Below are 72089 nucleotides of genomic sequence, written 5' to 3'. Positions count from 1 at the left end.
ACTGCCGTGCGCTTGCTGCTGAGGCGGATAAATTCTTCCTCGCCTCCCAACCGACCTATGTGGCTGCGTTCCTCCTGGCTGGCGCAGACGGTCCTGTGGTTGACGCTCCCGCTTTCACAGCTGCCGCAGCGGCTCCTCGGCATCAACAGGTTTCTGGGCTGTGCTTTTTCCATGCACGGTTTGGGGTCAAAGCCAGGCGGTGCCGCCCTCCATGCAGTTTCGTGATGCAGGTTGTTCAGCTCAGCAGTAGCCATGAGCGTCGGCCAAACTGGCAGGCTGCTGTTCATCCAGGACTCTCTCTCCAGACGACGGTTCCTCTGTGACACAGGTGCTCAGAGGAGTGTCCTGCCAGCGTCGAAGTTGGACATGCTGTCCGAGTCCCATGGGCCCCTATGGAAGCAGCGAACGGCAGCCTCATCCGCACGTATGGGGTGAGGTATGTGGAGTTGTGTTTTGGTGGACAGCGTTTTGGATGGAACTTTGTGACTGCCAAGGTGACTGTGCCACTGATTGGTGCAGACTTCCTCTGCGCTTTTGGACTTCTGGTTGATGTCAAAAATAGACGCCTTGTGGATGCAGTCACTTTCTGTTCATATGAATGCACTCTTGGTGTTACAGACTCAGTCAGGCTTTCCAGCATGCTCCCCACTGCAGACATTTTCCTTCGCCTCCTCACCGAGTTTCCTGCTCTGACTCAGCCCACGTTTTCATCTGCCACGGCCAAGCATGGTGTGGAACACCACATCGCCACCACAGGCGCCCCTGTGCACGCTCGGGCCAGGTGTCTGGACCCGGCCAAGCTCTCCATTGCTCGAGCGGAGTTCGAGACAATGGAACGCCTGGGCATCATTCGCCGCTCCAAGAGCCCTTGGGCATCACCTCTGCACATGGTGGAGAAGCCGGGTGGGGGTTGGCGGCCATGTGGCGATTACCGCAGGCTCAACGATGCCACCACCCCGGACCGTTACCCTGTCCCCCACATACAAGATTTTTCCGCGCATCTGGCTGGGAAAACGGTCTTTTCGAAGGTGGACCTTGTCCGCGGCTACCACCAGGTACCAGTCCACCCTGCCGATGTCCCCAAGACAGCGGTAATCACCCCGTTCGGCCTGTTTGAGTTTTTACGGATGCCTTTTGGTCTTAAAAGCGCAGCACAGACTTTTCAGCGCCTGATGGACTCCGTCCTACGCGACCTGCCATTCCTATTTGTGTACTTGGATGACATCCTCGTCGCAAGCACGTCTCAGGCTGAGCACGTGGCACACCTCAGGGCTCTTTTCCAGCGCCTCAGCCAGCATGGGCTCATCATAAACCCGGCGAAGTGCCAGTTTGGACTGTCTACCATCGACTTCCTGGGCCATCACGTGACACGGTACGGAGCAGTTCCCCTGCCGGAAAAGGTGGAGGCCATCGCGAGCTTTCCCCATCCAGTCACGGTCAAGGCGCTCCAGGAGTTCCTGGGTATGGTGAATTTTTACCACCGTTTCCTCCCCCGGGCAGCGGACCTCATGCGGCCACTGTATGACTGTTTGAAAGGGGCGGTTCCCAAGCACATGGTTGACTGGTCCGACGTGCGACAGCGTGCATTCGAGAATGTTAAGGCTGCTCTGGCCAATGCTACACTGTTGGCACACCCATTGCCTGACGCGCCAATCTCAATCACCACGGATGCCTCGGATTACGCAGTGGGTGCGGTGCATGAACAATGGGTAGAAGGTGCTTGGCAACCCCTGGCCTTTTTTAGTAGGCAGCTACGACCCAATGAGCGGAAGTACAGCACGTTTGACCGTGAGCTCCTTGGCCTCTACCTGGCCATTCGCCATTTCCGTCCTCTGCTTGAGGGCAGGTCTTTCACTGCCTTTGTGGATCACAAGCCCCTCACCTTCGCGATGGCAAAGACGGCAGAACCATGGTCGGCTCGGCAGCAGAGGCACCTTTCCTACATCTCCGAGTTCACCACGGACATTAAACACCTGGCTGGTAAGACCAATGTCGTTGCGGACTGCCTCTCCCGGGCCGTCACGGGCGCTGTCCACGTGGGACTTGACTACGGACAGATGGCAGTGGACCAAACCACAGACAGTGATGTCCAAGCTCTAAAGTCTGCAGCCACAGGGCTGCAGCTGCGCGAGGTTCCTTTTGGGAGCACTGGTGTCACACTTCTCTGTGATGTCAGTACCGGTCAGCTACGCCCTGTTGTGCCCGCGGTTTGGAGGCGGCGTGTGTTTGATTCAGTCCACAACCTCTCCCATCCGGGGAGGAAGGCTTCTCAACGTCTTGTAGCTGCTAAATTTGTTTGGCATGGGCTCAGAAAGGACGTCAGGGATTGGGCGTCACATGCCAGCGTTCAAAGGTACAGTGCCATGCTAGGGCCCCGCTGGCCCCATTTCCGGTGCCAGAGCGACGTTTCGACCATGTCCATGTGGACCTGGTTGGGCCCTTTCCCCCTTCCCGCGGCTGCACTTACCTCCTCACAATGGTGGACAGGACCACCCGCTGGCCGGAGGCGGTGCCCCTGCAGTCGGCCACCTCGGCCGAGGTGGCACGTGCGTTTATTGGGACTTGGGTTGCCCGTTTCGGTCCCCCTGCTGACATCTCATCTGACCGTGGCTCGCAATTCACCTCTGAGCTCTGGACTTCTGTAGGGGAGAGCCTAGGGGTGAAACTGCATCACACAACGGCATACCACCCACAGGCCAACGGCATGTGTGAGCGGTTTCACCGCTCCATGAAGGCTGCTCTTCGGGCGTCTCTGAAGGACAGTAGCTGGGTGGACAGACTTCCTTGGGTCTTGTTGGGGCTGCGCACCGCCCCCAAAGATGACCTGCAGTGTTCCTCGGCGGAGATGGTGTATGGAGAGCCACTGCGGGTGCCAGGTGAGTTTGTCCCCAACACTACAGCGCCTTGGTCTGCGAGCGCACAGCGTGCAACACTCCTTGATGCTGCCAAGGTTTTTGCACCCATCCCTATTTCCCAGCATGGTTTGCCACCATCCCATGTCCCACCATCCTTGGAGAGGGCAGACTATGTTTTTATCCGCCATGATGCTCATCGAGGCCCGCTGCAGCCACCTTATGATGGGCCTTTTCGTGTTTTGGAGAGCGGGGACAAGCATTTTCTGCTCGACGTGGGAGGTCGACCTGAACGCGTTACGATAGACCGCCTCAAGGCAGCTCACTTGGACCTTGGTCAGCCAGTTGCCACGGCCGTGCCCCCGCGGCGTGGACGCCCCCCCCCCGCTCGGCCCAGTCCTCTGAGAGGAACACAGATCCCTGAAAGCTCTGTCGGTGCCACTGACCGCCCTGTGCGTCCTGTTTCCCCTGCTCCTCTAGCACCACCAATACCGCTTTGACGCACACGGTCTGGCCGGCCCGTTCGAGCCCCGACTCGTTGACTGTTCTTGCTTTGCGATGGTGAATTCTGGGGGGGCATGTGTAGCGGTCACTTGTATATCATAATTCACCATCATTGTTCATATCTGTTCCATTGCCATAGTCCTGTTGAGCATTTTGCTATGTATGAGTTCCTCATTCGCTCGCGCTATTTGCCGACAACTAAGTCGGGTAATTTGGCACGGCCCCTTTAACGGACCGTGGGAGTTGAGGGGCGGGGGTGCGTGTTTTTCCCGCTCTGATTTGATTTTTCTACTTGTTGTTGTGGCTTTAATAAAAGACACACACGATTGTGTGTCAATGGTAATCTAAGTTGTATTGCCTTTACTTTGCAAACGCAACACTGTCTTATTTTACGATGGGGGTCTACCATTTTCCGTCTGACTGTCTCCTCCTGGCCCCAACCGTCCAAACAACATTCATGTCAAGGAAGGGTCAACTGACTTGCTTATGTTTATTTCTACTAAAGATTATATACTATCCCTAACTTCTAAACTAACTATAACAGAAAACAAAAACATATAGTATAACACATGCTAACAAGATAAAAGATGCTAACAAGATAAAATAATTCTCTTCAATCCCCCTTTTGGCCTAGCCTAAACTAGGCCAATACTAACAATTCATTGACCGCTCCCTTTGCTGTAATCAAGAATAATAGAAGTTTAATCATGGTGCCATCTTCTTTAGATGTTCCTGGATCTATTCAAGCGTTTTCTGTGAATTACCTGCTGGGGTACATTGATTCCCGTGGCTGCATGTTTTCAGTGGGGTCCAGCATTATACTTGCATACATTAATACTTTCCTTTCACCCCCTTTTTTCTGAAAGAGAACACCATTTACTGTATGTTCTCCTTCAGAAACATCCAAAAAGAAAGTATCCTTATAATCTGGAACTGCCAAATGTGCAGCTGTGGTGAGTGCCTGTTTAAGAGCAATGAACGCTTTCTCTCCCTCAGTTGTCCATGTTAGCCGGGCTGCCAAATCACGCATTCCCTGTTCATTCACCATTGCACGTAGGGGCGTAGTATTTTCTGAATATGTAGAAATAAAATGTCTACTATAGCTTGCGAGACCCAGAAATGACAACATTTCCTTTACAGTCTCTCATACCACTCATTCAGTTCAGCAGTAAAGTCGACCTGTGCAGCCACACCTTCAGGCCCAACACACAAACACGGTGATGTAATCATCCAGAAATTTCCCTGTAACTTTTCTCTAAACGCATCCTGATACACCTCATTATTCTCACGGTCGTAAAATAGGGTGACATGATAGGGATCAACTGGCGGGGCAAAGGACTTAGCATCGACAACCAGGGCCTCCAGCTCTGAAACAATGCCACAACACCGACACCAGGTGAGGTCTCAGGCTCAAGTTCTCCCCAATGAATGTCCGCCCACACCCCCTGTCCTGTTTCTGACTCCCACTTACACAATGCTTCAGCTAAATTAACCTTCACCTCTGGAGGGGGAAGTATCTTTTGCTTCTGAGCTTCCTTCCACAACTTTTTTATAGCATCCAATTCTCTTTCCCTGTCCTGTTCTTTCATGCCACTCACCACCTGATCAAGAGTCCACTTCCACTGTTCTTCCACAGACCGAGGATAGGGAGAACATTCTCCCTGATCCCAACACGTTTTGCCATTTTCTAGTTCCATCTTTAACTATGCTCCCAAGTGAGATTGAATGTGAATGACTCCAACGGTCAACTCAATGCCTCAGTGAAACAAGCTTCTAGATCAAACGTCTTTGATCCGGTTCCACTCTGGGGGTTAAGTCCCAAGGACAAAGAGCCTTTTAATTCACGTTCACTCTGGCACTTTTCCAACCCACACAAAAACACAAATCTCGGGCGTCGGGAGTGTCCGTCCCGTCAACTGCGCTCCGAGTCCCAACCCAAATCTTTTTCATATACAGTGCACTGTATATGCAATACAGCACTGTACTAGTTCCGGTTTACTCTAACCGTATTTACAGACTCTAACCGTACTTACTAACGGACTCGAACCGTTCTTATTTACGGACTCGAACCGTACTTACTAACGGACTCTAACCGTTCTTATTTATGGACTCGAACCGCACTTACTAACGGACTCGAACCGTTCTTATTTACGGACTCGAACCGCACTTACTAACGGACTCGAACCGTTCTTATTTACGGACTCGAACCGCACTTACTAACGGACTCTAACCGTTCTTATTTACGGACTCGAACCGCACTTACTAACGGACTCGAACCGTTCTTATTTACGGACTCGAACCGCACTTACTAACGGACTCTAACCGTTCTTATTTACGGACTCTAACCGTAATTCCTGCAGTCATTTCAATATTTTCTATATTTGTATCTGGAATTTATAACTAGGACACTTCAATTGACAGTGACGACAAATTTTTTGGAAATTGCCAATGTGCAGAACTTTGATTACACAGGTGTCTGCTTACCTTTTATTAGGGATCCCTTTGTCGTCAGTTGTCCTCCGAAGTGACCGTTGTTGAATTCTTTGCCTCAGATGACTTCTCTGTCTTCATCACGTCGGGGTCACCAAATTGTTGGATTGCAATACCTCTCGTGTGTCACTGCCAATCCGCGTGTTCTTTAAATGAAGACTTCAAATAAACAAATGCCAATTTCAAAATGTATTTAGCAAATAGAATCAATTCAAGATACAAATATACAGAGCTCTGGGCCAGTTCATAACCCTAGCAACAACAAAGTCAATTGTCAGGGCATGAAGTCTGACAACCTAACTATCCCTTGACCCAGTCTTTTATAGAAACACATATGTAAGTTATTGATGCTAATTCAGTCCAATCCAGTCCTTCTTCTTGGGTGACTTCATCTTCTTCTTCCAGCCTCCTTTGGAGTTGGTGCAGTCCTTCTTCTCCATTATCTTCCCCAGATGTCCAGGTCCAAGGTCATATTCCTGCCAAGGAACTTATCAACACCAGTAAACTATGCTGTCTTATTTTACGATGGGGGTCTACCATTTTCCGTCTGACTGTCTCCTCCTGGCCCCAACCGTCCAAACAACATTCATGTCAAGGAAGGGTCAACTGACTTGCTTATGTTTATTTCTACTAAAGATTATATACTATCCCTAACTTCTAAACTAACTATAACAGAAAACAAAAACATATAGTATAACACATGCTAACAAGATAAAAGATGCTAACAAGATAAAATAATTCTCTTCAGGGTGCAACAGAGTCAAGTGTGATTCTCAGTGAGGTTGCTGCACCTTCAGCAATAGAGTCAACCTCAGTAGGGCTAAGATTATAATGATTGATCCCTGGGGAAACATTCAGTGGTCCTGGGATCAACACAGGGATCGCTTCCTTAAACCTAGCTACAGCATTATCTGAAAGTCATCTGCTATAGTAAGACTGTGCTCTGAGCATAGAAGAATCCTTAATCATAAATGTAAAAGTGATCAAAGAATGATCTGACAGGAGTGGTGACCCCCGACTGACAAAGCCGTGTGTCGTTTACTCCGAAGTGAATAATAACTTTACCAAATTTACCTTTACTTCTCGCCAGCACCTTTAGATTGTCTTCTATGTCGCCCACTCTGGCTGCTGCTAGTAGCTTCATTGAAGGCAACTTCTCTTTTCTAACCAGTCTTTAACTTCTTTCCAGTCTGTCCTCCTACAGCTCAGTTGGTGAATCATTGGGGTTGACAGGGTTGACAGTCAGGTTGATGGAAGAGACAGAAGGGTGTCTGTGGTGAAAGAGAGAATGAATTTTTCTCCTTCATCATCTGTCTTGTGCTTTCTTTCTTCTCCACTTTATTGTTAATCCACAGTCAGACAGTGTCCTCAGTAGAATTAACTCTGTTAGAAGACCAGAGCAACAATCAACAGAGGACAAAAAGAACTTGCTGATCAATACTTTCGATTTCACGACAGTTTGTACTCGACACTACGCAAAACTACAACTTACAATGAGCAGCAGGGCTCAGCTCTCACAACCCTTTAGAAGGCCCTATTCTTGGTCTGAAGTCTTTCCCTTCATGTTCTTTGTTCATATCACCAGGTTCAATAATTTTGCACGCATGTCCTATGTTTAGGAGGACCCATCAACACTTTAACTCAATAGGGCGTGACTTGCTGTTACAGGCTGTTACTGGCTGTTTCAGGTTGACTGCATCCTGAGCCTTAATGTTAATGCCTTTATGTTTGCTATGTTTTCAGTGCTAACACTCAACTGTAACCCAGGAAAAGAATGTGGACACCAATGTAGGTACAGCCGTTCATGTGGTAGCGTCTCTGAAGGGGGTGCCAACGTCAGATCAGGTGACTTTGCTGCACTAACGGTGGCACCTCAGCTGCAAAAAACATGACACGGACGTTAGTAAGAGCACTTACAAGCACATCTAAATGGGAGCACAGTTCTTGGTTAATTTATGCAACCAGGCGCTCCATCTGCAAAGCAGTTTGCATTAGTTTATCCATCCATCCATCCATCCATCCATCCATAATTCCTTCCCTCCCTCCTTCCCTCCATCATCCACCCATCCATCCATCCATCCATCCATCATCCATAATTCCTTCCCTCCCTTCCTCCATCATCCACCCATCCATCTATCCATCCATCCATCCATCCATCCATAATTCCTTCCCTCCATCATCCACCCATCCATCCATCCATCCATAATTCCTTCCTCCCTCCCTCCCTCCCTCCCTCCCTCCCTCCATCATCCATCCATCCATCCATCCATCATCCATCCATCCATCCACCCATCCTCCTTCACTCCAAGCATCCATCATCCCTCCCTCTGGCCATCCATCCATCCATCCATAATTCCTTCCCTCCCTCCCTCCATCATCCACCCATCCATCCATCTATCCTTCCATCCATCCTCCTTCGCACCAGGCATCCATCATCCCTCCCTCCAGTCATCATCCATCCATCCATCCATCCCTCGATCCATCCATCCATCCAGCCACCCATCCCTCCTTTGCTCCAGCCATCCATCATCCATCATCCATCCATCCATAATTCCTTCCCTCCCTCCCTCCATCATCCATCCATCCATCCATAATTCCTTCCCTCCCTCCCTCCATCATCCATCCATCCATCCATAATTCCTTCCCTCCCTCCCTCCATCATCCATTCATCCATCCACCCATCCCTCCTTCGCTCCAGCCATCCATCACCCCTCCCTCCGGTCATCCATCCATCCATCCCTCCTTTGCTCCAGACATCCATCATCGCTCCCTCCAGTCATCCATCCATCCATCCATCCATCCATCCATCCATCCTCCTTCACTCCAGGCATCCATCATCCCTCCAGTCCGGTCATCCATCCATCCATACATCCATCCATCCACCCATGCACCCGTCCATCTATCCATCCATCCATGCATCCATCAATCCATCCATACATCCATTCATCTCTGATCAGGCTTATGGTCTGATTTAAATGTCAAAGTTTCACCTATCTTTAGGTGAAAGGTCACTGCTGAACAGGCACATCTTTGTAAAGTGCGTCTGTGAGTGCTCGGGTGATTTCTCACAACTCTGGACTTAGTCCAACTTCATTGTTTCAACCTCTTTTAATGTATCATATCTATACCACAAGGACAGAGAAGAAGTCAGGGTCAGAATTTTAATGACATATGTGTTTGTGTGTGTGTGTATGTGTGTTTGTGTGTGTGTGTGTGTGTGGGGGGGGGGGGTAGTATTTATAACACAAGGACAGTGATGAAGAGAAGGGTTGCATACTGATGAAGACAAGTTGAAGAGAGGGTCTCTGTGTTGGCAGAAGGAGCTTCACAGAAACAACTGCTCATTCACCTCATTTAGTACACACACACACACATGCATGCACAAAAACAAACACATGTGCACACGGACGTGCATACCACATACACACACATGCATGGACACACATACAACACACACAAGTGCTGGCTCTGCTTCACTGCAGATTGCTCTGCTTCATTGCAGATATTTTGTTGCAGTCCTGTCCATTTGTGTTGCTCTCACTCTCTAATTGCTGTTGTAGTCATGTAAAAACAGAAAATATTCTTCACAACCAATCAGAGATGTGTGGAAGAACATAGAGAGGGTGACAAAGAGGACAGATGAATGAAGTGCAGGAACTGAGTGAGACCCTCAGGAGCTTCTTTAGATGACTGTGGTTGAAGCGGTTGACGGGAACGAGAGTGTGTGCTGTGTGCTGGTTCAGTTCTGCCTGCAATAGTGCAGTGGTGGTCACGTCTGAATTCTGGCTGGTTACTTTGTGTGCTTTCTTGGTAGAGATAAAAATGCAACTATGGAGTTTGTCAAATTAAGACAGAGAGATGAGAGGGAATGACAAAGCCACTGAAACTTTCTCTCCGAGGGACCCACACATCTGCACTGCTGATGCTATTCTGTTGCAGCAAGCTCTGGTACCTGGCAAAAGTTCACCCGGTCACAGTTACCATGACAACGGGGAGATTCTTTCTTCCTTCTGCAGAACTCCGAGAGCAAATGAGCCAAAGCTGCATTTCGTAGAACTTTGCATGACGATGCTGATTTGAGCCATTATCTATTGTGATTTTAAAACAACAAGACTGTTGACAATGGGAATATAACTTTAATAATTGTAATACATTTACAATCAAAATTGCCTCTAGTTGCTTTAGAGAAACCCAACCCTGGAAGGCGGGCGGATGGACCTTCACCTTTCCAGGCTGCTGGATGTTGTGCACACTGCTGTGCTCATTTTACTCATTAGAAAGTGTTTGTTTTTGTGGTGTTTATTCTTTAATGGCTGTTTACGATGCAACTATTTTACTTTTGTCAGCACTTTGAATTTCAGATGATTAACCATCAGATTGTATCACCCTTCAGTTGTACCATAGTCTGAAGGAACTGTGGGGGTAAAGTACCGGGGTTAGTGATGTGCATGTGCACAGATGCACACGTGCAGAGACCCAGAGATAAGGGGAGGGCATAAAATATTGACAGTATGCTGACAAGAACAACCTTGTAGCCTCTGATATCTTCAGATTCCTGTGACTCAGCTGGTCTCCTCAGAGGTCACAGATCACTGCGAGACTTCACTGCTGGACAACTCTTAGAAACTTAGAATCAGATTCACACTTTGCATCCTGCTACGGGTGCCAGGGTGGTCACCTCCACACACCACATCAAGACAGAGAAAAACAAAATAATAGTTAATGATACACTGAACATGTCCCTTAATGCTTTTATTGCAGCTATAAAGGATGAATTATAACCATCATCATATTATTACATTATTTTATGAGCGAGCACAGATGGGACGTGGCCATGTGAATGCATGCAAACCCAACCTCTGACAGCTTTCTGACAGGTGTCCTGTGTTTCTGGAGGAAGACAGCATGGTGTGAACAGTGAGGGGGGTATCCTGCATCTAGGTCTAACACACCTGATCACCTGACCACGGTACAATGACACCTGTTACCAGACCATCATCTATTAAAGGTAGCATCAACAAAGATCAGCAAACACAACCACCAGTAAAAAGCATCGGATTTGAGGATAAAAATAGTGTCACAGGAACCAGAGGTCCAGATGGATGTGTCACATGTGAGGAGCCGAAGAGGAGCAGCCTGTGGAGAGAGCAGGCACCAGGCATCAAGCACCAGTGCAGCCCCATACATCACAGCAACCAATTGGCTTCAATAATAAATGAAGAGAAATGGGCCCTCATCTGCTGAAACCCAAACATGACATAAATTTAAAAGCATTCTTCAGGCTAATTAGCCTTTCAAGTGATGTGAACTTGTTTGTTAAAGGGAGATTCCACCTGATGTCTTCACTGTTCTCATCTTTTTCACTTCCTCACCTCAAGGAGGAACCGAGGGCTCCTTCCTGCTCCCAGCATGTGTCAGATCATCTGGTTGCGATTCATAAACAGCTACACTGATACAAATGATCAAAAGCAATGAGTGAAGTAAAAAAGTGTCAGATTTCCATCTGACATTTACTCAACATCACATGGATAAAAACAGTGACTTATTTCAGCTAAAGAGAACAGTTGATTTCAGATTTAAGGTGCTGAATTTTGAAGATTCTTGCCCTGAAATTCAGCTCAGAGATCAACCGGACGCTTGTTTAAATATTGCACAATAATGTTCATTTACTGTCTTGTAAATGATTAAATGTGTGTGTGTGTGTGTGTGTGTGTGTGTGTGTGTGGGCATCAGATGACAGATGAGTTTTTGTTTGAAAGAATTTGATTCCATCAATTCTAATTTGTGAAATGATTGTGTAAAACGAATAAAAAGCTGTGCAGGGCAGAGGTTACAGGTCAGGGTGGAGCATACACAGGCAAAAGCCTGATGTGCCTGGTCTGGAGGACGGATCAATACCACCAAATCCAATTTCACTTTGTTTCACTGAAATCTGCTGCTGCTGCAGCCGAGACGGAACATGTGCAGGAGGCAGAGCCCGGCTGGATCTGTGTGCACGTGTGTGTGTGTGGTGTGTGTGTGTGTGTTGTGTGTGTGTGTGTGTGTGTGTGTGTGTGTGTGTGTGTGTGTGTGCACATGCATAGCAAAACCTTTGGTGGGAAGAAAGTGATCAGCGCACATCTGCTCTTAAGCCTCACACACACACACACACACACACGTTCAGGCTCAGTTCAGTCTCTTGGATCCAGTCAAGGGTAAATCAGGCTGTGTGGCCTCACAATTGATAATGGTGTCTCCAGAGAGCTCAGCCCAGTGATCCTCATCACTCTCTTTATTGGGCCGGGCCGGCATCTTTTTCAGACTGCTGACTGCCCTGGCAGGTTGATGTCACGCCATGCCCTTCTCCAGCAGCCCCCCACCGGTGAAAACAGCACCTGTTGTTGAACCTGTCAGCAGGGGTTCCTCAACATGACAATATACACAATATACATACACAATATAATCCTACACATGAACATGCATGTCAAACACACACAAATGTGCTACACATTAGAGTTACTTTTTATCTGACTGAAGTTCCAGCAAAGTCATGCTTACTTCCTCACACTCTGACCCGTCCTTCACACCTGACAGAACACATGTGTATGATAAGGTCCACTGGGCGGGGCATGTCAAGGAATCTGTGCTAATGCAGCTTTGCTAACATTAGCTCAACATTACTGTAAGTGCTAAGTGAATGTACAAATTATCCACATCAAAGTTTACTTTCATGTGAGTGTGAGGGAGAGAGAAAGAGAGCGAGAGAGAGGGAGAAGAGTGAGAGATAGAAAGAGAGTGAGAGAGAGATAAAGAAAGAATTGGGACATTGCTAATGTTGGGTAAAAGTCCAACTTAATGGGCTTAAAGCACAACACAATCTACAAAATGTCAGGGGACACACATGCATACACACACACAAGCACACACACAATCTGTGATATTGATGCTGATTGAAAGAAGGTGGCATTGTTTATCTTGTTTTATGTGAGGGTTGATTTGATGAGTTTATGGCTTTAGGATCTGTGCTGAGACTGTAAAACACATGCACACACAGACACACACACAGTCTGTGATAGCACAAAGCTGAATTTCGGTGGTCAGTCAGCATTGAACAAGGATCTCTGAAGACATCAGAGGTATGATCGTCTTTATTGGTTAGCTGGTGCCTTTGATCAATAATAATAGTTATAATAACTGGTGTGTGATGCCTGTTTGTTTGGGTCTGATTTGGAAGAGTGATTTTTTTCTTTTTCAAAGTCCTGTCAGACTGTTTACTTATAACCATATTGCCCTGTAAACATTCAAGTCAAGTAAAGTTTTGAGTCAATAATTTCATTGAGATTTTGATTTCTAAATACAAAGGAACTTCTCATAATCAGACATTCCTTTAATGCTGTAGACAACAAGACAACAACAACAACAACAACAATAACAATAATATTAGTACCAGGTCCTCCAAGCATGTTTAACAAGATTGCTGTGAACCTCTCAGCCTCTCTCGCTTTCTCACCCCCACCCCCGCCACACACACACACACACACGCACAAACACACACACTTTTATTCTAGAAGAGTCCAGCTTGAGAGAAGCTCCACTGGTATCTGCTTCTTCTTCAGGGCTTTGTTCACCTTTAGAATTTCCAGGTTTGAGCCAAATCTTGAGTGTGTGGTGTGTGTGTCTGTGTGTTTGTGTGTGTATGTGTGTGTGAGTGAGTGTGTGTGTGTCTGTATATGTGTGTGTATGTGTGGGTGTGTGTGTGTGTGTGGGTTTGTCAGATGGGAAAACGGCGCTTCTCTGGGTTTGAGCTGACCCTGATTGTCCTGTTCCTCCTGATGTTGGGGGTGACCATCGCCCTCATAGTTTTGTTTTTGACACAAAGACCTGCGAGCAGTGGCGATAAAGATGAAGGTGGGTGAAGACACTCTCGCCTGCCACTGATCCCCCCACACACACACCACACACACACACAAACTAAACTGACATTTGCGACAGATAATACATTTGTTTTTAGTTTAGATGAGCAATAATAAGATAAAGGATCACAGCTAAATCTAACTCTGACCTCAAAAATGAACAATGAACTAACCGAGTTGGTCTGGCATGTCAGCAGGACCCACGTTCATGCCTAAGTGTCCTAGTCTGCCCTTAAATGAAAGAGTGGACTGTTTCCCCGATGCCGGAGCTTCAAAGGTTGGATTTGTGTTTGTACTGGGTGACGCAGTTCTGGGTTGCACTGTAATAAACACTGACACCATGATTGATCTTCTGATCCAACAGCAACAGTGTGAAAAAAGAGGGTGTTGCTGGAGCCCGCTAGATGAGAGAAACGTTCCGTGGTGCTTCTTTCCCACCAACCATGGCTACTTGGTGGAATCCATACAGCAGCAAAGTCCGTATGGTCAGTCTCAGCAAGCAGGCTTCTCATTTTCTACTTGAAATGTAGTTATTGGACATTTAGTTGCCCCAGTTTGTAATGAAAGAGAATCCTTCATCCCAGCCAACCTGAAAAAAGCTTTAATAATTTAAAGGATCTTCTTTTTGTTTGAAAATTCAAAATAATGTTTCAAATATTGTTTCATCCAGGTTGCTGTGTACTTGTAGCTCAGAGGCAAATGAGCTGTGTCAGCAGAATGATTATTTTGATTCTGCTGCTAAATCATTTACCGGTACTTCCATTGGTTCAGCCAAGACCTTCATGTGGAATGCTTAAGCTCTATTACTGCAGTTGGATAATGAGCATAAAAATGTGGTATTGGCCCTGACTGGAACACAAATTATTTTAGATGAATCAGTAATCATTGTCTACAGGTTGATATCAACACTGTGAAGTTATTGTCCATCTCTCCGTTGCCTGGTGGAAGTGAGAAGTTCCTTAGACTTCCTCTGAAGCACCGACAACAGTGTTTTAGTGTGCTAGAATAAGCAGTTGTCTGTTGTTGTGATCAATGAGCTGCTGTTTCCAGTTCAATTACTCTTCACCTCAGTGGGATCAACACAAAATCCCAACATTTCCACTCTGAACCAACTCACTAATCCATTAATGCAGGTTCAATTAAAAAAAAATGGTCAAGGAAGTCCGTTGACTTTCTTTATTGTTCTGAGGACAACAGAGGAGTAATCCTACATTTCCTGGAAGGTTTGTGATTCTATAATTACTGCAGGGCTTAAAACTTGTTTCTTGTTTCTGCTGAAACCTTCAGAAATGAGAGCCACAATGAAGAGAATGGCCTCGCCATCATTATTCGGCGCCGATGTAGAAGAGCTGTTGTTTTATGCAGAAATGCAGTCTGAAAATCGTCTGCGTTTTAAGGTAGCACACATACACACACACATACACACATTCACACACACACACACACACACACTCAACCATTGATTTTCCTGTATGCAGATCTATGACGGACAGAAGAAGAGATTTGAGGTTCCCCATGAGCACGTCAGCAGCCTCATCAGCAACAAGAGTAGACCTCTGAACAATGTGCTGGAGGTGAAAAATCAACCTTTTGGCCTCACAGTCCGCCGGACAGACAGCGAGAAAGTCTTGTGAGTCCAGTTTGATCAAATTTAGGGGGGATGTTCCCATGAATGTGATTAAAGTCCTGGATGTTCCACATGATTACAGCTTTTATCCGCAGTATTTTTCATCGCTTATTAGCACTAATTTGCAGAGAAAGTTGAAATCAAAAACTCACATGATTGCACTCAAGTTCCCCATGTTCGTCTCTGTCAAAAGTCACTACAGCACAGATCTAAGTTGATCAAATGATTTGATAATCTGGGAAACACGATTAGTCTTCCTACATCGATTTATTGCTTTTAGTGGGATTGACTGTTGCTCAATTTGAGCAGTAAAAAGTTGCCTTGAGATAAGACCAGGTGACATATTTAGCGGGGGGTACTGCCAGAAATTATGAGGTCAGAGGGCAGTCAGGATGATCCAGCAACTGACACGTTGCATGCAAAGCTGCATGAAGGGAACGAAGACAACTAAAGGTCACTTGACACCAGTCTGGACTGGTTTCAGTGGTTGATTATGAGTCATGTCTGTGGAAGTGTGAGAGAATACACCAGCCTGTACTCTCTTGGTTCCGGTAGCATGTCTGTGTGTGTGTGTGTGTGTGTGTGTGTGTGTGTGTGTGTGTGTGTGTGTAGCTTGCTCTTCTTTTTCCATTTCCATTCATCTCCCTCCACCCTGCCCTCCCCCTCACTTTGCAGGTTTGACACCACATTTGCTCCTCTGGTGTTTGCGGACCAGTATCTACAGTTGTCTGCTAAACTGCCATCCCATAATATTTATGGCCTGGGAGAGCACGTACATAGACAGTATCGCCATGATACTAACTGGAAGACCTGGCCTATCTTCACCAGGGATGGTTTCCCTAATGGGGTGAGCAGATCGGCTTCAGTGTGCTTGACAGTGAATTAGTGATTTTTGCATCTGTATATGGAATGTGTGTGTGCAGGTGTATGAGTGATTCTTATACTTTCCTTCTCTGAATGCCTATCTGTCCATCTCGCTGTGGCTTGTGTCCTGGCAGGGAACCCATAACCTCTACGGACATTTTCCCTTCTTTCTCTGCCTTGAAGATGAGAGTGGGAAGTCCTTTGGTGTCTTCCTCATGAACAGCAACGCCATGGGTACAGTTCATAAACGCTCAAATATGAGAACCATGTACTCAAAGGGGCTGAAGCCTGGTTCCTTCCTGTTGAGTGGAAGCAGGAAGGATGGGGAAGAAGCAGGAGAAGTCAAAAACACTCTTGAAATGTTCTACAAAGCTTTTCCCACACAACACACGTTTTAGACTTAAACTCAACAAAGGCACTGATCCAAACGGCAACTCTTCAGGGAGGCTCCTCACAAGTGTTTCCATTCATCTAAACACGTCACTAATAGGAGCATAAAATTATGGTGTGCTAGTTTGATTTAATTCTCACACAGGTTTTTGTGACTGTTTTTTCCAGAGGTGACTTTGCAGCCTGCTCCTGCTGTGACCTACAGGACCATCGGAGGCATTCTTGACTTCTATATTTTCTTCGGGGACACTCCCGAAAAGGTGGTTCAGGAGTTCCTTGAGGTAAGCTTCAGTGTTTTTGGTCGAGGACCTTTCAGTGGATTCATTCCTGGTATCACATTGGCTTTTGCTCGTCTGTACTGTACAGCTGATTGGCCGGCCAGTCATTCCTCCCTACTGGTCACTGGGTTTCCAGCTGTCTCGATGGAACTACGGTAGCCTGAAAGAGGTGAAGACCACGGTGGAGAGAAACCGCGCAGTGGAGCTTCCCTATGTAAGTTTCTGCCTATGGCCTGTCTCCTCTGTGTCCATCAGTTGTTTTCTTGTCCGTCCAGCTACACCTGTAGCGTGGATATATCGTTTCGTTTCGTTTTCTGCCGCTTATCCGGATCTGGGTCGCGGGGGCAGCAGCTTCAGGAGCGATGCCCAGACAGCCCTCTCCCCGGACACTTCCATCAGCCACGAGGCCGCCTCCCGGTGGGACATGTCTGGAACACCTCTAAAGGGAGGCGTCCGGAAGGCATCCTAGCCAGATGCCCGAGCCATCCCAACTGACTCCTCTCGATGTGTAGGAGCAGCGGTTCTACTCCGAGCCCCTCCCGGATGTCCGAGCTTCTCACCTTATCTCTAAGGCTGAGCCCGGCCACCCTCTGGAGGAAACTCATTTCAGCCGCTTGTATCCGCGATCTTGTTCTTTCGGTCATCACCCAGCGTTGATGGTCATAGGTGAGGACTGGGACCCAGATCGACCGGTAAATCGAGAGCTTTGCCTTCTGGCTCAGCTCCTTCTTCACCACAACAGATCGGTTAAGCGCCCGCATCACTGCTGACGCCGCTCCAATCCACCTGCAGAGGCGTGTCAACCAGGACAGCCCTACAACATCAAGAGCCTTAAGATACCCCGGGCGGATCTCATCCGCTCCCGGAGCTCCGCCGCCAGGCAGCTGTTTCACTACTTCGGCAACTTCCGCTCCGGAAATTGGATGGTCCACCTTCTGGTCATCCGACTCTGTTCCACCTTGAGGATATGTGTTGGTAGGATTGAGGAGCTCCTGGAAGTATTCCTTCCACCACCGGATAATTGCACCAGGAGACGTCAGCAGCTCCCCATGCACACCTAACATGCCCCTAAGGCGCCGGACAGTTTGCCAGAATCTTCTTGGAGCAGACCGAAAGTCTTCCTCCATAGTCTCACAGAACTCCTCCCATGCCCGAGTTTTTGCCTCCGCGACTGTCACAGCCACAACCCACTTAGCCAACCTGTACCGGTCAGCTGCTTCTGGAGACCCACAGACCAGCCATGACCTGTAGGCCTCTTTCTTCAGCTTGATGGCTCCCCTCACCTCTGGTGTCCACCATCGGGTACGGGGATTACCACCACGACCAGCACCAGCGGCCTTGCAGCCACAGCTCGCGACAGCCGCCTCGACAATGGCGGAGCAGAACATGGCCCATTCAGACTCAACGTCCCCTACCGCCCTCGGAACATGATCAAAGCTCTGTCGGAGGTGGGAGTTGAAGACCAGCCTGACGGGTTCCTCCACCAAGCTTTCCCAACAGACCCTCACTAAGCGTTTTGGCCTGCCAAGTCCGCGTGGGTACTCCGCGTGGGTACTCTGAACTATCGTTTGGTGCATACACACAAACAACAGTCAGAACCTGTTCCCCGACCCGAAGGCGCAGGGAAGCAACCCTTTCGCTCGACCACGAGAACCCCAACGTCGAACTAGAGAGTCTGGGGGCAAGCAAAAAGCCCACCCCCGCTCTCCGTCTCTCACCCTGAGCAACTCCAGCGTAGAAGAGTGTCCCACCCCCCTCAAAGACTTGGGTTCCTGAGCCGACACTATGTGTGGAGGTGAGGCCGACCATATCTAGTCGGTAATGCTCAACCTCCCCCACAAGCTCCAGCTTTTTCCCCGCCATTGAGGTGACGTTCCATATTCCAAAATTCGATTCAATTTCCCCACAGGGATGAATAAAGTACATCTTAATCTTAAAAGCCAATTTCCATAACCAAGGATCGGACCGCCAAGGCCCCCGCCTTGGTCCGTTGCCCAATCCACACTGCACCGGACCCTTCATGCTCCTCCTGCGGGTGGTGGGTCCACTGGAGAAGGGAGTGTCCACATAGCTGGTTCGGGCTGGGCCCGGCCGGGCCCCATGGACGTAGGCCTGGCCACCAGGCACTCTCCATCGAGCCCCAGCCCCGGGCCTGGCTCCAGGGTGGAGCCCCGGTAACCCTCCGGGCCGGGTACGCGGCTTCCCTTGTAGATGTTCCATAATGGGTCTTGAACCATTCTTTGTCTGACCCTTCACCTAGGACCAATCTGCCTTGGGAGACCCTACCATTGGCAAACTGCCCCGGACAGCATAGCTCCCAGGCTCATTAGGGTACGCAAACTCCTTCACCACGATAAGGTGATGGTTCACGGAGGAGAAATTGCTGCACATTGCTGTATTTATTGTGTTAACATCTCCTTGGTGTGGCTGTGAGGTGCAAGATTCAGGTCTGATATTGTGACAAAAGCAAACACCTGGAATCTCTTCGCTAGCAGCAGCTTGAACTCTGTCAGTCGACTCTCTGGGAAAACAAACCTTGTCACGCTCGGCTCTCTGGGTTGCAGGGTTTTCCGTCCTTCAATTGTCCTCCACATAGAACAAGCATGCTTTTCAAAATCATGTCGAACCAGTGGTCAAGCAGCTGTACGTGTGTTGCGTAGAGTTAGAATCAATATTTCGCCTGTGTTGAATCTGAAGAGGGCATTTGCTACTGCCTGCTTCCCAAAGAAAAAACTCCTCTGTGTGAGAGGACAGATGTGTGGTGGAAGCAGGCATTGAATGGACAGTCTGAGGGATGGCATTGACCTTTACCTTCGTCAACTAATCCAGCTTTCTGTTAAATACTAGCATGTCTGTTGGGCTCTGCAGGTTCAATCCAGAGACAACTGTTTTTCAAGCATCTCTGAATGCTAGTGCTAATCACAGATCAATTTACTGTTGCTCCCTCGCTATCTCATTTATCCTGATCTGAATTTTAAATGTACTCTGAGAAGGTTTCCTTTTCAAAGGACTTGATAAATATCACATTTGGTTGACATTTCCTCAGGGAACAGCTTCACTTCTTATCGTCATCTAAACCTGTAACAGTAAGAGTTTCAACAGTGTTCTTTCCTTATTACCAAGCTCAGCTCATGTTGCTAACATTGACATGTCCCCTGCTATAAGAGCACTCAGTGACAAACATGGACATACTTCCAGTTCATTACAGGATCTAACAGAAACAACTTTTTAACCTTCCTCTGTGTTTTACTCTGATAATCTCTTCAGTCACATACATTAGCTTGCAGCTGCTTCCACTACAGTAATCCGAGACATATTTTATAACCACTAGCTAGACCACAGAAGACATTAGCACGTCCTCCCTCATGTGTCTGGAACTGATTACCATCAGAGCGGGGATCTGGCAGAGCCCTCCAGGCCATCTGCTCTGTCGATGGAGAGTCGATTTTGGCAGCATCCATCCACACTGAAAGTTAGCGTAAAATCACTCTCTTAGCTTTCATCTCTGACCATCCCACATTGGTATCTATGTCAAGTCTTGAACAAGTCCAAAGGGTTCAAGACAAAAGATGGTGGCAGCTACTGTCTTTGTCTAAGGGTTACACTGACATGAGAACTTATGGTGTTAGACAGAAATGAACTTGATTACTGAGCTTTAATCCAGCTGCTGGATGTGCAAATCAGCATGCAGCAGTCTTCATCTGGTTTCATGTGAATGCAGCAAACAGTTGCTGATTTAAGGCCGGACAGACTTGAAAGTCTATTTTTTCTTCTTCTGCAGGACGTTCAGTACACCGACATCGATTACATGGAGGATAAGAAAGATTTCACTTACGATAGAGTGAAGTTTGATGGCCTGCCTGAGTTTGCAGACTACCTTCATGTAAAGGGTCAGAAATACATCCTCATCCTGGTAAGAGCCCAAATCCTCTTTTATTTCAACTTTGAAACCAATTGACAAGTGTAGTATCAGTTATCATTCAGAGTAAAATTGTTCTCTCTTTCATCTTCTCCTTTTTTTCCTCTTCTCATGATTAATAATAATAACAATGGTAGGATCCTGCAATTGCAACAAGTAGGAGGGTGGGGAATACCTCCTATGACTCTTTCGACCGGGGGACTGAGAAGAACGCCTGGGTGTTCGAGTCTGATGGGAAGACGCCATTGTTGGGAGAGGTAGGACATCCTCTTTTTTTCTGTTTGTCCCACAGCTGCTCCAATCATCAGATGATTGGAGAAGTGTTTAAATAATGGTGAGATGAGATGAAAAAATCTGGTTTTGTTCTGTTTCTTAATTAGGGATAGGCCTTGTATGGAAAAGGGGAAAAGGCATAACAAACTTTCTGTATTGGAACAGATGTGCAAATGGGAGGACACAATTGACTATTCTACTGAACTGGTTTGATCCATTTCAGTGTCAAAGAGTTTTATCTAAAAAGAATCCACATTAGAGGTGCATGTGTGTGTGTGTGTGTGTGTGTGTGTGTGTGTGTGTGTGTGTGTGTGTGTGTGTGTGTGTGTGTTGAACCAAAATACTTTTTCTACTATCAAAATGAGTACATTTGGGCTGGTCTTCACAACTTTATGACACGGGTGTGGTGGGATCCACTCGCAACACAGCAGTTCCTGGGCAGTTTTAATGAACAGCTTTAATACTTGTGGGTAACAGCACAGAAGGAATCACAAACCTCAGTGGCATGCAAAAAACACCATGAGACCACAGGAGGGTTCTATGGTGTGTGGTTCCCGTGTTCTCTGAATGAAGACTTCAAGAAGAAAAATGCCAATTTAAAAATGTACTTAGAAAATAGAACCAATTCAAAATTTACAAAAAGGCCCTCCGCAAGGCTAGAACAGGTTATTTTTCTTCTTTAATTGAGGAAAATAAGAACAACCCCAGGTTTCTTTTCAGCACTGTGGCCAAATTAACCAAGAGTCACAGTGTTTTAGATCCACATATCCCCTCTTCCCTTAGTGGTGAAGACTTCATGAGCTTCTTCACTGATAAAGTTCTAGCTATCAGAGAAAAAGCTAACCAGGCCATCCCAACAACTGGACCATCACCAGATGTGCTGACTGTGGGAACATACAGGTTCTCCAATGAGTCCTTAAACTCCTTCAGCCCTATATATTTTTCTGAGTCGTCATCGCTAATTCAGAAATCCAACACCACCATGTGTCTTTTAGATCCCATCCCAACACACCTGTTGAAGGATGTTTTACCATTGATAGGCAGTTCTATCCTGGACCAGATCAATGGTTCTTTAGTGACAGGTTATGTACCCCGGTCCTACAAGGTGGCAGTGATTAAGCCGTTGCTTAAAAAAACATCACTGGATCCCGATGTGTTAGCAAACTATAGGCCGATATCCAACCTTCCTTTTATCTCTAAAGTTCTTGAGAAGGTGGTGGTGACTCAGTTACTATAGCACCTGCAGAAAAACAGCCTGTTTGAGATGTTTCAGTCAGGCTTTAGAGCTCTTCACAGCACAGAAACAGCACTTCTTAAAGTTACTAATGATCTTCTTATAGCTTCAGATCATGGACTGGTCTCTATGCTGGTTCTGCTGGACCTCAGTGCTGCTTCTGATACAGTTGATCACAGCATCCTGTTACAGAGACTGGAACATGTGATTGGCATTAAAGGGACAGCACTAGACTGGTTTAGATCATATTTATCTGATAGATACCAGTTTGCTCATGTCCATGGTGTTCCCTCCTCATACAGTAGGGTTAGCCACGGAGTTCCTCAAGGTTCTGTACTTGGACCAATCCTCTTCACATTGTACATGCTTCCCTTAGGGAACATTATTCGGCAGCATGGGATACATTTTCATTGTTATGCTGATGACACTCACCTTTATTTATCCATGAAACCAGAGGAGACAGAGAAGTTAGTGAAGCTTCAGACCTGTCTTAAAGACATGAAGTCCTGGATGTCTTCAAATTTCCTCCTTAACTCTGGAAAAACTGAGGTCATGGTGTTTGGTCCTGAACTTCTCAGGGATAGATTAGATCACATGATCACTCTAGATGGTATCTCATTAACATCTAGTCTCTCTGTGAGGAATCTAGGAGTAACTTTTGACCAAAATCTCTCCTTCAACTCACACATTAAATTAGTCTCTAGAAGTGCCTTTTTTCTCTTGAGAAACATCACAAAGATCAGGAAGCTACTGACGCGGCATGATGCTGAAAAGTTAGTCCATGCATTTGTTACTTCCAGGCTGGACTATTGTAATTATTATCAGGGTGTCCAAACAACTCTTTAAGAAGCCTCCAGCTGATCCAAAATGCTGCAGTCAGAGTTCTGACAGGTATTGATAAAAGAGATCACATAATTCCTGTAATGGCGTCTCTTCATTGGCTGCCCTTTAAATTTAGAATCATTTTTAAAACCCTTCTTCTGACCTACAAGGTCCTCAGAGGCCTAGCTCCATCCTACCTGGAGGAGCTAGAGACACCTTACCAGCCCAATAGACCGCTCCGCTCTCAGAATGCTGGTCTACTTGTGGTCCCCAGAGTTTCTAGTGGTAGAATGCGGGGCCGAGCTTAAATGAAGCTACCAGGTCCCCCTGCTATGGAACCAGCTCCGTGTCCAGGTACGGGAGGCTGACTCCATCGCTACTTTTAAGATTAGGCTTAAAACCTACCTCTTTGAAAAAGCTTATTGTTACTAATTCTCTAGTTCCAGTTACTATTATAGACAGACAAATGATCATACTTAGGGGGTCGTCTAATCATTAGGTTCACATCTTAGCTATGCTGTTATAGACCAAGGCTGCCGGGGTCTGGAAAGATGATCACCTGACAGGCCTAAAAGACCCTATATAAATAAAGATTGATTTGATTTGAAAATACAAATATTACAGAGCTCCGGGCCACTTCAAAACCCTACAATAACAAAGTCAATTGTCAGGGCATGAAGTCTGACAACCTAACTATCCCTTGAGCCAGTCTTTTATAGGCAAATTATTGATGCTAATTATTGATGCTATTGATGCTAATCCAGTCCGATGTTGTCTTCTGATTGGATGAGCTTTCCCAAATATACAGGTCAAAGTTCACATTCTTCTTGATGACGAACTTATCAACACCACTAAACTATGCTGTCCTGTTTTACAATGGATGTTTAACACTTTCAGCCTGACTGTCTCCCCTGATTACAATTATCTAAACAATAGTCATGTCAAGGAAGGGTCAACTGACTACTTATCTTTATTACACTTGCTCGGAAGGGTCAACTGACTGCTCATCGTTTTTACATTTGCTGATGATTATATTATCCCTAACTTTTAAACTAATTGTAGCAGAAAACAGAAACATATACAAAAAAGGAGACATAATTGTCTTCAGGAGCAACAGGTGAAAATGATGAAGGCTGATCGATGGGTGTGGAGGAGGGGCATTGCAGAGTGAGTAGAATTTTCCACCTCAGCACAAGAGCAGAAAAGCAGGCAGTGACACTTGAGAGGTGTTGGAGGATTAAGCCCTTGTTTTAAGGTTGAAGTTAAAATTGGGTTAAGGTTCAGGTCAGGAGGTGGGGAATTAAAGTACAAATACAAGTCGTAGATTATGTGTGTGTGTGTGTGTTGTTTTTTGTTATTTGCTTGTTGTATGTGATTGTTATTGTTGTATATAGATTTGTGTGTGTGGGAGATGACGAGCAGGGGAGCATACAGAAATCAGATACATTATGTAACCTCAGACCAACCTAAGCATCGATGTGTTTCCCGCTTTTTCTCTGCGTGGTAGCACAACTTAACTACTGCACAGTCATGGTTGGATGTATGATTGTGTGGGACAGAAAGCACTGAAATGTGTGCATGTACACAATGAAAACATGCACACACTCACTCTCCCTCACACACACCCTCACAGTTTTAACTTTTAAAATAAAATCAAGTCAATTAAGATCAAACATAGATTTACTTCCAATTTTCAAAATATTCAGTCCAATGTCCTGTAACCATGGAGACAGATATACGTCAGTTTTGCTTCACTCTAACCTCAATACACAAATGTATTCATGACCTTCAAAAAAAATTCTGGGAAACACACAATCACACACAACCACGCATATACACATGCACACGGCATTTTGCTCTGTGTGTCTCCACATTCTCCATGTGTGCACACTGTCATTGTACATGTGTACATTTCCAATAATGTGTATGTCTTCATTTTGTGTGGTATGAGATGACTGTGAGATTACAGAGGGAGAAGAGAGAGGTGACTGTCAGCATCATGGCAGAGAAGAAGGCACATGTGTGAGACAGACACCGCCTGTCTTTCTGAGCAGTAGCGTCACAGCGATCAAACATGCCAGAAGCCAAATTGAACAAGTGATATGCTGAAGGTTGTTTGGAAGGAGGAGTGGAGACAGCAGGGAGGCAGACAGGCAATGATGAGTCAAATAGACAGACAAAAGAGCAGCAAAACACATGGAAAGTGAGAAAGAATAATGGCAGAAACAGCTGGAAACCTTCAGATATAAATATCCAGGAACATAGGAAATAAATCTGATGTGGTTCCTCTGACCTCCTGACAAAACATCTGCCTATAAATCTGTGAGTGAATGTGTGTGTGTGTGTTTGTGTAGATGTCAAATCTCAAGGTCTTTTTCCTGTCTCACTCCCATGTCTCATTAACTTTACAACACAGTTTATAACAGACACAGATCATCAATCACACACATGCATGCGCACCCACATACACGTGCACCCACGTACACACTTTTTTATACCTCTATCTCTTTCTTACTGCTTTAATCTTATCATCACTTGTGTTTACTCACTATCTTGTAATCTGGTTAACATCATCTTCATCACATGTCACATTTTCTTTGTTGTCACTTGTATTATTAAAGGAAACACTGGCACTTGCTTTACTGGAAGTACTGTTTGCAAGTCTGCTTTATTCTGCATCATCATTTCTATTCTCATCACCATGGTGATGGACTACAGTGTGATGTCAGTCGCCGCGGTGATGGGCTACAGTGTGCAGACAGTCGCCATAGTGATGGGCTCTAGTTTGTTTCATCTATGTGTATTAATAGAAGGGACCTGTGTTAGAGTCAGAGGGTCTGTGGAAGCAGCAGCTCAGCGACCATGATGCCACACTGCTTCATGTCTGATCACCTGTTGCTTACAGGTGTGGCCAGGTGAGACGGTCTTTCCGGACTACACCAGTGAAAGCTGCATTGAGTGGTGGGTGGATGAATACGAGCGCTTCTCCAGAGAGATCAAACACGATGCCCTCTGGATTGTGAGTGTCCAAGACAGTAACCTCCTGATGTATTTACATGTCTCTGATAGCTCAGGTTCAATTTTGAGTGAATGACCTTTGACCCATATCCCCCATAACCCATTTTATTTTGCACCTGCAGGACATGAACGAGGTGTCTAATTTCAAGAAAGGATCTGTGAAAGGATGTGTTGATAACAAACTCAACTACCCTCCATATACTCCAAGTAAAACACTTCTCTATATTTATCAATCAAAATTATCTCTGGTCGTTTTACAGACTTCCAGGGCCTGATAACCAACAAGCATCAGTGGCAGGAAAGGCTCCCCTTTAACAGGAAGAAACCTTGAACAGGGCCAGGCTCATATTGGGGGGGGGGGGGGGGGGGGGGGCTCCTGCTGATGGCTGGTTTGGAAAGGGCACCTTATTGCAGAGGATTCAGGTTTGGTCTCAAAATGTGCTACGTAGTTTGAAAACACATGTGAAGAAGTTGTTGAGGACAGAGTTGGTGCCTACTGAGAAATTCTGGAATTATTAAGGACATTTTCAGAGAAAGAGGGTTCCTCCTGATTCTTTCTGATTCTGATCCTCCTGTTCTTTCTTTCCTGGCTCCTGTTGAAAATGTCTCTATCCTCCTTCATGCTCCCATTATTCTCAGTCTATCTGCTCTCTCTCCAGAGATTCTGGACAAGGTGATGTACAGCAAGACCTTGTGTATGGACGCCCAGCAGGCCTGGGGGAGCCATTACGACGTCCACAGTCTCTATGGGTATTCTATGGTGCTGGCCTCTGAGAGGTGAGATTCTGGAGCACAAACATTTGGTTTTAAATTTGACATGCTGCTCATCCCAGTGGCTCTGACAACCGTGATAATTCCATGAAAGATGGATCAAAGGTGCTGCCCCACTGCATTGGTTCTTGCCAGCTTGTGCAGGCAAGAATTGTCTCTTGTTCTTCTGCTCTCTGTCTGCGCTAAAGAAATTTCAGATGGCAACAGAGAAGAACAGCTTTGGAAGAAGATGGGGTCATGTCAGGGGAACGGCACATGCAAAAGTCTGACTATCTAAACTTCCTTAAGTAGATTTAACAACAGACTGAATGATATCTGTTGTTCATTTGCCAGGAACATTGTTTTCTTTAGAATTTCTATCTTCATTTTTCTGCTCCTTCTTTCTTTTGTCCATCTTAAATGGAAGGACTTAAATGTCTGAATGTTTTTGTCTGAAAGATGAGAGAAAAATCAGATGATCAGAAAAGTTCATCTGCATGCTACACATCAGAGAAGATGTGCTCAGGGAAGATTCACACATCTCGATGCGGAGTATCAAACAGAAACATATTTGCCGGAGAACATCAGCAGATTACAGTTCTACACCCAAACATGAGGTGGAGCGAAGGCAGGTTTGTGGGGAAGTGCAGCAAACATTTGTAGTGATGGCCATATTCTGTTGCACCACCAAAAATGCAAAGATGATGCCCCATGAGGGGCATCCTCTTCTGCTGCTGGTGTAGTTTAGGGCTGAGGCATGGGCAGAACACATTAGAGAAACATTAGCGATAGATTGTCAACTCCATTCTTGTTTTTTTTTTTTTTTTTTTTTTTTACCAAAGAGCTACACCAACAACCTGCAAGAATAAAGTCAGGAAAAACACCACAGCGGAACATGAGATGAACAGGTACAGGTATAACAGCATGTGGTTGCCATGGAGCTAATTCAAAGATGTTTGTAAAGGGAAAATGCATCATCATCAGAGGAGGAGTCAAACACAGATGAAGACCTGAGCATGGGTGTGTTGTCCCCACCTCTACCTCCCCACCTGTTGCAATTGAAGATTCCACCAGATTCCACTCTTGTTTGTATCCTCAAACAAGAGTGCTCTGATGTCCTGTTTACTGCCATAAATTTGCTGGTATTGATCTTAATGACCCCCCTCATCCACCTCTTCCTCACACAGAGCACTAAAGCGTGTGTTTGGAGGGAATCGCACCCTGATGTTGACACGCTCCTCCTTCCCAGGCATAGGGAAATATTCAGGCCACTGGCTTGGAGACAATGCCGCCAATTGGAATGACATCAAATGGGCTATCCCAGGAATGCTGGAGTTTGGACTCTTTGGTGTTCCCTATGTGAGTACCAAATGGTTATAGAGGGATAACCATAAATCCAAATTGAATTTTAGATTTATTTGATTTGTGGCTAGTTTGATATTTCACCCATTTTTCATTTAACTTCAAAGATTAGTTTTAAAAATCTAAAATCTAATTTCTAAAATCTAATTTCTAAAATCTAATCTAAAATCTAATTTCTAAAATCTAAAATCTAATTTTTGAAAAATCAAAAATCTTTGATCTTCAGATAGGGAACATAGCTGCTTGTTTTCTTCATTACATCACATGAACAGATCTGACCTGAAAAAACAGCAGTCCCTCAACATTACACAGAGAAGAATCACTGCTCACATAATCCCACTTTCATACGTAAGATTTTTTTATCAGCATAAAGTGAGTTGATGTTTGTTTTAGTAAAGATGAAAATTCAGTTTCATTAGTGCCAAAGAGAAAATAGAAGAAAAGTGAAGGATAACATGCCAAACTAAAAAAAATAAATCGTATCCTTCCACATTAAGTGTTTACTAGACCCACAATCTAACCATGCTCTCTGTTGACCACACCTCTGTTTGAACAATACTATAGTCTGACACTCAGTAAGTCACTGAGACAGACACCAGTCAAACAGACGCAAAGGCATTCAGTCAGTGGAGGCAGTCTACACATGTGGGCATTCCTGTCTGTCTTTCGAATTCACAAACATTTCAACTATACGTTTTTGGCTGATGTCTGTCCTGACATTTGGCTGTCCTCCTGTGGCATCTCACAGATCGGGGCAGACATCTGTGGATTCTTCGACAACTCCAGTGAAGAGTTGTGTCGTCGATGGATGCAGGTGGGGGCTTTCTACCCCTTCAGCCGGAACCACAACGCCGAAGGCTACGAGGTACTGTAGCCTTGGATCACATCAAATCAAATCAAATCAATCTTTATTTAAATAGCGTCTTTTACAATCAAAATTGTTTCAAGGCGCTTTCCAGAATCCCAGGGCCTAACCCCAGACAAGCAACAGTGGCAAGGAAAAACTCCCCTTTAACAGGAAGAAACCTTGAGCAGGACCAGGCTCATGGAGGGGACCCTCCTGCTGATGGCCGGCTGGGTAGAGAGAGGGGAGAAGGGGGAGGACAGGTAGAGGATAGAATAGGTAGGAGAGGAGAGGAGAGGAGAGGAGAGGAGAGGAGAGGAGAGGAGAGAGCAGAGGAGAGGAGAGGAGAGGCATAGAGCATAAACATATACATACAGCGAATACATACAAAATATACAGCAAATACAGCAATATACAGCAAATACATACAAAAATACATTATACTGAATTAAATTGAATTGAATAAGCTGCTGGTTGAGTGGGTCAGCGGGGTCGGAGGTCAGTATACAGCTCTGAAGGCGGCGATACCTGTAAATGAATACAGAAGGGGGGGGCAGAAAAACTACACAGGAAATACCATTACTAGTCTACTTGATGAGGTGAGGAGAGGAAACCATGACCCAGTGAGGTGAAAGAGGCCTGTCAGGTGATCATGTTTCTGGACCCCGGCAGCCTTGGCCTATAACAGCATAGCTAAGATGTTAACCTAATGATTAGACGACCCCCTAAGTATGATCATTTGTCTGTCTATAATAGTAACTGGAACTAGAGAATTAGTAACAATAAGCTTTTTCAAAGAGGTAGGTTTTAAGCCTAATCTTAAAAGTAGCGATGGAGTCAGCCTCCCGTACCTGGACAGGGAGCTGGTTCCATAGGAGGGGGACCTGGTAGCTTCATTTAAGCTCGGCCCCGCATTCTACCACTAGAAACTCTGGGGACCACAAGTAGACCAGCATTCTGAGAGCGGAGCGGTCTATTGGGCTGGTAAGGTGTCTCTAGCTCCTCCAGGTAGGATGGAGCTAGGCCTCTGAGGACCTTGTAGGTCAGAAGAAGGGTTTTAAAAATGATTCTAAATTTAAAGGGCAGCCAATGAAGAGACACCATTACAGGAATTATGTGATCTCTTTTGTCAATACCTGTCAGAACTCTGACTGCAGCATTTTGGATCAGCTGGAGGCTTCTTAAAGAGTTGTTTGGACACCCTGATAATAAAGAATTACAATAGTCCAGCCTGGAAGTAACAAATGCATGGACTAACTTTTCAGCATCATGGTGGGTCAGTAGTTTTCTAATCCTTGTGATGTTCCTCAGGTAAAAAAAAGGCACTTCTAAAGATTCATTTAATGTGTGAGTTGAAGGAGAGGTTTTGATCAAAAGTTACTCCTAGATTCCTCACAGAGAGACTAGATGTTAATGAGATACCATCTAGAGTGATCATGTGATCTAATCTATCCCTAAGAAGCTCAGGACCAAACACCATGACCTCAGTTTTTCCTGAGTTAAGGAGGAGGAAATTTGAAGACATCCAGGACTTTATGTCTTTAAGACAGGTCTGAAGCTTCACTAACTTCTCTGTCTCCTCTGGTTTCATGGATAAATAAAGCTGGTTGTCATCAGCATAACAATGAAAATTTATTCCATACTGCCGAATAATGTTCCCTAAGGGAAGCATGTACAAGGTGAAAAGGATTGGTCCAAGTACAGAACCTTGTGGAACTCCATGGCTAACCCTACTGTATGAAGAGGGAACACCATGGACATGAGCAAACTGGTATCTATCAGATAAATATGATCTAAACCAGTCTAGTGCTGTCCCTTTAATGCCAATCACATTTTCCAGTCTCTGTAACAGGATGCTGTGATCAACTGTATCAAAAGCAGCACTGAGGTCCAGCAGAACTAGCATAGAGACCAGTCCATGATCTGAAGCTATAAGAAGATCATGAGTAACTTTAAGAAGTGCTGTTTCTGTACTGGGATGAGCTTTAAGCCTGACTGAAACATCTCAAACAGGCTGTTTTTCTACAGGTGCTCCAGTAACTGAGTCACCACAACCTTCTCTAGAATTTTAGAGATAAAAGGAAGGTTGGATATCGGCCTATAGTTTGCTAAAACATCGGGATCCATTGATGGTTTTTTTAAGCAACGGCTTAATCACTGCCACCTTGTAGGACCGGGGTACATAACCTGTCACTAAAGAACCATTGATCTGGTCCAGGATAGAACTGCCTATCAATGGTAAAACATCCTTCAACAGGTGTGTTGGGATGGGATCTAAAAGACACATGGTGGTCTTGGATTTCTGAATTAGCGATGACTCAGAAAAATATATAGGGCTGAAGGAGGTTAAGGGCTCGTTGGAGAACCTGTATGTTCCCACAGTCAGCACATCTGGTGATGGTCCAGTTGTTGGGATGGCCTGGTTAGCTTTTTCTCTGATAGCTAGAACTTTATCAGTGAAGAAGCTCATGAAGTCTTCACCACTAAGGGAAGAGGGGGTATGTGGATCTAAAACACTGTGACTCTTGGTTAATTTGGCCACAGTGCTGAAAAGAAACCTGGGGTTGTTCTTATTATCCTCAATTAAAGAAGAAAAATAAGCAGTTCTAGCCTTATGGAGGGCATTTTTGTAAACTAATAGACTGTCTTTCCAGGCTACATGATAGCTATCTATTTTACAAGAATGCCACTTCCTTTCTAGTCTGCGCGCTATCTGCTTGAGGGTCCTGATATGTGAATTATACCAGGGGGCAAATCTCCTCTGATTTCCTATTTTCTTTTTCAGGGGGGCAACAGAATCAAGCGTGAGTCTCAGTGAGGTCGCTGCATCAGCAATAGAGTCAACCTCAGCAGGGCTAAGATTATAATGATTTATCCCTGGGGAAACACACGGTGGTCCTGGGATTAGCACATGGATCACTTCCTTAAATTTAGCTACAGCATTATCTCAAAGACATCTGCTATAGTAAGACTGTGCTCTGAGCATAGAAGAATCCTTAATCATAAATGTGAAAGTGATCAAAGAATGGTCTGACAGGAGTGGGTTCTGAGGGAACACTGACACATGTTGTACCTCAACACCATAAGTCAGAACTAGATCTAGGGTGTGGTTGAAGCTATGAGTTGGTTGGTTTATCTGCTGGAGGAAACCAACTGACTCAAGTAATGAATTGAAGCCATTTCTAAAGCTGTCATTTACAACGTCTACATGGATATTAAAGTCTCCAATGATAATGACTTTGTCCATTCTAAGGACCAAGTCAGATAAGAAATCAGAGAACTCAGATAGGAACTCTGAATGTGGTCTAGCAGGGGGCCGATATACAACTACAAACAAAAGTGGCTTTTCTATCTTCCAGTTCAGATGGGTGATGCCAAGAGTCAGGCTTTCAAATGAACTGGAACTATGTTTTGGTCTAGGATTAGCTAATAACTTGGAGTGATAGATCGCTGCCACTCCCCCTCGTCGACCAGTGACACGAGGAATATGATAATTAAGATGGGTCGGAAGAGTAGATTCATTTAAGCTAACATACTGCTCCTCCTGAAGCCAGGTCTCAGTAAGACAAAATAAATCAATGTGATGATCCGCTATCAGATCGTGCACCAACAGGGATTTTCACAAAAGCGATCTAATATTTAATAGTCCACGTTTAATTGTGATGTTAGTTTCTCCAAGTTGTGCTTTGGTATTAATTTTAATAAGATTATGGTGATTGACGGCTCCCCTGCTCTGTGCTTGGTGAACTTTTAACCGTGGAACAGAGACTACCTCTATAGTGTTAAATATATTATTGTTGGCGGATGAGGATTCTATGGAAGCAGCAGAGAGGTGTGTAAGACTACAACTCTGCATCCTGGTCTGGACCCTGGATTGTCAGGTCACTTTGGGTCTAATAAAATTAGCCAAATTACTAGAAATGAGAGAGGCATCATCCCATGTGGTCCTAATCAGACCAGGTTTTCCCCAAAAAGTGCTCCAATTGTCTATAAAGGCCACCTGGTTTTTAGGGCACCACCGTGACAACCAGCGACAAAGCGACGACATGCGACTAAACATTTAATCGCTGGCCAGATTGGAGAGGGGACCAGAGAATGCTACGGAGTCCGCCATCGTTTTTGCGTAGCTGCACACCGACTCTATGTTAATTTTGACCTCTGACTGACTAAGCCGGGTGTCGTTTGCTGCGACGTGAATAATAACTTTACCAAATTTACGTTTACGTCTCGCCAGCAGCTTTAAATTGGCTTCTATGTCGCCCGCCTTGCCCCCGGAATGCACTTAACTGTGGTCGCTGGAGTCGGCTTCACGTAGCGCAAAACAGAGTCGCCAATTACCAGGGTCAGTCTCTCTGCTGGTGTGTCGCTGAGTGGGGAAAAATGGTTAGCCAAGGTAAGCGGTTGGTGGTGCACCGTGGGCCTTTGGTTTGGACTACGCTTCCTGCGAACCGTCACCCAGCCGCCCTGGCTAGCCGGCTGCTCGGCTACTGCCGGGGGACCGCTAGCTGTAGCTACGCTAGGCGGCTCCGCAGCAGCTAGCTTCTACTGTCTACCTGACGCAACTCCAGCTAACTCCAAGCTGCGGAACCGCGTCTCAAGCTCGCTAAGTCTCACCTCCATAGCCGTAAATAAACTATACTTCCTGCACCTATTTCCTTCACTAAAGGAGGCAGAGGAGTCACTAAACATTTCACACGCTAAACAGACAAAGACACCGGGTGAAACAGATGGTGAGGCCATGCTAATGCTAATAGTCGGCGAAGCAATGTATTTGTTTAATATGGGTTGTTTCTCACTGTTGTTATCAGGTGACTAGAATGTCCCAAGTGTTCAATTTTAAGTAAAGTGAATACAACACACCAAGTGTTCAATTTTAAGTAATGTGAATACAACACACCGTGCACAGTGCAACCAACAAACGATTGAGAAGACAGGAAGTGACGCAATACGTTACCGGCAGTTGGGTTCACTGCCCGAAGGAGCTCAGAAGAACAGTGCTGCATACCAAACACATGAATAGTGTTTGGTATGCATACCAAACACATGAATAGTGGTATGCAGCACAACAGGGAGTCTTCATTCCATCACACTGTGAACTCCAGGGGACTAAAAATAGAAGCCTCTCACTCTGTATCCATGGAGATATCTCGGGAGCAGTGGAATTGTGATTGTGGGTGTGAACCGGCAGCAGATTCGCTGCTGAATGGTTGAAAAATGTTAAATCTCAGATGGCAGCTTAGGGTTAGTCATGCTAATTTAAATCAGACAGTTCAGTCGATGTTGGCTGTAGTGGTGGTCTGAACCTGATGATTGATAGCCCGTTGGCTTCTTTCAAAGTCCTGAGGATGATTGGTGGCCCCCACCAGAACAACCTCTGCAGATAAGAGAACTTTAGTCTGGCAGCAGCAGAGCCACTTGCAGGTTTGTGGAAACTCCAAGTCACCAAGACAACATCTGCAAACACATCTGATATTGATGAATCCAAAATAAGAGGCAGCATTTAATGAGTATTGAACAGCAGTTGTCACCAAGCATGCATTAAATGTCACGGCAGTGTGGGAGGAAGTTCCTGCATCAGCGTTTATATTGAGCCGACATTGGCTCCTGTTACGGAGGAAGAGTCGGACTCAGACAGAGACAACTGCTGCTGTCACAAACTCCACCGTGGTGACATTTCACACCCGTCAGAGCTGCAAAAACAGCACACAATTGAGGCGGGGAGTGGAAGACAGTGGGGAAGACAGGGATGGTGGTGGTGGTGGAGATGATGATGATGATGATGATTATGATGAAAAGTTTGAATTATGACTTCCAAGTAATAACACAGTTAATATGTGACCTTTACATCAAACAATCATGGTTCTCATCAGTTGGTGATGCAGACCAATGTACTGACTACGACTCCACACATACTATCTGTACACACACACACACACACACACACACACACACACACACACACACACACACACACACACACACACACACACAGATATTTATATATTTAGAGATAGATAGATAGATAGATAGATAGATAGATAGATAGATAGATAGATAGATAGATAGATAGATAGATAGATAGATAGATAGATAGAGAAAGAATACATTACATTTTCAATCAGCAGTTTGATTACTGTGAACACTGACGAAGTAGCACATTTTATAATCAACCAAAATCAAACATTATTTAGACCTTTACAATAACAAACATATTTAGTTAATTTTGAGCTCTAATATGATATTTCTGTGAACTGGTTTGATTTGAAGTCCTGCTTAATTACGATGATGTGGCAAGCATTATGTTAGCTTTCATTTTATATTAAATTAGTCAGACCAAAACATTCTAATCAACAATGACAGACCTGGTTCTTCTTCTCTGGCTTCAGCCACAGGATCCAGCTTTTTATGGCCCAAACTCACCGCTGGTGGCAAGCTCCAAGTATTACCTGAGGATCCGTTACACACTTCTGCCTTACCTGTACACGCTCTTCTACAAAGCCCACACCACAGGAGACACTGTGGTTCGGCCAGTCATGCATGAGTATGTTCTTCTTTGCAGCTGTCAAACTGTAGTTTTGTGATTAAAACACATACCTTTGAAACAATGTACCGTATTTCTGCAACCATAAGGCGCACTTAAAAGTCTTACATTTTCTCCAAAGTGGACGGGTCACCTTATAATGCGGCACACCTTATGTGTGCATCGAGTTCCAAAATCTTTAAATGCTTTTCGGCTTTCGCAAAAGCCATTTTGGATTCATTTTGTTTGTTTTGGATACAGAAGATGATGTACATGAGTACATTACTAAATGCACGCTAGCATGCATGTTTTAAGCTAGCGTACCGGTATGTTTTACCATGCATGCGCCCTATAATCCGGTGCGCCTTATGTATTTGTTAAATACAGAAATAGCACCCTTAACTGAGACTGCACCTTTTAATACGGTGCGCCTTATGGTTGCGAAAATACGGTATATGAAAGTACATTTTGAGCAGAGATGATGTTATTGTTTGGTAACTTTCTAAAAGAAAATTTCTACTCAGGCGACCACCAATTTTCTCCCATAATGGGAGAGTCCAGTTGAGCCTGAAGTGCTCCACCTTCAGTATTCCCCATGTGGAATTTCCTTTTGTTCCTCTTTGCAACATACTGCCTTTTATTTTTTCTTTCAACAACTGTTGGAGAATAAATGTGCTGTTATTAAGTTAATTAATTGTTGAAATCAGTATTTACCTATTCCAGATAATAATTATCTGTTTTTTAAAAAAATAATTATCTGTTTTATTATTAATTCAAAATTATCTCGACATTGATAAGTTTGTCAGCAGAAGCTTCACACATCTGAAGATGCAGTCATTGGTGCAGGAATTTGAAATTAGAAGCCTCGAAGATTCAGAAACACAATGTGACTGGCTAAAGTTGGACAACGCACAACCCTAACACACACAGACACACACACACACAAACACGCACATGCGTGTTTGAAAGGTAGAGATCTGGTTGACCTCCATCCTCTCGATGATGTAACATGATGAAGAGTGACGGCTAACCTGTGTCTCTGTGCCCCTGTAGGTTCTACTCTGACAGCAACACCTGGAGCACCGACCGCCAGTTCTTGTGGGGAAAACACCTGCTGATCACACCTGTTCTGGACCCGGTCAGCTAAAACACAAACACCTTCCCTCTTCAGACGTCAGTCTATGACAGCATTGTACCCTCACCTCCAGTGGGACAACTTGACATGGGAGTTTATTTGTTTCCACCCCTCTGCTCATCCCTCCTTCATCTTTCTTTCAATCCCTTTCTCCTTCTCTCAACTCTAATGAGAGCACTGACCTCATTACCAGCAGATTAGAAGTATAGATAGAAGTGTGCGAGCACTTACATGTACATTGCAGTGTGTAAATGTAAATGTGCACATCTGCACTGGTGCATATGCAGAAATCACAGTCATGTCAAAGTGGCCTGATTAATAAGTAATTTTAGCAGAGCCTCTCGTGACTCATGTAATAGTGGAAAGCAAATTGGATTCATGGTTGTGGATAAAGTAACTTCTGGCAGTGTGAAAAGTTTCTGATACGGGCTGTCATCAGGGTTGGAAAAATAATTATGATGATTTCTTCTTGAACCAAAACAATCATTTTTTAATTAGAAATTTGTCTCACAGGCAAAGAAAAGGTTTGTTATTTTATTATAGCAGCATTCATTTCCTGTTTGACCCAAAACTAGCTTGAAGTTAACTGCTGCAACACTAGCATGAGTGTTGAGAAGATGGTCAAAAGGTTCAGGTTGATTTTCAACCTTTTCAACAGTCAGTCAATCATCAACACTGCAGGTGTTACCCACCACCTCCATCCTTTATACACTCTGTTACTGATATATGTGAAGCTCATGTCAGCCATGTAATTAACTCCACCACTGCTGCTCAATCTTTTAACATTATCCTGGAATTTAGGATGTCCTCTGTTCATGTCAACACAGTTGAACTAACCTCATTCTAATAAGTCCATGTCTCCCAATTCAAAAATGTGGTTAAATGAATCAACTGGTTCTTCCCATGAAGAGAGCTAAGCATGAATGGAAAAAGGATCAGCTCCAAGTTGCTTTGAATGTCTCAAAGTGTGTTGGCACAGCTATCAGAGGAGAAACATCCTGTATGACATGATTGCTGATAATTGTCATACATCCTCAGTTCTTCCCCAAGGGACGCTGCTCCACTTTTTTGTGGGAAAAAAGCCACTATTAGAGCAAATATATTATGTCCCTGTGGTGGCCCTCAATGACAGCTAATTTTATCCATCTGAGTCCTTCTTATCTCTTAGAAACCCAACGACTGACATCCTAACCTTTGTAAAGAGCGTTGGGACTGGCCACCATCATTTCTAGTGTCCTCTTCCTTGAGCAGTTTGCTAAAGGGGGATAACAACAGCAATACCTGTTGGGCCTCACACCTTTTTGGGAGAATAAAACTAAGGCCATGGTACTTTGTTGCACCTTTGATAGCTTCCAGCTGGACCTGAGTTCCCATTGACTCATATGGAAAGTGCGTGGTACCTAATCTGGGTGATTTTAACATAGATCAGCTTTGTGGTGAAATCTGGCTTTTTCCAGCTCAAGTTTCTTTTGATGGCAGGTTTACGTGATGCCTTGCTTCCCTGGTTTGAGGGGGCCAGATGCAGCATCAGGTTACACTGGGAGTGAGATTGATCTTCAACTTGCCCTTCACACCTTCTCATCACTTTCCTGTTCCATTCTTGTCATTTCTGTCCATCTTTCTCTGCTGCTCCCTCCATCTCCGAGCTGCTCCCTCTCCTCTAATGAAGCTCTCTCTCCCTCAGATCAGTTGATGCTTTAACCTTGATCTCTGTGATAAACTGGAGCTCTTCTGCTCTCTGGTCTTCATTCATGCCTCTACTTACCCTCCTCTTGTCTTTACTCTGTTCCTTTTTCGCTCATCCTTCCATCAAATCTTCTCATTTGCATTCACTTAATCAGATGCTGTCATTCACACCCTCAGCTATCATCTAATAATTACATGGTAGCTGAGGGCTGACTGGTTAGCTCACTAGATCAAATGGGACCTTAGCTAACTGAGCTATCACCCTCTATGGGTCATGCTCAATAAAAGCTATGCAACATCATCAACTTCTACATTTGTCAGTTGGCCTATCAGGCACCAGAAAATGAAAAAAGAGCCAAAGAACATGAAGCTGCTTAATTTGGCTGCTACATCATCCCAGCGTCACGTGCACGTTGCCATGCATTCCGGCATTCTTCGTATGACCTTAATATGAGTTGTAGCTTTTTAATTGTACCATTTGTATTTAAGCACAGACCTTCCATGTTTCTTGACATGGAAGTCTGCTCAGGTCACCTGATGCTTGGCATTGTGTGAAGCTAACATATAGCTTTTAGCATGTGAGGTGAAAATCATTGGAGATCAGGCAGGATGACTGCTGATGGTGGACAGATGAGGAGGTCTTCTCTGTACAGAACTGTTGTCTCTTTTGCCTCTTCTGCTGTGATCAAAGACACTCTTCTGTCGATTTCACCCATCTGTCCAGCACCTGCAGCCATCAAAGTGTGTCACATATCATTCACCACTAGCTGCTGTTGTCCAACATCTGCTGCAGTCAGAAATGTCAGCCCAGCTTTGTTCCAACTTTAGATCATATGAGAGGTACTTTCAATAAGGACCTTCTGGGTGGGAGTGTGGGATTGTTCTGATTTATAATTTCAAGTCATTTTCTTTCTTGATTTAAAGAGCATCAGCACATATCAGAGACCCATTGAGCACTTCATATGTCTGCTGAGATGCCAGTTGCTGAAAACTGTGTTGTTATTTACTGCAGGGTGTGGACACTGTGAAGGCGTACATCCCAGATGCTGTGTGGTACAACTATGAAACAGTAAGCTTCCGTTCCCCTGCAGAAACAACTCTTGTAGTCAATACTCATTTGAGAAATGAGGAAGCAGCTTCAACATAAAACATTCAAAGAGTAGGGGTGTAGTCACATGAAAGTCAAGTGATCAAGAGACAGGGCAAAGATGCAGTGAAACAGAAGACAGAGAGTGGAGATAAAAGAGGTGCTGAGTTCCTGTTCATTAAGTGTCTGAGAGGCAATGCAAAGCACCACCAATCAGATGAGAGATTAGATGGACTGTGTCACTGCTGGCCTCATCCCAGTCACTCTGCTCTGATTATCTGGGTCCAAACCTGGAGCGTGTGTGATGTAATGCTCAAACGAATATCAGATAGACAGGATGGGAGGAGGGAGTGTGTGAGAAGACAAGCAGGAAAACACTGTGGAGATGTTGAGCTAGGACAGCAGGGAAAAGAAGAGGAAAAAAAGGAGGCCTGATAAAATCGGAAATTTCTTGTAGTCCAGCACACACACATTTTAACCATTGAAAATGTGGACTGTAGGCACACACGGACACACACCACCTCCATGGGAACAGTATGGGATTTACAAAATAGAGCACCAGGGGAGGGAGAGTAACAGGATGCAAAAATGGCTAAAAAGAAAGTGAGGAGAGATGGAGTAAGAATTGGGAACTGCTCCTCTGGTGTGCTATAACTGAGATGATGGGTCTGAATATCAAATGAAGGTCAACACGTCTGGTGGAGTTTGTGGTCAGGAGGTAACATGAGTTAAGATGCAGCTGCATCTTAGCTCCACCCTCTAGAAAATCATATTGTCAACATTCCCAACACAGCCGATGTTAGATGGACTCACAATAAGTTAATTCTATAATGGTCCTGCCCATCAGATGGAACAACTGGCCGAGCGCAGAATGCATGTCACCATGCATCTGCCAGCCGACAAGCTCGGTTTACACGTTCGAGGTGGGGCCATCCTCCCAACACAGGAACCTGATGTCACCACAACACACAGGTATGTGCATCCACACATGAACACTCACAAATGTATGGTCAAAACTGACATTCCCTGAAACTGTCTGCAGCCGGCGTAACCCCATGGGATTGTTAGTTGCCCTGGACGACAACAAGCAGGCAGCAGGAGAGTTGTTCTGGGATGATGGAGACTCTAGAGGTGTACTCCCCGAGATTGTTCATGTTCTGTTCATCTGAATGATTTATATTTGTCCCTTCAGATTGTTGAACTATATTGTATTTTTTGTGTCTCGTACAGAAACCGTTGAAACAGGCAAACACATCCACTACCTGTTCTCAGTCAGCTCAGTATGTTTCCTTTTTCTCCCTCACAAATTCATATTTACCATCCGGTTCAGTCCCTACCCTGTGTGGAACTGAATCTGCTGAAGCACCGCTGGCTAGGGAGCTTGGGGGGGTGGGGTGGGTGGGGGGGTTTGACTAATGGAGCAGGGGTGTGCTGGAGTCATGAATCTCAGGAAATCTGCAACCATTTTTATAGGGCGAGCTGAAAATGCAGGTGACCCGTGCAGGCTACAAGGACCCAAACAACCTGACGTTTGAGAATATAACCATCCTTGGGGTCTCGTACCCCCCCAACTCCTCTGCAGTCTCTTTAATCAGTGGAGAAGGAAGTCCTACCACCTCCTTGCCACACACCATGCAGTACGATGCTGAGAAAAAGGTACTAAAACATCAAAAAACACTCATCCTGATAGCACAAATCTTTCTGTGCAAGACAATTTGAAATGACAGTCTTTAGAGACCAGAAAGTTACTTTGAGTTCTAGCAGAGGTGGTCTCGACCCAGCGTATCGTGACTATTTAGAGGACTAAAACAGACGAAGTCTGAAGAATTCTCTGAAACTGGGAATGTGGATATGTTCCAGCTGAGATGAGAGCTAAACATGTATCCAAATGAACACATCACAATAAATTTACTGTTATCAACGGTGGAAAACTGTTTGCTGTGGAAAACAGGCCACGCTGGTGCCCTTCTTCAGCACAGATGAATTCTATTGGGATTCAATTCAATATGACTGCAAATGTTACCGTGCATACCAAAGTTCCTCTAAGTATGGCCTGAAGTGATTTCCAGGATTTCCAGGAGGGTAAAAGTTCCTATTTGGCCATTTCTCAGCCTTTGGTTCTGCAGCATGTCCATACAGAGAAGAAGAATTCATGCTCCTGCTTTTTCTTCTCGGATCTTAGCTTAGCTGTAGTCAGCCTGGGTGATTTGCATTGTTTTGATTTCTGGGTGACTTCATCGAAATCAGGCATCTTACATTCAATTTACTACAGGTACACAAGCTACCCTTTCTTTCTGTGCGCGTTATATAAAATCATTTGTGGCCTGGTGGAAGCTCCAGACCCATACTCAGTGGACTGTCAACACTGTCAGACACTGCTATCACTTGCTGATGATTTATCTCAGGAGCAAGTGGTCGTGTGTGGTGACTGCAGTTATGAAAGCGAATGGAGCGTCCCAAGTCTCGCTGTGAAAACAGATGATGACTTAAAGTTGAGTTTCTGACAGATGCTCAGGCCAATAGCAGCTGTGCAGAATTAAGACAATGTTGAGGATGCGTTGAGTCAGGAAAGACCCCGAGAATTAAGCTTCATCCTCCCTCTTTCCGGTCTAGATTCTTTTCCTGCAAGGACTTTCCCTAACCCTCGGAGAAAGCTACCTGGTCAAGTGGGACCAGGGACTAGAGGATTATCAACGCTTTGATTGCCATCCTGAGGACAATGGAGATGAGACCAAGTGCAAGTCCAGAGGCTGCATCTGGAAGGTCAGGCCCCACAGGCACTTTTAGTTTTTCTGACGGCTGGAACAGATGGAGAGCAGTAACCTTCTGATTGGTTGGCTCCTGTTTCAGCCCAGCAGCATTGAAAAGGCTCCCTGGTGCTTCTACCCCGATGATTATGGCTACAGTGTTACAGCATTCAACGAAACCTCCAGTGGCATGACAGCTGACATCGTACGGAATAAAAAGTATCGGAGCAGTGGTCGCCCGAACTCCCCAGATATCGACACGTTGCGTGTCAGCATCCAATACCACACCAGTCACATGCTGCAGTTCAAGGTATGTGCCCTTGCGGAGTCTTCTTTGCACCCATTTTCTCTTGGCTAAAACATTTACTCCACATGTAGATCGTGGATCCTGCTACAGATCGTTATGAGGTTCCAGTGCCGCTGTCACTACCCAAGACCTCAGAGACTGATGAGAGCAAGAGGCTCTATAAGGTTGCTATTACGCAGACGCCTTTTGGGATCAAGGTCACAAGGAAAAGCACGGGAATCGCGATGTGAGTAGGTCACGAAGGAGATGAGCATTCATGATGTGGTTCACTACCTAAAACAAGGAGTAAAACAGCTGTTAAATGTTCATCTTGTTTATTAATGTTTAGTGCTGACAGTTTTCTGATTAAATTGACATTTTTACAGAAGTTGACCTCATCATGAACTTCTTGTTATCCCAAACACCCTAAAACAATCAACTGCTTTGATTTCTTCAATATTAGGTGTTCACTGTTCTTCGTTTCTCCAGTAACTGATGCGATTGTCCCTTTTTAGTGTTATTTATTATCAAGTGAGCAATTGATAAAAATGTTAAAAAGATGATGGAAGTTGCATCATTTATGAGCAGACTCTAACTTTAATTGATTTACTGTTGGTTTTTCAGCTGGGACTCATCTGTGCCAGGATTTACCTTCTCAGAAATGTTTATTCAAGTGTCCACTCGTCTGCCGTCACACTTTATCTATGGCTTCGGTGAGACAGAACATCCCACCTACAAACACGACCTCAACTATCACACCTGGGGAATGTTCACCAAGGACCAACCACCGGGTGTAAGAGTCTGCAACGTACCCACCAAAACACACCACTAGGCATCACATGGGTCTGCAGCACAAATGCTCATTTCAAAGCATTTTCACAATTCTTTTATTGTCAGTTAGAGGTCGTGCAACTCTCCATGGTTCTGTTACTCGTGTCAGGGCCAGAAGGCACCAGCCTGGGTTGGCATCGTAGAGCCTAATTGCAGAGCTGTCACAGCTCCTCAGGCTTCTAATGGATGATACTGAACCCTGCAGAGAGAAAAATAATTAGAGGAAGAAACACAGGCCATCAGAAGGAACTTCATTGATCATTCTTCTAGCTGGTACACTTTACAGAATTTTAAAAGAGGCATCCAGATACAAAAATATGCATGACACATTAACCAAATGTCTGTGTAGATTCTCAATCATCCAGGGCATAGTTTTCCAAGGTAGATTTTTGGACTGTTTTTTTCTTCTCTCTTTAAGACGTTTCACCTTCTATCTAGAAGGCTTCTTCAGTTCTAAACTCACTGGGGACAGAGCTTGAAAATATAGCCCTTGTCGACCATTAGCATGCTAATGATCTGGGTGGTCACCTGAGAGTCGTTGGAAGGAGCATTGGTAGGATCGTTCACCTAGTTTCAGTTGGTGTATCTCCCCTTTGTCTGCTGGCTCACATGGTGGTGAGTCATCAGATCTCCAAAACGGTTTCAGAAGAGAAGACAAAACAGTGCAATTGACAAAGAAAACTACCTTGGATTAAAGCAAATGACCCCCCCATGCCAGTTTTCCAGAAAACCTTTATGTCTCTATTTGCTTGACAGTACAAAACCAATTCCTATGGAATGCATCCCTTTTATATGGGTCTGGAGAAAACAGCCGATGCTCACGGCGTCCTGCTGCTGAACAGTAATGCCATGGGTAAGACTATCACACCTTTATTACCTTCGTTGGAATTACTCATCTGCACGACTTACTTTCGTAACATCCTCAAATGTACACAAGAATTTCCCTGATTGGCAGTGTGCAATAACTAAGAAGCAACTTTTAAAGTTTGTACAGTGATCTGACACCCTTCCTGCCTCCATGCACTTGTAGTCTGAGTCTAACTGAAGGCACAACTAGATAAATGGTGAGAGTGCAAACTTGCACACGTTCAACTGCACCCATACATTTCTCAATACAAGACAAACAGACAAGCCCCTAATTATGTCTGTTCATGTCTTTGTGCAGCTGACAGGGAGCTCAGTTAGCTGCAAATGTTACATTTTTCAAGATATAGAGCTTTCAGAGAGACATATCTTACTTCCTCCTGCCTGACGACATTTTCCTTGCCGTCAGGTGCTAAAATGTTCATGTGTCACATGCGGCGAGTGAATTTGCCTAACATCCAAACTAAATTTTGTAACATTAACATTTTAGAGGGATAAACTACACGTCTGATTTGTGTCCAGATGTGACTTTGCAGCCAACTCCAGCGTTAACCTACAGAACAGTCGGAGGCATCTTGGATTTCTACATGGTCCTGGGACCTACGCCGGAAATGGTGGTGCAGGAGTACACACAAGTGAGTCATGTCTTTGTGTGTCTGTGTAAGTGTCTGTGTGTGTGTCTGCGTGCGATGGGACTGCGCATGTGCATGTGTGTGCTTTTGAGTCTGTCCCTGGGCCTCTGTTTATGGACTGTGGCAGCTGGGAGTTCCTCGCTTCACTGCATTCTCTCGTTGCATCTATCCAAACACACACGCACTAACACAAATAAAACCAAAACATAAACACTGTGGATATTTTCAGCAAAACAACTTTTTATGTATTGAACCCATTTGACTTCCCTGATTGTTTTTCTTCTTAACAGCTGATAGGACGACCCGTACTACCTGCCTATTGGACTCTGGGGTTCCAGCTCTGTCGCTATGGTTATGCCAATGACTCAGAAATAGAAGATCTGTACAACAGTATGAGGGCTGCTGGTATCCCCTATGTAGGTTTTGGCACAGTGACACCAACCATCACATTCTGAACATGAAAGTCTGAAATGAAAATCATGAAAGAAATGAAAGTATGTGAAGGACAAGCAGAGCTGACAACACATCAGATCTTCAGGCGACCAGCAGAGAAGGGAGCTGTGAACCTGCTCTGCTGGTTGGGTTGGGAAGTTAAACTCTCCACATGTTCTGTTGGGATTGTCATGGCCCAAGAAGCTTTTTGTTATCTCTGTTCTGCCTGATGCATTTTTAAGACAGTGGCTCCTATTTCTGAAGTAGTCCTGTAGTTACATCTGCTTCTCAATCTAAACTCCATTCAAACACCTCATTCAAATTGATCAACAATAGAGCATCAATCAGTCAAATCCAGACATGGAACCCAACATAGGACATCACCTTTATCATTTATCATGTGTTTAAATTCCTACATATTGCATAAACTGCAAATGTCAAAAAGTATCAGATTATACATCTGTAAAATGGTCAAATCATCTGTGAGATGCTTGGGTTCCACCCAGGATGAGAACGGACTCAGCACCCTCCTCTTCAATTGAATTTGAATTGCATGTGCTGCAGGATGTGCAGTATGCTGACATTGACTACATGGACCGCCAACTGAACTTTGTCCTTGATTCGGAATTCTCCAAGTTGCCTGCACTGGTGGAGCGCATTCAGGATGAGGGCGGCAGATTTATTATTATTCTGGTAATCTGCATCACAGCGGTATCCAGCAGCATTACAGCAGACAGAGAAAAACACCATTAAACATGTGACCTACTGGCTGTGAATGATTCCAGGATCCAGCGATCTCCGGCAATGAGACGGTCCCTTACCCCGCCTTTGACAGGGGAGTGGCCGATGACGTTTTCATCAAGTGGCCCAAAAACCTCAGTGATGAAATCGTATGGGGAAAGGTAACAATGGCAGCATTGATGTTAATGTTACTTGTTATTATTAATGCAATTATGTAATATAGTTCATTTTGACAGGTGTGGCCAGATTATCCAAACGTCACTGTGAATGACTCACTGGACTGGGATACCCAGATAGAGGTGCAGAGTTCATCTTTCCATGAAAGTAAAAGCTATTTGCTAACATGTTCATTCACAGTTATACAGATCTTACACTGCTTTCCCTGACTTCCTGCGACCTGCCACAGCAAAGTGGTGGTTTCAAGAAATCAAGGACTTCTATGACAAGATCATGAAGTTTGACGGCTTGTGGATTGTGAGTAACTAAACTGGGGAAATGGACTTTGTTCGTGCTGATTATCTGAGAGTTCATGTCTGATACCATATTTTGTCTTTGATTATGTAGGACATGAATGAACCTGTCACTTTCGTCTCTGGTACGGTTGGAAAAAAATGTCTTGGTGATCCACTTTTTGAAAACCCTCCTTACATGCCAGGTGAAACACACATTTTTTGCTTTATTCAGTTCATTTTTGCTTCATTCAGTCATTAGAAATCACACGAAAAGTCTTTCATGAAGCCTGAGAGACATTTTCCTACTAAAATGACCATCCAGATCTAGACTAAACATCCTCCAGCTGAACTCAGATACAGTCAGATACACTTGCCTGTCATTGACTTGATTCTCTTCTGTAAGTTCCGTAAATCGTCTGCTTCTCTGTCTCGTATCTGTGTGTGCACTCCTCCTCTAGCTTTGGAAAGCAGATATCTTGGCCTAAACCACAAGACACTGTGCATGAACAGTGAGCAGATACTCAGCGATGGGAAGAAAGTGCGACACTACGATGTCCACAGCCTGTACGGATGGTCCCAGACCCAGCCTACCTATGAGTGAGTCTGTTACCTCCATGTTACCTGATCAGGAGCTGAGGATATCAGAGGGAACACTCCATCTCTCCAATGACTAAATTCTCTCAGCTTTATGAAATAGAACACTGACATTACGTCCTGTTCTCCTGCAGTGCTATGCTGAACGTGACAGGCAAGAGAGGCATTGTGGTGACCAGGTCCACCTTCCCATCCAGTGGAAAATGGGCTGGACATTGGCTGGGAGACAACACTGCAGGCTGGGACCAGTTATACAAATCTATAATAGGTATATGGGAAGGGATCTGTGGAGAGGGCCTGCACTGTGATTTATGCTAATTGGACTATTTACTTTTTCTTGTACAGGCATGATGGAGTTCAGCCTGTTTGGTATCTCTTATGTAAGTGTCCTTATCCCATTTCATGTTGACAGGACATAATCTTCTCCCCTCTAAGTAGATTACTGCTGCCCAAGCGACAGTACCGTAATTTCCGGACTATAAGCCGCTACTTTTTTCCTACACTTTAAACACTGCGGCTTGTTCTACGGTGCGGCTTATTTGTGTAATGTTTCTATCGGCCGCTAGGGGTGGCTCGAGCAGAAAAGGTAAGAGGAAGACAGGTGGAATATATGTGTCGAGGAAGACGCAAGTTTAGTGCAACTCGGCTTTGTGTATGAATAAAATTAGCATAAACAGACCCTCATCATGGAAAATGCAAGAAGAAATTTTACCGGTATGTTTTTTTAACCAGCCCTGTTAGTGTTACTGCCGTATTGCTGCTGTGTTACTGCCGCGTCACAGGCACTGTTTGAAAAGAAAAGCAAAGCTAGTGTAGCGTGTTGGGGAGGGTCAGTGTGGGAATTTCCCAGCATACTTTGTGGCAGTGTGTGTGGGTTCAGGTTGGTGTTAACCCTGTTTTTGTTCGTTGTAAATGTTATCTTTTGCAACTTTCAATGTTAGTGTTCTTTTTATTGAGTTCTGGTTGTTGATGTATTTAATTACTGTTTTAATTACTGTTTGCACCTGCATACCATAAGCCAGGTTATGTGTGTGATTGAAGACCTCCCTTCGTTGACGTGTCTTTTGTTCAGTGTAAAGTGGAGCTTTCTACAGTCTGCTTCTGAGTTCTTCCGTGATCTCTGGTGTTCAATGCGGCTTATAGACAGATGCGGCTTGTATAAATACAAAATTGATTTTCTTTCTAAAATTAGATTATGCGCTCTATAGTCCGGAGATTACGGTATTTTTGCGCCATAGGGTCTGATCACAAGACAAGCCACACGGAGAGATGAGTGTTTACACTCGGGGTAAAGCGCTTGTTCCTCTGGAGCTGAGCTTTTACATACTCAGGCATCTCCCAACAGTCAAGTGTATTGAGGGCGTGTCCTGCCACCAGTCACAAACCAAGAGCTTCTCTCATGAACATTCAGCATATCTTAACACTCTCCTCCACAGACTGGGGCTGATATCTGTGGCTTCTTCAATGATGCCGAGTATGAAATGTGTCTTCGCTGGATGCACCTGGGTGCATTTTACCCTTACTCACGCAACCACAATGGCAAGGGATTCCGGGTAAGTGAGAAGAACCAGGAGAACCAAAGAAGCAGAAATGATGTGGATCCAACCGCAGCTGCACATGACTCTGAATATTTGATTTCCTTTGTTAACAAAGAAAACTTTCTTCTGCCATTTGTCTAATCTGTATTTGACGAAATGTAAACCTGTTTGGTGGTGCGGTGTCAGTAGTATTCATTCAGACGGCGACCTTTCAGAGTGTTGAAACACATCTGAGAAATCCAATAATGCCCGTCTGGAGATTGATCCCACCAGACAAACTGTGTTTGTGTGTGTGTGTGTGTGTGTGTGTAACAGCATGCAGCAGCAATATAATTGAAATTCAGGATGATCTGGGGCATGCTTCACATCCACTCCATAAATCTAATCTTTTCTTGGTGACATTTTGTTTCAAGATTTAGCTGAAAATAAGAAATCTGTAGTGTCGCTGCATACCTTCAGTTTCATAAATTCTTTATTGTACACAAACATTTCTGTGTGATATATGTATGAATCCTTACACAGGGCTGGGGTTAGAGGTAGGCACAGGCCTAAGACCCAATGATGAAGATGGACAGAATCCCCACACTTGCTTTATTTCTTTATTGTCCAGGTTGCTTACCTCCTATATAATATAGGTTTCATTGTAAAGAACTATTCAGAAGAGAACATCTGTGTAATGAAACATTTCTAAAGGTTAAATTATGAAATGTGTCAGATGTCTGATGCCAGGAATAATCCACAGTGATCAACAGAGGTCCCTTCCTTCCACAAGAGGGACACAGAACCATTTCTGGACCCTTGCGTCTCCCATATTTTATATTCATGTTGCTTGGCCTTTAATTATTGATATTGTCTAACAGAGACAAGACCCTGTTGCCTGGGATGCCCAGTTTGCCAATTATTCCCGGGATGTCCTGAACATCCGATACTCTCTCCTGCCGTATTTGTACACACTGATGTTTGAAGCTCACACCAAAGGAAGCACTGTCATCAGACCCATGTTGCATGAGTAAGTAGGATAAAATGATATGCTTCCATTTAGAGTGTTGGAACAAAAACAATCCTGTTGCCTTCAAAACATTACAGAAAGAAAGAAAATTGAAAAATGCATTTTGCTCATGTTGGTCCAAACCTGGAGCCGAAGGCCATTGGCCACATCTTACTGTAATGTCTGAGCAAACATGTATACGGATAAGGACGTTTTGAGATATGGTTGTGAGGAGAGAGCACAGTGTTTCCTCCATCTTTCTCATTGGAAATCTGTGCTGGTCCAGGTTTGTCCAGGATACAAACACCTGGAATATCCACAAACAGTTCCTCTGGGGACCTGCCATGCTGATCACACCCGCCCTCGACAAGGTATGACCATGACCTCTGACCTCCTGACAACCTAACATCAGATAGTTTCAGTTTGATCATTGATGAGATTTTGTGATCTGCAGGGAGTCGTAAATGTGGAGGGTTACATTCCTGATGCTCGCTGGTACGACTTCCACACGGTGAGTAGAGCCACCACACCTGGAAATAAACACTAAGCTATTCAGCTTATCAGGAATAAGAAGAATTTAAAGATATTCTTGCTGCTGATACTTTTGTCAGACCAGAGAGATTGGAGTCCGCCGCCAAAACCTTATCATGCCTACACCTTTGCACCATATCAACCTTCATGTCCGCGGTGGATACATCCTACCCTGGCAGAAACCGGAGAACACCACCCACTTCAGGTATCTAATGACGGAGGAGCCAGGCTGCAGTTGTGAGGTTCTGAATCTCTCATGAGTCTATTAGATGTCCCAGGGGGGCAATGCTCCTAGAGGAAGTGTTTTGTCTTCTTTAGTGGGTAGAACCAGAAGCAGTTTGTTGTCACAATTTTTATTTTCCACTTTTGTTTTAGTCGGAAGAATCCTTTAGGGCTGATCGTTGCCCTAAGTGACAATGGTACTGCTCAAGGATCACTCTTCTGGGATGATGGAGAGGGAGTAGGTAAGGAGAAGAATCTGGAAATTCAGACCCGGAAAGAGGAAACAAATGGGAATGTTTAGAGCTAAATTTCACCAAAAAACTGGAATGATCCAGTTTAGAGGGAGATGAACTTGATACTACTGTGACTGTTGACATTTCCATACATGGAGAGGGGATGAGGAATAAGAGGGGAGGGGAGTGCCTGTCACTGCTTGCAGATACCTCTCCTCTTTTATCACTTGTCTGTCTGCTCTCTATCGTCCTACACATACAGGTATTCTCCTCCTATGCCTACCTAGATTATTTATCCTGTTTGAGGGTTCACACTTATTAATCAGTACATTATTACCATGATGGCATGAGCTGCCATACACAGAAATAAATGTCAAAAAACATAATGCATGTACTGATTGTCCTGGGGCATAGAGGATTAACCTGCTCCCTATTATAGGGTACCAATACTCAATTTTATTTCTAGTTTTGACCTCTGAACCAGTCACTGACACTGTTAGACTGGATGGTTAATTCAACCCTCCTCATAAACTGCTATTTTTATTGATGTCTTCCACTTCCTGTCTTTGCTTCTGTCTCTCCAGTGTAGAAGGCTCTTTAACTTCTTTAACTTTAACTGTACTACATTTTTTTCGCTTCAGACAACGTTGAGAGGGGACGATACCTGCTGACTTCCTTCACAGCAGAGTCGGTGAGTTAGAGGGCAGCTCCACGTTACACCATCATGTTTGTTGTCAGTGACAGCAGGAGCTCCGAAACACACACAAACTGGTGGAAGCCATTCGCACAGAGTTCTTGTCTGAATCTTCGCTGCTGACTGTTGAGCAACTTTACACCACTTTTTGACATTTGTCCTTAAGATTGATGACTGATCATCAGTCTTTGTCAGCTGCCTCCATCAGAGCTGCAGCAGCCTAATCCCGCATCACACTGTCCAACACTCAGGCACACATGTGCACACATGCCCACACACATGTACAGACACATGTACACACTCGCACAAAGACACACACTCACACTCTGTGGCCAGACATCTGTGGCTGTCCTCAGACTCATTCCAAAGCAATTTCACAGAGTGATAAAACAGGGAGACTTTCAGACAGCCAGAGAGCAAGAGCATAATGTGTTTGTGTGTGTGTGGGTGTGTGCGTGTGCATGTGTGGCCAGATGTGAGAATATAAGGATAAGTTGGGCAATAAGACCAATACTGCCTGGAAGATTAGCCGATGGTATGCCACTTTGGATGGATATCTGAATGCACACAAGTGTGTGTGTTATATTTTTAACAGAGGTCTAAAAGATCGTATTTTCATGAGTTTTTGTTTCTGTCATCTGCTTTTTGTGTCACTCTTTCATTGGAAGTGTGTTTCCTTTCAGAACATGCTGTCCAGTCAGGTCCTGGTCAACGGTCTGCACGTGACAGACCAGCCCTTCCTGGGAGTGTTGAAACTTTGGGGTGTGGGAACCACAAAGATCATATCAGCAAGTCTGATTTCAGATAATAGGGAATGGACTCTGACCCCTGAACACAACATGGACACACAGGTTAGGAGAGATCAGATAGAGTTTCAGTATTCAGAACTTTTTACAGCCTATTTGCTACCCAACATCCCAACTTCACCCTGGTACTGGGATCTTCAGCTAGTTACTGAGTTTGTCCACTAGTTAGTGTCATGTGGCTTTAATGAGTGATTCTAAAGCATAGACACACACAGTTTTCCTACAGTTTTCCTTACAGTTTTCTCCTTCTGTTAATTATCAAATATGCATCTGAGTGTTCCTACTGTGTGTAACATTTTTACTGGCAGCACAGAAATGCTAACAACTGCAGAATAATCAGATGTGAGAACATCCACACAGCTGTGATTTATATTGATGAAGAGTGGTATAAAGAGTAGAGTGTCACCATGACACAGAGAAAGTGTCAATAAAACAAGAGACTGTCTCAGAAAGAAGAGCAAAAAGGGCAGAGAAAGGGGTACACATCACAGCAAACAGATGGAGAGAAGAGCAGAGAGGTGAAGAACATGCTTAAAATGAATGAGAGATGGCCAGAGAGGAAGGAGAGAGAGTGAGAGAAAACAATGCCATAATAACTCAAAACAAGTTTTTCAGAATGAGGCATCTAACTTTCAATCCATCCACCCTTCCATCTCTTGAATATTTAATAAATAGATAGTAATCTGCATCTACTGATGCTTGACCCCATCTTTGATGACATCAAAGATGGCATGATAGCTGACATCACAGCTGACATTATTAATGACATAGCCAACATCAAAGATGGCATCATAGGTGACATTTTAGCTGACATCATCGATGATATCATAGATGGCATCATAACTGATGTCAATGATGACATCAAAGATGGCATCTGGTAGCTGACATCATTAATGACATCATAGATGACATCATAGATGGCATAATTGCTGACATTTTAGTTGACACCATAGTCATTGTCTTCTTTTGTGTGTGTGCAGGAGCTGATTATCGACGCCACAAGCCTGTCAGCTAGCATGTCTCAACCTTTCAGTGTGACATGGAGGATCTGATTGAAAACGCTTCTAATGAGGAGTTCATGAAAAATTAAATTTGTTTTTGAGATGGAATGATCGTGTAAAATAGATCTAATGATGATTGACAGTTCATGGCAGGACTTTTCGCTATGTTTCTGTAACCTATTCGAGTACTGACTGCTCAACCACTTTATCCAATCATTCATTTCAATAAATACCCAAGAATGGACTCTGTGTGTGTGTGTGTGTGTTTGTGTGTGTGTCAGAGAGAGAGTGGCACTCACACACGGACAGAAAGAGAGAGAGTCTCTGGTGTTTGTGTTTTTGGAGTGTTGGAGGAAACTGGAGGAAAGCCTCTTGACCCCCTCATGAGACCCACAACCTTATGGTATACCAGTCGTCAGCTGTACCAGTCTCATGTTTACCTTATGGTACACCTGAGGACTGGTGTACCACAAGGTTGTTGGTCTCATATGAGGGTTTATATGAGGGGTCGCCAGCTGAATCTGTCAGAATTTACAGGACACAAACGTGTGTTTCATATTCTGCTCTAAAGTATTCAGACACACCCAGCCTCTCTTTTACATGGTCAACAGATCGCTCGTTCTTCTTAGCATGAATCCATCCAGAAAAATATGCATTTAAATCAACCTCAATAACACTGAGTCTTTGTTACCACGGAGACTATCAGATAAAGGGTGTTATACATGAAAGAAATGCATAAATACAGAAATGCTTTTAACTCTAATTCAGGCTCTCACTGTTAGACTCATTGGAACCAGGAAGAGGGTGGCAGTCTTTAGACAGGTGGGGGCAGCTGCCTGGCTGAGGGAGGGGTTAAGTACAGTATATCCATCAACACCCCAGATAGATGGTCTGCAGAATCCATCAGCGCACACCCAGGGATGTTGTCTGGGCTATAACCGTTAGGAGTTTTCCCTAGTGCGAGCCCTCCCCCTCCCTTTCTGTTTTCTTTTGGCTGTCTAGTTTAAGGTCTAGTGGGGCTGCGCTGCAGTTCTCTCTTTTCAACCGGCACACCTGAATCTCATCTCGGGACAATCATCCACACCCCCCTTGTGTTTTAAAAAGACTGGTTCACACTTCCATCTTTGCTGATTTGTTGTTCAGCCCTCTATGGTACAGTGTGGCTCTTAAATGCTCTGGATCACCTGTAAGCTCTTGGATTCTTGTTTCTACCTTGGAACTCATACTCTGTTTGTTCTGCAGATCAACCTACCAGACGCCTGTTCGTGCTGCACAGACTGACCTGACTGTGTTTCCTGAGTTTCCCCACCTAAGAGTTCTCTGCAGATAACTTAACACCAAACCTTCAGTAAAGCTTTTTATCAATCATCCTTGGCTGTCATGTGTGGGCTCAGTTTGTGTCTGCTGCTCCTACCAATAACCTTTTCACAGATCTATCCTCTGGTGGATCTTGCTCACTTCTACCAATGTCATGCTAAAGGACTCGTTTCTGGGTGGTGGTGTGAGGATGATGCTGGAGAGGGTACTCTTCAAAGCAGGCTTAGAACCTCTTTAGAGCGTAGGCCAGGGAGGGGGCCCTAAAGCATTGTGCAACTGTGGTATTATAGTATGTGATCAATTTTATACATTTTCGCATGAAGTATGGGCCCTGGAAGGAGAAAAGACATCGGATCTTCCAGGCTGATGTGGCTTATGTTTTATTTGTGTGTCCTGTCCTATCCTGTTTTTTTCTTTTTTTAATCACAATTACCAAAGAGGTCTTAAAGAAATACGATGGAAAAATGTGCTGAGAAAAAAACCATAGGGATGTTGTAGGTGCAGGAAATTTAGAACAAAGCAAGCTATAGAAAAGATGATAATGCTACTGTTGGCATTGACATTTACAATTGAGGTGTTAACTTTGCAAGCATTGAAAGAAAGTTATTTGTGCTCTCCAAACAGCTGAGTTGGCTGAGAAAAACACAGAAGCCTATCTTTACAGCCTGAAGCTAAAATGATTTCCCACCCTTTGATACAAAGCTTCACTCACTGAAGTCTCAGCAGGAGGTTCAGGAGCTGGTGAAATTAAAGCTTTATGGAAGGGGGGTATCATTTTAGCACCACCTGATAGCCACACACACATCTGCACCATTCACATAAAGAGGCACACCCACTGTGAGAGTTGAAACAGAGCAACCCAGTAAAACCCTGCGTGAATCATCAAAAGACACAAACACAGGTACCTTGCAAGGGAGAGCAAGCAGCAGTTCACTCTGGAACACCCTCCGTTGCTCTCCTGCTGCTCTGCAAACCTACTTCCTTTATTCACATCAGCTCATTACCCATGTGGAATTTTCACCTCCTTCCAAGATGCTTTTAGGGTTTCAGATAACAATCTCACAGTAAATCTGGTGCTCTGGACAAGTGTACTAAATCAAGAGGTGAAAAACACTCTATTTCTTCTTCATGCACTTAGGTGCTAAACATACAAATGCATTTAAATGATAACTATGATAATTATTCTCACATGTCCCTCCTGTTTATCGTTAAATGCATCTAGATTCTCATTATCCATACTACATCTTTTCACTCTTATGAACTTTAAACGTATTACTTCATTTTCCTAGACAATACATTTCTTACACTCAGAGTTCAATGTGGGTGCAACATAAGACATTTCAAACAGTTCTTTGACATTATGCAATGCATTAGTCCAATCTTGTGAATCCACTTCTTCTCCTTCATCCAGTAGAGGTCGTTCTTCCATCTGCAGCAAAGCAATAGTAACAGTCTAACCCACGAGCCGATCAATGCAACCCTGAACAAGAGGTACTATACAACAAGCTAATATGGCCAATACTATCAGTACTATCCCTATTACTGCCCTTATCTTGAACAACAGTTCCTTCCATCTTAAAATCATGCTTGTAAACCAGTCTAATGGGAGACTGCCGTCGTCAATCATTGCCTTCTGTAATGTGGTCAAATTTTCAAGTGCACTATCTATTACGTGGCCATCTGCATCATTTTCTGGGACAAATGTGCAACAGTAATCTCCTACCATTGCGCAAAGTCCTCCTCTAGGTGCTGTCAATAGATCTAAGCTCATCCTATTCTGCATAGTCATTAATCTTAGCGCAGTCAGTTCTTCTTTAACTCCTGTAAGAGCAACCTTTGTCAAATTAGTAAACACTTTCAGTCTATAATCAACCATTTCTAATCTTAATATGTTCTTTGCCACACCTGCCCAAGGAAACAGACTGAGAGCAACCTTTTCTCCCTCTGTCCAGTGTTTAAACTCTTGCAGTACATCTGTGCCCCACACTGAGTCATGTGGTTTGAAATCTATATTCAAATCTCCCCTGGAACTCAACTGTAGAACAGTTCTAGCATTAGCAGCATAAATTATGACTGTGTGATCATTGAGGTGGACCGGAGCGCACACTCCTGACCAGTTTGCTGGTAGGTGAGCATACGCGTTGTGTCCACAAAGCCACCAACCGTTGTTGATCAAATACGTGCCATTCTGTCCTGGTGCGCCTTGTGAATAAGTGCAAGTGCAATTATAGCCACTTGGGCACGATTGTGTTGTCTTATTAAACTTATAGGATAATATTTCATCATTACAGGCATAAGAATTGTTGTTGGTTCGATTTAGGCAGGATGGTAGGTAAGTCTGCGTCATATTTTGTTTCAAAGTTTGCCGATCTCTCACTTCCTCCTAGGGTGTATAGATGATCCTGCAAGTGTCAGCATGTAGCGATCCTAGTTGTGTCTGACCTTGCGCATAACAGTATGTGTGATTATCCATAACCTGCACCGGGATTTTGTATTTTTCAATCTTTCCCGCCATTTCTCTCAGGGGTTCTTGAGTGCAATTTTTACACATGTACAGTGTTCCATTTATTAATCGAATCCCATGCACTCCCCTTTTGCCCACTCCTACGTTAACAAAACAATGCCCTTCTGGGTCCTTCATTGGTTTGCCGGTTACCCGTGGGGTGTGTATGGAGACCGGTAGCATTGAGAAAAGATAGCAATTTGAGTGGTTTTGGGTGTGCGCTGTGAAGTTAGCATAGGGCCACCACGTGTTTAAACTGTAAGTATGTGGCAATACTCTACTTAGATGTAACCATGAATGTTCTAAGTGGTTGACTACAGTACGTTTTGTACGTGCATGTTGACTGTTTGGCTCTAAAGTAATATTCTGTCCCTGATTACCTCCCTCCTGTTGGAAGTTCCAAAGGCCGAAACTCACAAGTCCCGCTGCCACAGCACTCACCACAACCAGGAAGAACAACTTCATTTCTTTTTTCTCCTCTTCTCAGGTTTTGACGGGGTTCAGCCGTTGCTGGACCTATACTTTTACGGACAAACCGTCACTGCTCCCTCGTTTTCACCTGGAAGTGTCGTTGATTCTTACAGTGGGAAAGATGTACCCACGAGGGCCGTTCCGCTATCCGCACCGCTGTAGGTGTCTTCAGCAGGATCTGGAACGGACCTTCCCAGCGTGGGTCACTCCACTTGGTTTTTGAATGCGCTTCACCCACACATAATCTCCGACATCAACGCTGTTATCTTCTTCCTAGGGAGGCAAAGGCATATCTGGCAGATTATTCATTCTTTGAACATCTTTTGCTTGCAGCATTTTTCTCATGTAATCTGCAACTGTCATTTCTACTTCATCATCTCCTGTCTTTTGTTGGAATGGAGGTAAGACGTAAGGTCTTCCATAGATCATTTCAAATGGTGACAGTCCTGTGGTTGCATGTGGTGTAATATGCATCCACAATTTCACTAAATCTAGACAATAAATCCATGATTTTCCTGTTTTATCCATGCATCTTCTTAACCTTGACTTGATTGTGCCATTTGCTCTCTCTACGAGGCCTGCACTCTGATGATATGAGCAATGATTCTTTAAACTAATGTTACATATTTATCCTATCCTGTCAATTATTTCATTCACAAAATGTGATCCATTGTCACTCCAAATGACTTTTGGAACCCCAAATCTAGGTATTATTTCTCTACATAGCAATTTTGCTACTGTTACTGCGTCTGCTTTTGCTGTAGGAAAAACTTCAATCCATCTAGTAAAAGGATCAGTTAACACTAAGCAATATTTCTTTCCTTCACAGGGACCAAGTTCAATGTAATCTATATAAATCGTGTGAAAAGGATAGGATGATATAGGTGTTTTACCTTTCTGTGGCTTAATACTTTCCTGAGGACTATGCTTCAAACAAATTGGACATGCTGAACAAAATTTTTTAGAGTAGGATTGAAATCCTATTGCATAGAACTGTGATTGTACTACCTTCACCATCCCTCCTGTTGAGACATTGCAAGGCCCATGGTTCACAATAGCCGCCCATCTATACATATTACGTGGCAATACAGGTTTTCCATCAGGCATTGTGTAAATTCCATTCACTATCTTAGCACTGTGTTTTGTCCACTGCTGTTTTTCTGTCTTGCTGTGTGTTTGCATGTCCCTCAGAAATTGTTACGATTCAATTTGAAATTCCGCTTTTAATAGAAATATTTGTCTCTGCGGCTTCCTTTGCGGTTTCATCCGCAAAGTTGTTGCCCAATGTTGTGCTATCGTCCCCTTTTTTGTGTGCAGCACACTTACATACTGCGACAGCTGTTGGTAACAGAATTGCAGACAGGAGCCTGTTAAGCAAGTCTCCATGTGTTATTTTCCTTCCTGTACTTGTTACCATGCCTCTATTTTTCCACTGATTTGCCAATATGAATAATGTAGAGTGTGCATACTGGCTATCTGTATAAATGGTTACCTTTTTTCCTTTCATCAATTCACAAGCTCTGATTAGTGCAACTAACTCTGCTGCCTGTGCAGAGTAGTGTGGTGGTAAGGCTTTTGCTTCCACTACTGTGTCTTTTGTGACAATAGTGTAGCCAGTTTTATTAGTGCCATCTGGACTCTTTCTTGATGAGCCGTCAACATACAAAACTATTCCTTCCATCAACAGTGTATCTTTTAGGTCTTTTCTAGGTAACATACAACTTTCCATAATATCTAAACATTTATGTTCTGTTCCATCTTCTGCAGTTGGCAAAAGTGTAGCTGGATTTAATACTGTACATCGTTTAATAGTCAAATGTGGTTGTGAAAGTAGAACTGCCATACACAATAGGTGTCGTGCAGGTCATAGGAAGCTGATCTTATTTTGCAAAAGCAGAACAAAAACTGCATGCGGGACTAAAAGTTCTAACTCATGATACAGAATTACGTTTGCTGATGCTTTTACAGCTTCAGATGCCGCAACGACAGCTCTTGCACAGATTGGCAGTGCTCTCGCCACAGGGTCTAATCTTTGAGAATAATATGCTAGGATTCCACTTATCTCCATGCTGTTGCATCAATACAGAAGTCATATATAATCCTTTACAATACACTGTTTGTCTAAATGACTTAGAATAATCAGGAAATGCTAAAGTTTCAGTACTTCAGTATCTGTTTTATTGTGCTGAATGCTTCATTTGCTTCTGGCATCCATTTAATTTTGTCCTGCATTGACATTTGCTCTGTATATATTAATGGCTGTGGTTGAAACGGAGGGACATATTGTGGGCGGCCAAGTGATCATGTGGTGCCATTGTGCAACACACACACCCAGGTTTGATCAACCTGTGGTGGGCCAACCTTGGTGGAGGGTGTCTTGTGTTTAAATGGCTGAAACACCTAATGATGCCAAGGCACACAACTGATGATGTGTCGAGCTGGTGACACCACACTGTCATGAGTGCCAATCCTGCTCCATCCAAGTCTTCTTCACTTGCCATGAATAGGTCGGGACTCTAACACCTAGTCCTATAGAGAAGTAATGCTTGTAAAGGAGCTACCTTTTCAGCATAGTCACAGATCCATGATCTACAAAAATTTATCATACCTAAAAATGACATAATTTGTTTCTTTGTCACTGGTTTAGGTGTATTCATGATTGCCTGCTTCCTGTCTACGAGGATCTTTCTTCCTTCAGCAGTCAGACTGTGTCCTAAATAGGTTACCTGTTGTTTTACTAACTGCAACTTCTTCTTACTCACTTTGTGTCCTTGATCTGCTAAGAATTCTAGGAGTGCAATTGTATCTATCCAACAGTGTTCTTCTGTATCTGACACCTGCAATATGTCATCCACGTACAAGAGGATCTGGCTTCCTTTTGGTGTGTTAAATTTTGACATGCAGGATGACATTACTTGTGAAAATATGGTTGGACTTTCACAGTAACCTTGTGGCAATCTAGTCCAAGTATATTATTTACCTTGGAAAGTAAATGCAAACCAAAACTTACTGACTGGGTGTACTGGAATTGAAAAGAATGCATTACTGATATCTATTACAGAAAATAACTTTCCATCTGATCTTATATCATTTAAAAGTGTAGATGGATCTGGAACTATGGGTGCTCTCTGATTACTGCGGCATTTACTGCTTGCAGATCTCTCACTATCCGCCATCCATTAGATGGTTTCCTGTTAACATGAACAAACCTCATGTCTGTTCATGCTCAACACTGAGATGTTGCGAGGGAGTGAAAGCCACTCTTTGTTTCAGCGTGACCTTCCACACCCTATATCTGGTGTTGTACCATCTATCTGGATCCTTCTGTTTCCAATCATTTAAGGCTGACCACATTCTTGCTTGACATCCAAATTGCCTCCACATCCCATCCTTTGGCTTAGATACTGATATATGTGTGACTGAGCCTGGAACGTGATACAAAGCTGTTGCCGCTGATGGCAGGCAGCTTACCGTTATCACTACAGTTTCATCATGAACATAGACATCTTGTGCCACGCCCGTAACTGTCTTTGGCAGCTGAGCAAACTTTTTGTCATACTTTGGATCTGGCGGTCTACCATAACGCATGGTTACATGCAGTGTATGTGGATTGTGCCATTCAGCTGTGTCTAACACAAGCTCACATATTTTATCTTTTACAAATCTGACGAAATTTGCTGGACCGGCATTTTCTACGACATCTAAGGTCCAATAGGGTACTGGCTCATCCAGGCCTTTCAACACGTTTACTTCTGTAGTCATGCGCTGGATTTTAATTTGTCCTTTCTTCCCTGGTAACAATGCAATCCTCAACTGAGAGATTAAGTCACGTCGTAATAGATTGACTGGATATTGTGGTGACAGAATCACTTGAGTCTTAGCTCGTAAACCCGACACCGGGTCTATAATATTTATATCTTCTGAGAATCTTGCTTTATTAACAACTCCATTTGCTGATCTCACTCCCATTGTGTTTGTTGATTTCATAATGTGCGGAACAGCATCTTTTACAACTGTCTTTCCTGCCCCGGTATCCACAAGAAACCATAACAAAACTCAACTTCCAACTGAATTTCTGGTCTTTTAATATTTACACTAAAACTCTCCTCAAGATCCACTTCTACCTCCTCTTCATCTAGTCATGTGTACCATGGATGAGACCTACCCTCCCCCTTATTCTCTCTTCTCTGTCTTTCCTCATCTGCCTTCTTTTTCCTGCAATCTCTTGCCCAGTGGCCTGGCTTGTGACAATAATGACAACTATCATCTCTACTCTGTCCACTTTGACCTCTTCCTCTGCCTCTGCCGCGACCTCTTCCTCTTTGTTCATAGTAACATGCTTCGACTTCATCTTCCAGAAATATTTCACTACTTTTCTTTCCCTTTTTCTTCTTTATGTGTCTTTCTGCATGCATAGAATGGTTTTCATATTCATTTACAGATGCTGTAGGGAATCCTATCATGTGCTTCTCTACGAAGTATTTTATTTCTGTACGTGTACCACTATGGAGTGCTATTTTTAATTGTTGATATGGCCGTTATCATTATCATTACGGAATGCCACTTCTCTGACGGAACACATCTCTCATTTGTGAGAAGAATTATTGTAATTGTTATTATCTTTAAATGCTAATGTATGTAGATTTTGAGTGTTTGAGGAATGTTGACAGGAAAAGAAGAACATGAGAATGTTTTGTAAAAGTGCTGAAGCTGCTTACAACCAAGCCCAGCACCCAGATGTATCCTGTTGGTCAAGATAATAGAACTTTGTTAAGATGGGTGGAGATGTCAGAAAGCAATGAGATATGAGATCTTGTTTGGACACACATTCTGTTTGCACCAATAAAAGAGGTGAGCGAGCAGCAGCAGACTCTTCCTTGCAAGGAACTCCTCTTGTTTGCGTGGTTGATCTGAGTCTAGTGAACAAACAGCGCGGGTGATCAAAACTTCACCCTCACAAAATTTGGTCCTTCGAGCCGGATCCCAAGACCTGGAGAGGAGCGCCGTGGGACGACCGAACGCCGAAGTCTGCGCAGCCGGAGTCAAAAAGACGTCCGAAGTGAAAGACCTTTCATCATGAGTTGACGGAAGGCCGGTCTTCATCCTCCCAGGGTGACCATCTCCAGTGACGAGAAGAAGGCACTAAAACAACTCAAAGGAGAAACCATAGAAGCAACGGAGTGAGTATAAGACACGAAAAGCGCTACATGGGAATATACCACGGTATTACCTGCCTGGTCATCGGGAGAGAAGCAGAGGCAAGATACACCTGCCTCTTCGGAGGTAGAAGCTTGGTGTATACTCTCCTGATTAAAAAAGAGGGGTTATAAGGCCATGGCGGAGGGACTGAACTAGATATCCAGTAGGGATTGAGGGTCGTTCAGTCGGGAGACCAGAAATCTCCACCCAAATACATAAAAACTGATAAAATAAAGTGCAAACATGGGCAACCAACATTCCACAAGAGGTGCTGAATTCGAAATCCCAGCATCATGTAAACACATGGAAGACAAATATCCAGGTTCATGTTCACATGTTCAACTGTGGGTGACTCAGTTTAATTGGTTACAGTGACTTAGACAGACCAGGTAATATTACAAAATTAAAAGAAGATTTAATAGAATATGGAAAGAAACATCCAAAAGTAAATGTGGGGTTGACACAATGTCACCTCTGGCTCACTGAATCAAAATATAGAAGAGAAAAACAAAATCAAGAAAAAGAGAAACGAAAAAGAGAAAAAGAAGAGAAAAATAAGAACTCCTTATACCCATCGCTGAGTGCGTACTGAGAGCGGAGAACAATGAAACAGGAGGCAGAGGTCAATTGATAAACGTGCCTCCCCCGTATATTCCTCCACCTCCTGTTCCACTAGCTCCCCCTCAGGCAGTCCCATTGGACCTGCCCGGACCCTTAGCCTCCCTTGCTCCAAACACTAATTCTTTTTTGGGCCCCTCTCCATCAGGAGCCCAATGCAGAAATTACCATATGCAGGACAACACTGTGCAGATATACCCATTGATCCAGGTTGCAAATCCACAAGCCGGTGTGCAGGGTCAAGAACCTACTATCTTGGTGTATAGAACCTGGACTCCAGAAGACTGTAAAAAAGCTTGTGATGACATAACCTCGCCCCAAATGGACGTAGAGTCGTGCATCCAAGACATAAGACAGTTACTAAGAAGTTACCATACTAACGGTACTGAAACACAGCAAGTCCTCATGCGTTAATGGCAAAAAATGGGGCATTGTTAGAGGAGATTGGGTCCCAGTGGATCCAGCCAATCAACGACCATGGCAGCCAAGAACTAAATGACAGACTCGACAGACTGTACGAGCGCATGCGAACTGCTTTTACTAGACGAGCTGACTACAGCGCCATTACGGCCACGAGACAAAAGACTGACGAAAGTTTTGAAGACTATAGTATGAGAATGAAAGATGTGTTCCGGAAAAATAGTGGAATTACGTTTGCAGAAGAACCAGAAGGTCCCTACCAACAGCAGCTAAAGCAAGCTATACATGGGGGATCAAAATCAGAGATAAAATCATGGGTAGAGAGACAATTAGTTGATTTCGGAACTTGTACCCTAAGAAAAGATGGCAAGACCTGGGATGTGACATAAAATAGCTGTATGTAAATGCACTGCACATACTAACAACACAGACGTAGTCTCACAAGGCAATGCCTTTGCTGACAGAGCCGCAAAGGCTGCAGCAAATAACAACACACTTCTTGATAATGATGAGGAAGAATAATTTAGCCGAGAACCTGCAGATAATGATATTTTAAAAGAAATGCAACAAAATGCTCCAGAAAAGCAAAAAGGCCACGTGGAAGAAGCGAGGAGCCAAACTGGATGACAAAGGACCCACCACACCAACACATGACGAGGAAATCCGAAACACACCCTGGCACTGATAGGCAGGCACAACCTGCTTAAGTAGGCGGCAAGATGTAAATTGCCTACAAGTGTGCCTGCCTGCACTGCCAGCTGCTGCCAATTGTGCTCCACACCACCCCCTGCTGGACAAAGCCAGACACAACCCTGAACCCCAACATTACCTCCCCCTCAACGGGCGCCTCCTGGCGCCCTACAATGTCCATCCTGTTCTGTTAAATCCTCAACCGTAACAGAACACCCTGGGCAGTGTAGACCCAGCGAGTCAGGACGCGGTGGTGCTGTAGACCCAACCCCTCACCCCTTCCCTGACATTAACCTCCTCCGTTGCTTCTCAAATCAAATCAATCTTTATTTATATAGCGTCTTTTACAATCAAAATTGTTTCAAGGCGCTTTCCAGAATCCCAGGGCCTAACCCCAGACAAGCAACAGTGGCAAGGAAAAACTCCCCTTTAACAGGAAGAAACCTTGAGCAGGACCAGGCTCATGTAGGGGACCCTCCTGCTGATGGCGGGCTGGGTAGAGAGAGGGAGAGGGGAGGAGAGGCACAGAGCACAGAAACACACACAAAAATACACTATACAACGGGTCAGCAGGGCTGGAGGTGATCATGCAGCTCCGAAGGCGGCGATACCTGTAAATCAATACAGAAGGGGGAAGGAGGGAGAGAAGCAGAAAAACTATGCAAGAATCAGCATAACTAGTCTGCTTGATGAGGAGGAGGAGAGGAGAGGAGGAGAGGAGAGGAGGAGAGGAGAGGAGAGGAGAGGAGAGGAAACCATGACCCAGTGGGGTGACAGAAGCCTGTCAGGTGATCATGTTTCCGGACCCCGGCAGCCTTGGCCTATAACAGCATAGCTAAGATGTGACCTAACGATTAGACGACCCCCTAACTATGATAATTTGTCTATCTATGATAGTAACTGGAACTACAGAATTAGCAACAATAAGCTTTTTCAAAGAGGTAGGTTTTAAGCCTAATCTTAAAAGTAGCGATAGAGTGAGCCTCCCGTACCTGGACAGGGAGCTGGTTCCATAGGAGGGGGACCTGGTAGCTTCATTTAAGCTCGGCCCCGCATTCTACCACTAGAAACTCTGGGAACCACAAGTATACCAGCATTCTGAGAGCGGAGCGGTCTATTGGGCTGATAAGGTATCACTAGCGCCTCCAGGTAGGATGGAGCTAGGCCTCTGAGGACCTTGTATGTCAAAAGAAGGGTTTTAAAAATTATTCTAAATTTAACGGGCAGCCAATGAAGCAACGCCATTACAGGAGTTATGTGATCTCTTTTGTCAATACCTGTCAGAACTCTGGCTGCAGCATTTTGGATCAACTGGAGGCTTCTTAAAGAGTTGTTTGGACACCCTGATAATAAAGAATTACAATAGTCCAGCCTGGAAGTAACAAAAGCATGAATTAACTTTTCAGCATTATGCCGCGTCAGTAGCTTCCTAATCTTTGTGATGTTCCTCAGGTGAAAAAAAACACTTCTAGAGACTAATTTATTGTGTAAGTTGAAGGAGAGATTTTGATCAAAAGTTACTCCTAGATTCCTCACAGAGAGACTAGATGTTAATGAGATACCATCTAGAGTGATCATATGATCTAATCTATCCCTGAGAGGTTCAGGACCAAACACCATGACCTCAGTTTTTCCTGGGTTATGGAGGAGGAAATTTGAAGACATCCAGGACTTTATGTCTTTAAGACAGGTCTGAAGCTTCACTAACTTCTCTGTCCCCTCTGGTTTTATGGATAAATAAAGCTGGGTGGCATCAGCATAACAATGAAAATTTATCCCATGCTGCCGAATAATGTTCCCTAAGGGAAGCATGTACAAGGTGAAGAGGATTGGTCCAAGTACAGAACCTTGAGGAACTCCATGGCTAACCCTACTGAATGACGAGGGAACACCATGGACATGAGCAAACTGGTATCTATCAGATAAATATGATCTAAACCAGTCTAGTGCTCTCTCTTTAATCCCAATCACATGTTCCAGTCTATGTAACAGGATGCTGTGATCAACTGTACCAAAAGCAGCACTGAGATCCAGCAGAACCAGCATAGAGACCAGTCCATGATCTGAAACTATGAAATCATCATTTAATTGGTCACTGTGGTGTTTGATACCTCTTGTGATGAAGTGATGGTGTAGAAATAAATATAAAAGCAATATTTTAATCAAATAAAGAATAGGCAAAGAAATAGAGGATCATGACACAAAGTGTTAAGAATAGGCATCCTACCTTAAACATGGAGAGAACCAATCCTCCCGACCCAGACCAGGAGATGGACAGAATACTCAGGCTCCACTGTCCACTTCAGTTTGTGTCTGAAAACTTGCTCTCAGAATTCCATTGGAACACAAAATAAATAACTTTTCTGTAAAGTGATTCACATTAATTGCTTTTCAAGCAATTTAATTTGCAGTTTTACCAGTTCTTGTTTCAATTTTGTTAAATGAATCTGTTCGTTGGTGAGGACAAGCTGTTGTTGCACTCGCTCTGTTTCAATTTTCAGCAGCTTTAAGTAGGTATGATACTGTGTATGACTCTTTGGCCTTTTGCTCCGGCACGTCAAGGGTGGTGGTTGTCTCACCACATCAGCAGCTTGGGTCAAGGTCTGGCTGGTGGACAGTTCAGGTTGATCTGATTCAACAAAGGTAAGGGTGCTTGTCCCATCGATTGACAGATTGAGTGGCCCCTGGGAGCCAATAGACTCTCCCACATCACAGGGTACAATCCCATGTAAAGCTTGAGAATCCGCCCCACCAATAATATCCAGAATCACATCAGTAAACTCACCACGTTTGGCAGGTTTATTGTTAAATTGACTCCTGTTGGGGTCGTTTTGGCCTCTGAGTGGTCTTTAGTAGTTTTTTGTTTGAGATTTTTCCATCTCAATTTGACCTGATCCACCGGTGGCATTAACCAGTTTTGTTATCTTCTCCCATATTTCATTTTTTGTTTTGGCATTTGAGCCGCTTTGTCCAGGACTGCTGAAATTGCCAAATAGCACATGATAATTTTTACGCACACCTTCAAGCAGTGCATTTGTTTCAGTCGCAGAGAAGTGACCTTTGGTCTTGCCCTCCATGTTGTCTGATTGTAAGTCACACCCAGGCTTGCTCTTTATACTACCATGAGGAATCATTAAAATCAGGTGTGGTGGGACATGGGATTGGCTAAAAAGGGGTAAGTAGCAAATAGATTGAGCAAAATGACAGCACTAGTGCATGTGATGCAACAACGTCAGAGGCAATACAAGCCTCGGCAATATACGGAATGACCAAATTTACTTCTGCAGTACTCTGATGAAGAAATTTATTCAAGATATCTTTTCGGAACACAGGATATTATTTATTTATGTGATGTTCTTTGCCCTCATCTTCAAAGACCAACAGTGAGAAGCCATGCCTTGACTGTGGAGGAACAGGTGTTGATTGCTCTTCGTTTTTTTGCAAGTGGATCGTTTTTTTGAAGTTACTGCAGATAGCATTGGAGTCACAAAATCAACAGTGGGATGTGTGGTGCATTCTGTGGCAAGAGCTCTTTCAAGTTTATTAAATGAGTATGTGAAATTTCCTGAAAATTAAGAAGAAATTTCACAAAACAAAAAACTGTTCTTTCCATAGCAGGAATGCCGAACACTATTGGTGTGATAGACTGCACACATATACACATTCAAGCCCCTCATGAAAGAGAGTGGGAATTTGTAAACAGGAAGGGGTGCCATAGTATAAATGTGCAGTTGATTGGGAATGCTGACCTCCAGATAATAAATTGTGTCGTACGACGGCCGGGGTCTGTACACGATTCTCGGAATTTAAGAGAAAGCCACATATACCACCGGTTTCAACAAAACACTCCAGACGGAATCCTCCTTGGTGACAATGGCTATCCTCTTCTTCGTTGGCTGATGACACCTTTTGCAACAGTCACAAGCAACTGACAACAAAATTTCAACTATGCTCATACATCTACAAGGGGGACAATTCAGCGCATCAATGGTATACTTAAATGGAGATTTGCCTGCCTTAATTATCTCCGTGTGGAGCCCAAAGAAGCCGGCAATATTATTTGTACATGTATTGTGTTGCAGAATATAGCACAAAAAAGAAGAGTGCCCATGGAGGAGGATGACATTCCACTTCCAGAAGGTCTGATAGAGGCACCACAACCACATCAAACTGATGTCTGTGTAAATTCTCAGTCATCCAGGTCATTGTATCCAAGGTAGTTTTCTCTGTCAACTGGACTGGGTTTCTTCTCTTGAAGACCCCAGCGATTTCAGAACTGAAGAAGCCTTCTGGATAGAAGGCGAAACGTCTTCAAGAGAAGAAACCCAGTCCAGTTGACAGAGAAAACTACCTTGGACACATCAAACTGACGAACCAGCTGGGAGCGCAGTCAAGTGCCATGGTTAATTTGTATTTTTCATAAAGAATGGGACAATTTCAACATAATACAGTTTGATTTCACTTTGGAAAAAGATATGAGTAAAAAGTCATGATATGTATATTGTTTTTGAAATTTTGATTTCTTTTGATTTTGTTTTTTTAATAAAATATTCAGGATTGATTTGTTGAAAATTATATTGATTTATTGTAACATGAGTTACTATTTTAAAGTTATAACATTGACATCTAAGTAGATAGTGGTAAAATCTTTAAATAAAATGTGACTTTTAGTTTGACACATGGCGTTTTATTTTGTTTTTAAACACATCACTTCCTGTTTCCTGGCAATGATCCAGTGGGAAGGACAGATTTGGAAATCCCTATCCAGGTGGATCAGGATCATTTTCATCCTATCCTGCAAGGTTTACTGGGATAGATTATTATGATCCACAGACCAGGATAGGGGGATTTACAAATACGGATCATTTTGATCTGGATTTGGAGTTTTGAAATACTTGGGTAAAAACTCTTTTACCCCTAAATATTTTTAGGGACAGGCACAGGCATTTTCATTAATACAGAAATCCAAGTCCACCACATGTGTTTTAGATCCCATCCCAACACACTTGTTGAAGGATGTTTTATCACTTATAGGCAGCTCTGTTCTTCACCAGATCAATTCTTCTTTAGTGACAAGTTAAAAACTCCGGTCCTACAAGGTGGTGGTAATTAAACCATTGCTTAAAAAATTAGCACTGGATCCTGATGTATTACCAAATTATAGGCCGATATCAAATTTTTAAAGTTTTAAAGTTCTTGAGAAGGTGGTGATGACTCAGTTACCTGCAGAGGAACAGCCTGTTTGAGAGGTTTCAGTCAGGTTTTAGAGCTCATCACTCAGGTAACGTATTGCGTCACTTCCTGTCTTCTCAATCGTTCGTTGGTTGCACTGGGCACGGTGTGTTGGATTCACTTGTGTGTGTTGGATTTACTTTACTTACTTTGCTTTCACTTAAAATTGAATACTTGGGACATTCTAGTCACCTGATAACAACAGTGAGAAATAACCCATATTAAACAAATACAGGGCTCCACCGATTATTAGCATGGCCTCACCGTCCGTTTCACCCGGTGTCTTTGTCTGTTCAGCGTGCAAAATGTTTAGTTACTCCTCTGCCTCCTTTAGTGAAAGGAATAGGTGCAGAGGCCATAGATTTGACTACAGTGCCGAGCTGTTACCACCACCTAGCGGAGGTTCTTAGTAAAAGCAAGGCCACCGCTCTTCTCCCTCATCACCCCTATGACTGCCCCATAGAACTCCTGCCAGGGGCTACCATCCCCAAGGCCCACCTATATGCGATCTCTGGGCCCGAGAGGCAGGCCATGAAGGATTACATCGAAACATCCCTGAAAGCCGGCTTGATTCGGCCGTCCTCATCTCCTGTTGAAGCCGGGTTCTTTTTTGTTAAAAAGAAGGACGGAACTCTACACCCGTGCATCGACTACAGCCCCCTCAACGATATCACGATCAAGAACCAATATCCTCTTCCCCTCATGTCTACGGTCTTTGACCAATTACAACAGGCACAGATCTTCACCAAACTAGATCTGCGCAACGCCTATCACCTTGTCCGCATCCGGGAGGGGAACGAATGGAAAACCAGTTTTAACAATCCCACCGGCCACTATGAATACCTGGTGATGCCATTTGGCCTCACAAACACCCCAGCTGTCTTCCAAGCCATGATTAATGATGTATTAAGAGATTTCTTGGACATTTTCATTTACGTTTACATAGATGACATCTTGATTTACTCCCCTGATTTAGAGACTCACAGGAAACATGTAGAGCTCGTTTTACAACGTCTCCTTGCCAACCAACTGTTTATTAAAGCAGAAAAGAGTGAGTTTCATGCCGAAACTGTCTCCTTCCTGGGCTTTATCATAGTCCCTGGAAGGGTTCGGATGGACCCGGCTAAAGTTAGTGCTGTAGCCGATTGGCCTACACCTGATAGCCTGCAAAAGGGTTCAGCAATTCCTGGGGTTTGCCAACTTTTACAGGCGGTTTATCAGAGGGTTCAGCGCGATAGCAGGTCCCCTCCTCTCTCTCACTTCCCCACAGGTGCCGTTTCGCTGGTCTACTGAGGCGGAAGCTGCCTTCCAAGAACTAAAGCGTCGGTTTACCACAGCGCCCATCCTCACGCTCCCGGACCCTGCCCGTCGATTCGTGGTGGAGGTTGACGCTTCCAGTGAGGGGATTGGGGCCATCCTTTCCCAACGTGCCGAACATGATGACAAGCTTCACCCCTGTGCATTTTTGTCATGACACCTGACGGCAGCGGAACGTGATTACGACGTTGGAAATGGATAGCTGCTGGCTGCTAAGGTGGCATTGGAGGAGTGGCGGCATTGGCTGGAGGGGACGCAACACCCATTTTTGGTTTGGACTGACCATAAGAACTTACAATATATACGAAGTGCCAAGTGCTTGAATCCTCGTCAGGCCCGTTGGTCCATGTTTTTAGCTGTTTCAATTTTGTTTTGTCCTACAGACCGGGGGCCAGAAACTCTAAGCCTGATGCCCTGTCCCGTCTATTCACCCCTGAGGCCATGGCCAAGGAACCTGAGCCCATCCTTCCACTTAACTGTGTGGTCGGAGCGGTTTCCTGGCCCATAGAAACCCAGGTTAAGCAGGCGAATGGTGAAACTCCTTTGTCCCTATTAATCTGCGCCCACAAGTGATTCACTGGGCCCACTCGTCCCTGCTTACCTGCCATCCGGGCGTATGCCGGACCATGTTCGCCATCTCACAGTGATTCTGGTGGCCATCTATGGAACCGGAGGTTCGGGAGTACATTGAGCTGTGTCCAGTCTGTGCCAGGAACAAGACCTCCTCTAGAGCTCGCGCAGGCTTGTTGCAGCCTCTCCCCATCCCATCCAGACCATGGGCAGAGATTTCCATGGACTTCGTCACGGGGCTCCCGATCTCCAAGGGTAACACCACAGTCTTAACAGTGGTTGACAGGTTTTCCAAGATGGCCCATTTTATAGCTTTACCCAAGTTGCCTTCTGCCAAGGAAATGGCAGAAGTTATGATGAACGAGGTGTTCAGGATCCACGGATTTCCACGAGACATAGTGTCAGATCGGGGGCCCCAGTTTGTCTTGCGGTTCTGGAAGGAGTTCTGCAGGCTCATCGGCGCTACAGTCAGCCTCACGTCCGGTTACCATCCTGAAGCTAATGGTCAGACAGAGCGCCTCAACCAACAGCTGTAGACCAGCCTCCGGTGCCTGGTGGCACAGAATCTGGCATCATGGAGCCAACACCTGACGTGGGTGGAGTACGCCCACAA

The 72089-nt window shown here is 44.4% G+C and overlaps 1 protein-coding gene across 4 annotated transcripts; it reads left to right on the top strand.

The window, feature by feature from the left end:
- Positions 1 to 12795: 12795 nt before the first annotated feature.
- si (sucrase-isomaltase (alpha-glucosidase)) lies at positions 12796 to 53383 on the top strand. 4 transcript variants are annotated; one of them, XM_057050512.1, is made up of 48 exons: positions 12796 to 12961; positions 13601 to 13733; positions 13936 to 14015; positions 14103 to 14223; positions 15026 to 15135; positions 15217 to 15368; positions 16041 to 16212; positions 16364 to 16463; positions 16788 to 16900; positions 16986 to 17111; positions 20679 to 20810; positions 20954 to 21073; positions 26051 to 26164; positions 26286 to 26370; positions 26823 to 26940; positions 28101 to 28272; positions 29024 to 29140; positions 35506 to 35660; positions 36693 to 36777; positions 39473 to 39529; positions 40395 to 40519; positions 40590 to 40678; positions 40778 to 40827; positions 41021 to 41203; positions 42161 to 42310; positions 42398 to 42604; positions 42673 to 42827; positions 43205 to 43373; positions 44168 to 44264; positions 44798 to 44910; positions 45198 to 45323; positions 45904 to 46032; positions 46125 to 46241; positions 46317 to 46379; positions 46438 to 46554; positions 46645 to 46735; positions 46991 to 47129; positions 47261 to 47394; positions 47472 to 47506; positions 48563 to 48679; positions 49525 to 49673; positions 49939 to 50023; positions 50107 to 50163; positions 50264 to 50388; positions 50559 to 50647; positions 51280 to 51329; positions 52016 to 52183; positions 53119 to 53383. In XM_057050512.1, exons 2-48 carry the CDS (start codon positions 13601 to 13603, stop codon positions 53188 to 53190), a joined length of 5463 nt encoding a protein of 1820 aa, XP_056906492.1. In that variant the 5' UTR covers positions 12796 to 12961; the 3' UTR covers positions 53191 to 53383. The 4 variants fall into 4 exon arrangements, with proteins under 4 accessions (XP_056906492.1, XP_056906491.1, XP_056906489.1 ...); XM_057050511.1 differs by having other exon boundaries at positions 13933 to 14015; XM_057050509.1 differs by lacking the exon at positions 12796 to 12961 and having other exon boundaries at positions 13052 to 13733.
- Positions 53384 to 72089: the final 18706 nt, after the last annotated feature.

Source organism: Takifugu flavidus, chromosome 12, assembly GCF_003711565.1.
Source record: "Takifugu flavidus isolate HTHZ2018 chromosome 12, ASM371156v2, whole genome shotgun sequence".
Lineage (NCBI taxonomy): Eukaryota > Metazoa > Chordata > Actinopteri > Tetraodontiformes > Tetraodontidae > Takifugu > Takifugu flavidus.
This window is presented reverse-complemented; position numbering and strand designations above follow the sequence as displayed.

Excerpts from the sequence above, each read along its gene's own strand:
- si (XM_057050508.1), top strand. The coding sequence starts at position 13,556 with ATGTGTGTGTATGTGTGGGTGTGTGTGTGTGTGTGGGTTTGTCAGATG. Across the intron at positions 17,112-20,678 it reads GCGCAGTGGAGCTTCCCTAT|GACGTTCAGTACACCGACAT; the intron begins GTAAGTTTCTGC and ends CTTCTTCTGCAG. Across the intron at positions 40,679-40,777 it reads GGATGATGGAGACTCTAGAG|AAACCGTTGAAACAGGCAAA; the intron begins GTGTACTCCCCG and ends TGTCTCGTACAG.